Genomic DNA, 72,089 nt, shown 5'->3' with positions numbered 1-72,089 from the left:
TTGGTGGCCAACAGTAGAATGAGTCAATTCTAAGAAGCCACACAAAACGTTGGCTAAGTTTTGAAGTGAAGTTCATAACATAACGGAGTGAAAAAGTTACCCTTGTATAACTAAAACCTAAGTGAAAGTCACCACATTGAATTGAATACTATTGATATTGGCGGATTTAGGATGTGATAATATAAAAGCCGGATGCTTGATAAGGAGCTGATCATTAGAAAAGTTTTTCTTAGTTTAACTTCCAAATTAACTAATTAAGGCTTACATAAGAAGTTGCATAAGTTGAAAAAAGTCAAGCATGTTGTAACTTTTTTACTAGCCAACAATTTAAGATGTCAATATGTTATGCAGGATGTCAGTATATTTTAAGGAACGTCTATATACATACTCACCAATTCGGCATAAATATCTATTATACGCGAATATGCTTTTGTACAAGAAGTATAATAGCTTTGACTTGAAAAGTGAAAGTACCGTAAGTGACATATCAAACACCACTATACGAGAAGTATACATTGATATATACTTACCGTATAAAAGTATACATACCGTATAGTGAGTGTTTATACCGAATTGAGGTATTCCTATAGCAGGGCTCATAAATTAACAATGTAAATTTATAATATATGTTAGTAAGATGAGTATAACAATTTCAACTGCATGAAATAAACGAAGTATTAGGAGTAGCTTTTAAATTTTTCTAAAAACAAGAAATTACAATAATTAAAATCAGTGAGAAATATAGAATTAAGAAAAATAATCATCAAGAATAATAAAATTTAAACCACTAGCTAATTGTCTTGGTTAGTCGTGCGACAGTATTACATTTCTAAACTAGAATTTGAATTTTTATTCATTGGGACGAAAACATGCTATTAGAGAATTAGATCGCTATTCACGATCAGGAAGAAACCAATTGGATTGGATCAAGAGGCTAAAAACTCTGCAGATAAAAATAAAGAGTTCAATCCTCATGCTCAAGTTAAAAGATTTTTTTAAAACTACAGAGCAACATCTTACTATTTAAGAGGACAAAGTATGATTTGCCGAAAACTGGAAGATCATTGGGGCGATATTTTACAATTTATGTTTTTCTTTTACATATAAATCCATTAATCAAACACATCTTCATGGGCTTTGTAGGCCCACTAGACCTTGCACTTTCATATAATTACGCTACACTTTATTATCATTGCTTTAGTATACGTACGTGTCATTTGTTTAAGATCACATGGATGAAAGTGAAGTAATATTCTTTTACAAATGAAAATCAAATTCATATGGTCCACTTACTCCACTAGTCTTCACTGCTTTCCAAAATTGTTGATCATGACTTGATAGGCCTCGACATCCATCAATAACTTCATGCCCATGTGATGACCCAACGATATATATATGTTATTTATGTTATCATCTTGATTACGATTTATATATAAGAACTTGGGTGTAATAAAAAGTAAGTCAACCAGCTAGTAATTGCGGCTATTACAAGGTTAAATAGAAAGGAACATTTGAAGAAATGAACTACATGAGATCCCATAATTTAGTTAGTATACAAGCTTGGGGTATGTTAAAGTTCGAGCTAGCAATCGAGAATAGTGAATTTATATTAAAATCTCGTAGAATAATTTGTTTAATCCGGTAATTCTAAACTATTGTCTCATGACAAGAGCCATAATACAGTTTAACAAAGATACAATTATTATGGTATGTCACCAATAACATTTAGTATTTACCATTTAAATGATCTTTTAGATGTAACTAGATTTTAGACCCGTGTCCAACACTGGATACGAGATTTACGATATTAACAATATTAGATCTTTATACATTTAAGTCACAAAAACTTACAATTTAAAAAAAAAACGGTTTTAAGTGTTATATTTTATAAGTTGTAGTACAATAATCATAGGTTCCTCACTGTCATTATTAGCCTAGACATATTGATAGAATTGTTTGTCGTAGTCATTTCACAAGGCACATGCTATATATAATAATTTTTCCATTATAATATATTTTGAAACAGATGTACTCATAATGTGATATTATTAGGAAAATAATTAAGAATTGAAATATAAACATATTTGTGATCCCGAACTTGACATTCAATTATATGTATTTAATCATGATGCGCGTTCATAATACGCATATGTTTATTTTCAATCACTTGTTCTATGATAATATGATAACAATTAAGATTGTTTTTATATCTTTTGATAACAATTAGGACTCTTCTAATATTTGTTAATAAGCCATTAGGTTTTCAAATAAATACTTTTTTGTAGAAAATATTTCATATATATGTTAAAAAAAATTTATTTAATTAAATGATTGTAAATTTTAAAAAAATTTCTTAAGTTGATGACTAAAAATAAATATAAATTAAGTATTCAGGGCTAAAAAGTGTAAATTATTGATGGAAAACAAAAAAGTGTAAATTAATGAGACTTTTTCTACAAATTAATATAAGTATTAATATAATAATATATTTGGATAATGATTATTAGGATTTTTAATTTGTAGTTTATCTAAATGATGACATCATCAAAAGTCAATTTGATGAAATCGAACGATGTGATTGATTAATTAGTCATTAGTTCAACTGTCTTATAGTATATATTAAGATTGGTAGTTAACAGTTGTATTTTAAGGGCGGTATATAAGGTCTATAAGATAATTGTATATTTATCATATGAAATTCTGGGGAGGATGTTGATATGAAATTGCAATTTTTTTATATAACAAATACGAGTATCATATTTATATAACAAAACTCTAGTTGCATCGAATATAACATACAAAACAAGTGACCAGATATACAAACGATCACATCCCTAAATGTGGTCCTTGTACCACATTAGTTGTTTTTTTTTCCAATCGATCACCAACTTTTCTTTTGTTGCATTACCTTATATATTTTGTACTACTCGTAAGTTATATATCTTATTCGCTTAAGATCAGATAAATGAGAATGAGAGGTGAAATCGTTGCATCATTAACTTATCCAATATTGCTAGTTTGCTACAACATCGACCATTAGTTTCCTTAAATTTTCTTACTTTGACATGTTGATCATGACCCAACATCGACCATTGGTTTATGTCACACCGGTTGGTATAGGAGAAAGACACTACACCCCATAAATCGCACCCCAGCTAGAATTTATAGAGTCGATTCAACATCAATCAGACTAGATATTGGAAAAGGAAATGAAAAATCTAATATATAAACGTTGATTGATTGAATGAACTATGATACGGAGTACTTTAATCAAACTCTAAAAACATTTCATTTGTCAACTGAATTATGGTCCAAATTAATTAAAATTGATTGAAAAAAATTATTGTCCTACATTGATTAATGAAAGAAAAAACTAAACTTCGTGTCTCGTTTATTTAGTTTAACTAGATATATGTCTCGCGCAATGCGGCGGTGGCGGTAGTGTCATTAGCGGTTGTGGAACGACGATGATGGTGAATATAAAAGTAATTGATGGTAAAGGTGGTGGTATTGTATTTTAGAGATTGAGAAATATATATTGTAAATTATTTCATTAAGACCGAATATTATAAGTATATTACGTCGAAATGTTAAAAGTAGTAAATAAGGAAAGACATATATTTTTGGTTTTTAAAAGACTAAAAGTTTTTGAGAACAAAAGGGATCATGATATATATAGATAAGAATTAAAGTTGAAGTTTTAGTCAATTCAATATTTTAAAAAAAGTAAACTAATAAGAGTTATAATTAAGTTTATTGTGAAATGTGAAATTTGATGAAAGATAATATATTGTTAAGTGCGAACATCTTCAATTCTTCATTATTGTAATCCGACATCTATAGTGATATTTGTGGTAAACTGGTAATACATTATGCTCATGAAAACGAAGTAAATTTTATGTCGTTTATTGCTACGAGTTTACTTTTGTTATTGGTTATTAATATTGGTTAAAACTTTATTATTTCTGATGATGAATTCCAACAAAAATTGTCTAAGTAGTTCCGTGTCAAATTACGATCCGACACAATTCATATGATAAATATTTATTTAAAAAAAAAACATATTTTTCATGAGACAAAAGGAGCCAATAAAAAGGTTAATTGCTCTTTCACGTACGACACATGCATCTTTTCAGCATAAACTGCAAAGCATTATTATTTTTTTAAAATACTAGAGTGAAGGTCCGTGCGATGCACGGCCGGATAAGTTGGTTAGTCTCACGTCTTCGGTGAAGTTTTTTGATCATGCACCGGGTTTACATAGTAGTTAACAAATGCATAATCTTACTTTTGGCTTTACCAAAACCCGTAATCACTATTATTTTTAAAGAATCTCCTTCCATTTGTGATAACTCCCATATTTACAAACAATAATCAATATATAAGGATCTTGCAAAAATAAAAATTCATTTTTAACTACGAAATGTAACAAAACAACAACCACTATAATTGTTTAAACATAAGCTAATAAGCAATTGATCGTCGTTTCTCCGTCTGCATACCACACAATTGGCAATTCTCACTTAAGTGACAACCATACAGTTTGTCAAATCATCAAAACTAGGAGAAATGACCAAGTCTATCTTACGGGAGAGCTACTCGAGATTTAACAAATGTAAGAAAACACATACAGTTTCTTTCCAAACTTTTAAGGACACTCTCTTTGCCAACTTTCTCCATAGACTTGGCAATCAACTCACCTATCTTTCTCGTTCTCCATTAGCCGATATTGTCACCTAAACAAAAAGACTCTTACAATCAAAAGTCGATATAAAAAATGAAAGGCGTCATAAATGTTTTAACTATTGTCAGATACATCTCGTATAATATATGTAATTACTATTGACGAAATAAACGTGCAAACATTAGTACTTCATTTTGGGCTGCTTGTTCAAGAGGCATCCGATAATGCATCGGGTTGGAAAAGTATACCAATTTTTCAGATGCCTTGGCATACCGATAATGAAATAAACCACAAAAATATGATTGGTAAACACTCAAGTTTCATTTTGGCAATTCATCGAACATCTTATACGTATAAAACAATTACATATATAAGTGAACAAAACATAGGCAAGTGATATAATATGGAACAGTCTATGTCTAATTTTTTGATGGGATTAACAAAGAAGAAAATAAAATACCCCAAGAGATATAAGCGGATGACAGTATGAAAATATCCGTGAATGAATTGAGATAGAGAGTGATTAACAAATGTTTTCTTCAAAAAAGCTTGCACAAATTGTAAGAATAATCAAATATCAAAACTTTATATCATCAATAATAATCAAATATATTCATGATTGACTTCTTAAATAAGATTAGTACCCATAATATTTATCAAGATTATGAAGCAACAAACACCTACAAACCATTTAACCCATAATATAACTGTAGGTCAAAAAAAAATACCTCTAAAAAAAAAATAGATTAAACAAACTTTGTTGCAAGCCTAATCACGTCTTCATCATCATCAACCTACCTGAAAATGGAACCCATTTAATATAAAATAAAGTGAAATGAAAAGTTGAAAAATTATAGAAACGGGAAGGCAGAGAAAATCTGAAATAACATACAAAGGGGAAGAAACATATGTACAACTTACATGACCTAAATTAAATATCATAAAAATGGACCATTCATATGCTGTAAAGTGCAAAAGGATTGAATGACCGTTTTATTGAACTTGAAAGCCAAAAGCCATAGATCGTACCACCCGATCAAGGAAAGAAACGAAGAGGATATGAAAGGTTTTTTTATTTTAATTAAGCTAAAGAAAGGAAGAGGAAATAAAAGGGATTATTTTTTTAATGAACGGCAAGGTTAAAAAAATGGATGGATATTATTTGGCTTGGGTAATGGGTTTATCAACTGAGCTTTTGTTCTTGTTGATTTCGATTACTGGACTTTTGTTCTTGATTAAATTTTAATTACAATATGATTTTATTGTATGTTTTCTTATATATGTACAACTTGTCACAATAATAGCACAATATAAACTTGCTATTAAGTCACGATAATTGCATGTGCAATAAACTAATAATCAGTATATATTAATAATTATCATTAACTAATTATGTATGTAGATACTTAATAATTAATCACTCTATTATATGAGTGTAAAATATATAATGAAATAAATAAAATCATAAATATACCCTACTAAAGTAATTAACCCTATTAAGTATTTTAATAACCCTATTAAGTACTCATCGATAAAACGTCAAGGAAGCATCAATTTTACCACTACCATGATAGAACTTTTAATTATATATAGATCAATGGTAATTTTTCAAATTTCTACCTTAAGATCGAAGTCAATTTGCTAAAAATTCTTTTATTTTAATGCTCTAAATTCACACCCTTTACACAATTAAATATATAGTTATAGTTAATTTAATAAACAAATTTGAAATCTGAATAATCCAATCTGTACAATTCAATTTGTTCGGGTCAAGTCAGGTTACATAGATATCAGTGCTGTAAAACTCGGCCAACTCGGCTGGAAACTCGGACTCAGAATCGGAATCGGGGGTTAAATGGGTCGAGTTGACTAGAATTGGGTGAAAACTCGGTCAACGACTTGATCGCTTATAAAACTACAAATCTATAATTCAAAATAATCTACCTATTCTAGATTTATCCAAGATCGGCTACAATTACTTGAGAACTCACTTTTCATGTACCAAAACAAATCAATGATACACACCACACTAGCTTATTGCAATAACCTCATTTGCATCAATAGAATAGCCAATGTCCAAATATATCATCCATTCTCATAGCTTTGCTTTGTGACCTTCAGAAGCGGATTCTTGAGCCAATCGGTCCAATTAAGCTTGAACTTTTTACATCTATTTCGGGAGCACATGTATAAAAAATGAATAATCAAATCCACCAGAACCATCTCCCTTTCTTCAGTTGAATTAAAAACAGATTCGTTTCTAAATCGCCAAAACCTATATTTTATAGTTTTATATATATCTTTTTTAACACGTAACAATCCTCATATATATACTTTTGTTAATGAAATCAACAAACAAAATTTGCCAAATAATTTCACAAGCAGGTCGTAAACATTGTATAGAATCAAATATTATGGATAAATTAATCAAATTTAGGCGGGTGGGTACAATTATTTTAGTAAAATAATCTAAAAATATGTTTTACATCATTATTAATGTCTTAAAATCCATTTAAATTTGATAATATATCTGATTATATTTAGAAAAATAATATACAACTTATCAGTTTTTAAAACATTTTACATGGACATGAAAAAACTCAATTTTTCTAAACGTTTTACATAGACAAGAAACAAATCAATTTTTACAAAACGACAACAAACAATTACAATAATGATTACATAAAAATAATAATAATAATAAAGCGTGAGAAAAAATATTCATAAGAAACCAAAAACACTTACAAAGTCACATGACATGAACAATGATCTCACAAAAAGAAACAAGAAAAATTCTGAATCACGAACAATTATTCCATTCTTAAAATAACACATGCCCAACTTTTCTAATAAATTAAAAACAATACAAACATAATTAGAAATTAATCGATAAATCATGCCGGAAAAGGGTGACCACCGGCTGCTGACCTCCAAACAATATCTCTAAGCGCTGGCCGGAGTTCCTTGCTACAGAACTGATTATACTCCAATGTATCGCCACTCGACTTCTTAACTTCGACGACCAAAAACGACGGCGTTACGGCGAATAACTCCGCCGAAATACCCAATTTCCCTTTCCTTCCCATTTCTTGTCCTTGTAGCCTTAAGCTGCTGTGGTCCCCACTCTTTTTAACACTAAATTTCATCGATTTCGCAACCTCCTCGAGCTTTGAAACGACCGTGGTCGCTGGCTCGGTGGTTGCGAACCTCATTTCTTCTTTTTCTTCTCGCTTTTTTTCTTCGAATAAAGGCGAGAGGTCAAATCCTTCTGATAAGGAAATTATGTGAAATGCATTAAGTGTTTTGGCCTCTAAGCCTTTTGATTGGATACATTCGTCTTCTAGATAAAACGTTGTGTTCTTTTTTGGTGCTGATTTTTTGAACCAATTTGATTCCATAATTTTCGCAATTGTGATACGAGTACTAGGATTCGGGTCTAGTAATTTGGTTATTAGTTTTCGTGCGTCTGACGAAAACCAAGGTGGACACTTGAAATCGCCTTTATAGATTTTTCGGTACATGGCTACAATGTTTTCATCTTGAAATGGTAAAAATCCGGCTAAGAGAACATAAAGAATGACTCCACAAGACCATATATCAGCTTTCGCGCCATCGTATCCTTTTTTGCCAATTATGTCGGGTGCGACATAAGCGGGTGTTCCACACGTAGTGTGTAACAGCCCGTCTTGTCTGAGATGGTCGCAAAATGCGCTCAGACCAAAATCAGTTACTTTCAGATTTCCTTCTTCATCTAGTAAAAGATTTTCTGGCTTTAAGTCGCGGTGATACACACCGCGACTATGACAAAAATCAACGGCTGAGATGAGTTGCTGAAAATAGCTTCTAGCAACCTCTTCTCTCAGCCGTCCTTTTGAAATTTTGTCAAAAAGCTCCCCACCTCGTACGAGCTCCATGGCGAAGTAAATCTTGGATTTACTCGCCATCACCTCGTAGAGCTCGACGATATTAGGATGTTTCACCATTTTCATAACCGAAATCTCGCGCTTGATTTGATCCATCATTCCCACTTTAATCACCTTTTCTTTACCAACGACTTTCATCGCGACACTTTTGCCGGTGTGCACGTTTTTCGCGTGGTACACTTTGGCAAAAGTGCCGTGTCCGAGTTGGCGACCCAGCTCGTACTTTCCGTGTAGTACCCCATTGTTTTTTTCATCCGCCATCGGTTTGATGAAATGCTTTTACGTACTTAATAATACAATAAAAGTAAAATACTTAGTCGAAAATCGATACAATAACTAGCTTGTAACTAAATAAATATATCGATCACCCGTCTTCGACGTGTTTTCGGTGACAATTCCTGCCGCCAATAGTTCGTTTAGTACTACCACGGTTAGACAGCCGCGAGTCTCCTTTCATCTCTCTGCATTCCCTAAAGTAGAAAATGGAATTCTCTAGAAATGTTTTTTTCTTCTTTTTGTGTGTTATTTTTTCTGGTATTTGTGATTTTGAGAAAAAGGTTGGTTTTTATAGGATTTTGAGAGTGTGTTTGTCCGTTAGATGAAGATGTGATCGGACGGTTGTGAATGAAGGTTTGCATGTGGACAAATATCACACTATCCGACGTCCTAATTGCAGTTATTATTGGTGGACACGTTACACAACGTTATACGATGACATTGAAACGTCTGAAATACGAACAACAAAAAATATGTCAATATATCAATTCATTACATTTTTGTGATGTTTTAATAGAAAAAAAATTATAATAAAATAAATCACGTTTTATTGTCTTGTGGTATTTCTCTTTATTTCGAAGAAAGAACCCCAATTCTTTTTGAAGACGATTATATAAATGGCCGGTCCCTACTAGCGGTTATCCCCTGCGACACAAGTAGCATTATCGCCGCCACTCAAGAAGCTGACTCCTTATGGGAAAGTCTTCTTGTTTCGGATAGAGTCCCATTACAAGAAAAGTCTTTAGACAAAGAGGTTACAATGATGATATTAAGTAGCCATAAGAAAGATAACCCAATTTTAATACCCCGTTTAGAAACGGGGGTATGGTATCAGTATTTCATTTTCATATAAATTAAGGTCTGATTATGTACTTTTTGATTATGCAAAAAAGGTATAATTATATTTGCTATGCAATGCAAACATTGATCGGCTTAACGGTTATTTTGAGGGCCAGTAAAAAAACAGCTAATTTATAGTGTGAAAGCTGTATTCTTGATACATGCGTAGATATTTATATGCTTAAGAATCAAATATTTATCCTTCAAAATAGTTCTGATTGTTTTTGTTGGTATGTAACCATCTTTGTTACTTTGATTGGAGTGTCCATCCGATTATCTCTTTCCATATCCTCGTCATATAGTCGTCAATCATGTTATGTACATTTTTGCACCAATAATAATATCAATCATTTTGATTGAAAGATTTAAAACATAAAAAAAAAAAAAAAAAGTTGCATTTATAATGGAAAATGATATTGGTATCATATCATTTAATTATTTCATCAAAATCATGTATCAATTGCTTGTACATTATGTTATATAATTTGTATATTATAGTAAATTAATCAAAAGATAAAAAAAATGATACTAATATCACCTCTTATTTATAATGAATGAATCACTGTTTTGATGAAGGAAACATTAAAGAAAATCCTTAACCCTATGGTCTATTACCATAATTCTCTAAAGACCAAATCCCCAACAATGATCGGTTGTCGATCTTGTGGCATAGTTGGAAGAAACTTCGATCTATCTCTTGACTGAAGTCCTCCACAATCACAATAATGTTTAAAAACTAAAATACAGTATTAAACAAGGATAGTACTATACAAACAAACACACAGGCATGCACGGAGACAACATGGAGCAGTGGGGTCACCTTGGGACAATGGAGTCATCTGTTCTCACTTCAATTTTAATACAATGTAATTTTTCACAATTTAAATGGTATATTTGTGATTATTTTCGTTGTTATAAACTTATTCTTTAAAAGTCCACTTATCATCGAAATATTAATTTTGAAATAGATATTTTCATTGGGGAATAAAGATTTTTATTAAAAGAATAAAGAAAGGTTTTAAAAAAAGTTTTCTCCATTTGAGTATGTAAATGTGTAATACATTAATAGTGTAACTATTTATGAAAAAATTATTTTCTTTCAAATATTATATATATTTATAATAAATAACTAATAATGATAATGATAATAGTTATATAGAAAAGATATTTTTACAAGCTAATCATTTCCTAAAAAGTATATTATTTTGGTTTCGTATATTATGATTGAATACGTTTTCATTTAATAAGACCTTGTCTGACGGTGATCTTTATTTATTATAAAAAATTGGTATTTTTAAATGTGAGTGTTACACTCAGTACGAGTAATAATTTATTTGAGGGTCCATTTTTTTTCTCAAGCTAGGGTCCATATTTTTCTTTACATTACTAAATATGTCTCTTCTAAGTATGACAAACAAATTTTAAAATTGTCCCCTCACATAATAATTTTTGGCTCCGTCCCTACATACAGACACAATCACTAGGCCAAGATCAACATGAAGAACATGTGTACGTGGGCCGGCCATTTGCGAGAAACAAGAAAAAGCTAGATACCTTGATAATCATGTGAGGCTCGCTATGCGGATGAAATGAGAATACTTTTGACGATATTAATAAACTATTATGTGTATCTATACATTTATACATCTATATAAAACAAACTACCATTCTTATCACTTTCACACAAAACTTTTACAGTTCATTTTTAACTGACAAATGTCAGTTTTTAATAATTTAAATAATACATGTTTTTTTTTAAAAAGTTTATGACACGTATATTATCTTTTGAATAATATTTTTTCTAAATCGTTAACAAATGTGATGTCTTCCGGGACAACGCCCGAATGACATATCTCGATATATAAAATAAATAAATGTTTTCTATCAAACATGTCAATAATCATCAAAATAAACCATAACTAAAGAAACATTATGTTTCACGTCAGCAAGGCGTTTAAACTGTACAATAGTACCCAAATGCAAGTGTACCCACAGCTTTAATTCTTACAGTAGTACACACTTTATGTAACGTCATAATCTCTGTCTCAATTATTTCACATGCAACATATCATCTTAATTTAAAATCAGAGTCCATGCTGTCTTTTCTTTTTTAAAACATATCTTAACTCATTTTATAACAATTTACATGATCCATAAACAACCAAAGTGAGAACTAATCACACCGTTGTCCCATATATGACAAAGTACAAAGATATAAAACAAGAAAAAAACCAAAATATATATGACATGCCGATTTGAGTTTATAAGCATGTGTTTTACATTATTATAGAAAGTATAAAAAAGGAAAAAGTTTTTATTTAGGCGAGATTTCTCTAGCTGCCTAAAAAAGTGATGTGATAATAAACATATTTTTACACACAAAACCTCATTCCTTTGTAAACTTTAATATCCACAAATGACATGAAGACGAAAGTTGGCCACGACCCTAATGTATATAATTTTTTATATTATTTTAGTCCAAAGTTAATTAACACATCCACGCATAACATAAATTCATATCAAAAATTCCTGGATATATATGTCACTGCTGATAAATATCCACATATAACGTAACTTATTAAGACCAAAATAAATAAGAAACCGAGTCTCAAAGTATTCGAGCTGAAATGGTAGCAACAAGTTTGAGTTATTTCACGAGTATGATGTAATACAATAGATAACAAACACCATTCTAATCCGTGCAATCTATTTTATTTTTTTATTCTTTTATTTTATTTTTATTTTTTGCGTAGGAGAGGAATTTGGTATTTATGTCATGACAACTTATGCTTTAAAAAAAAATAAGGTTTCTTCTAACAAGTTGAATTAATTGAAGAGTTGTACAAATGTTTAGGACATACTATATATGATCATGATCATAAGTGAAACATATCCCCGGCACTTGTACTATAAGAATTTTGTTTACAACGTTAATTGGCATGCATAAATCTTTCTTATATATATGAACCAGATTTTAGACCCGTATCCAATACTGAATGCGGGGTTTACGATATTATCAATATTAGATCTTCATACATTTAATTTATAAAATCTTATAATTTTGAAGATATACGGTTCTAAGTGTTAAAGTGTTATAATGTGCAAGTTGTAGTACAATAATCGCATGTTCGTCACTGTCATTATTAGCTGAGACATATTGATGGAATTGTTTGACATAGTCATTCCACAAGACACATGCTACAATAATTTCTCTATCATAGAAGTTTTTGAAACCAGTTATACTCATAATGTAATATTATTATGAAAATATAATTAAGAATTAAAATATAACGATACTTGTGATCTTATACTTGACATTCAAGTATACGTATGTGGTCATGATGCGGGCTCATTTTCAATCACCTGTCTTATGATAATTAGATAACAATTATGATTGTTTTCACTTTCTTTGATAACAATTAGGACTCTTGATTTGAGTGACAATTGTAACTTAAAAAAAATTAAATATAAATACTTTTTGTAACTTTTTTTAGAAAATTTTAAAAAAAATCTTCTCAATGATGGTTAAAAATAGTTATAAATTAAGTATTGAGGGCTAAAAAGTGTAAATTTTTTATGAAAAACAAAAAAGTGTAAATTAATGAGACTTTTTCTACATATTATTATAAATATTAATATAACAATATATTTGGATAATTATTATTAGGATTTTTAATATATAGTTTATCTAAATGATGACATAAGCGAAAGTCAATTTGATAAAATTGAGCGATTTGATTGATTAATAAGTCATTAGTTCAACTGTCTTATAGTATATATACTAGATTTTAGGCCCGTGTTAAATACACGGGTTACATTATTATAAAGATTAGATTCTTATCAATGTTTAACTATATGCAAGCTAAAATGTCCTATTAATCCAAAAGAAAAATGGCCAAAATAAATCCTGAAATAGTTAAGAATGTAATTAAAAATAAAGATAGATGTTTTGTCCAAAAAGTTGAACTTACATGCATGTTTAGGTAGCAGAAACATTAAGTGGGTGGATTTTACTTGAAAGTTTGAGATTAATCAAAACGCTTCTTCTTCAAGTAAATGTCCAAAGTTCGGAATTAATGAATAGTAAATTGAGGGTATATAGTTTTACCCTGTTAATAAATAAATTTATAGTCAATTTTTATGATAAATACATGTTATAAATAATATATTAATGAAAGTGGATTACCTGTTCATCTACCAATACTTCAAAAAAGGATAATAGTACAATTACTTTTAAAAATCTTAATATATTTATATTAGCTTTTAGTTATTTTTTAGTAATTAACTTTATATTTATATGATAGAACATATAATTAAAATATATAATAGCTATTATCCTATTGATTATATATTAGCTATTATTCTATTAGATGTATATCAGTTATTATTCAATATCAATTATATTGGAATTAATGATTAAAAAGTGTAAATTTGTGATTGAAAACAAAAATGTATAGATTAAAATAAGTATAAATTAAGTATTTAGTGAGGGTAAAAAGTGTAAATTATCGATGAAAAACAAAAAAATGTAAATTAGTGAGATTTTTTCTATAAACATTAATATAAAAATAATATATTAATATATTTGGATAAAGGTTATTAGAATTTTTAATTTATAATTAAATTAATAATGACATTATCAATTTCCAATTTGATAAAATCGAGAGCTATGATTGGTTAATAAGCTATTAAGTTAGTTTTCTTTTAGTATATATATATAATATATATACTAGCTTGTGATTGTGAGACCATATGAAAATAACTAACGTACTGTTGTCATTTATTTAATGTTGCGATTTAAGCAGCACACATCCTTCACCTTTCATTTTTGTTGATTTACGGTTGACGCCTCTTCGATTTTGTAACCATAAGATATGACTTAGTTAAAACTGACCTTTTGTTCTTTCACCAAAATGGAAATTGACAACTAATGTGTGTATAACCAGGGGAGAAATTAACCACATATATAACAGGGGTGTTCCAGACTACAGGTCCATTAAATTCATATAGTTTAATTATTTTTTTTCGAAAATTAAAATATTTTGTATTGAAGTTACGGATCAAATAAATATAATGTAACTAACTTCAAAATTTTAGGAGATTTTCCTATCAACAAACTTTAAAAAATGTTATACAACTAAATCAACTAGATGATGAATAGAAACTATCAAAACTGCTAAACATTCTTAAAACTCGTTAAAAATAATCAAAAGTTCTTTAAAAATGCTAAAAATTATGACAATTCTGTCATTAACGTTATTTTATACCGATATAAGGCAAGTGATAAAAATTTTGCTATGACGGAGTATTTTTGAGGGCGCACCAATTTTTTTTTTGTTATAATGTAAATCGTTATGTGTTAATGGTCTGTTTTTTTTTTCTCTGTCCGGTTTGCTTTGTGCACTTTCCTCGTAGTTGGACCTGAGGCCAAACATTATCCCTTGGTAGCAGTTTCTTTTGATACCGTCAAACCGAACCTGTCATTCTCCTTTATGAGATTAATCGTTTTGCCTGAAATGTTTCCGAACTTTGATCGTGGACCGTTAGCACAAAAGACAAAAGCTTAACTAAAAAAGACAGAGTTAATTGACTTTGGACCATCATGGCCCACTAGCATCTTTGTATCATTGCATAGGACCCGCACGGTTACTTCGAATGCGAAGTCATGGTAAATCAATAGAATAAATTAACATGAAATGAGGCGCTTAATATCACGACCAGACTTTTAGTAAGTCAACCAGACTATTTGTAACGACTGTCGCTGCAAATAGTTGTGTACGTCATCTGTACACTGTTGACTATGACAGTCAACAATGTCATTTTGTCATATTCGACAAATAGTGGGCCCGAAATTAAAAAAAAAATAAACAATTGGAATCAGTAAAGCATACCCACGTTTCTTTTTCCCACAAAAACAATATCTTGAATAAGAGTATGATAATCCCAAACCAATAAGGCATATCCAGTTGGATAAAGATCCTTCAGGGTCTTGTGTAATTAACTATTTAAAAGTCAAAAGTGTATATCCTTCGTCATTTAAGCAAGTTACATGTACTATGAAATGGGAGTTGCATAAAATCAAGAAAATTGACGGAATAAAAGCAAATGACAACATTTCACACAACATTTCAAGAAAAACCCACAAAATATATGGACGATGAAATGTGTGTTTGAGATGGAAAGTTTTGAGTTTTTTGTGTCAAGAAAATGAGAATTGTAAGCAGAAGACATGAAGTGAGGTTTTTAGAGATTTTAGAGAGAGAAAATATGAAAGTGTATGTGTGAAAAAAGGTGAGTGAAGAGGGACTTGAGCATTGAGAAAGATAAAGTCTAAGGGGGCATTTGGTTCGTGGAATTGTTAGGAATTGAAATTTGAATTCCATCATTTACCATGTTTGGTTGATAAAAGGCAAGGAATTAAAATTGTAAACTTTCCATAAAATTCTTTAAATTATGAAATTCAAGATTCTATCACAAAATAATATATTATTATTTATGTTATTACTATAATATTATTATTATTATTATTATTATTATTATTATTATTATTATTATTTTCATTTTATCATTTTTATTAAATAGTATTTTTATATTATTATTCAATTATAAATATTATACTTTTAAAACTATAATTATATTATTTATTATTATTCATGTTGTTATTATTACTTATAATTACTTTTTTTTATAAATTATTATTTTTGCATTATTGTTAATTATATATAATACTATTTATTTATACATTATTATATATTAATATTATTAATATCATTATATATATATTTTTTATATTTATATTTATTTTTTATTATATATATTTATTATTTTTATTATTATTAAAAATAATGCCAATTAAAAGTCCTATTATTATTAATATTTATATTATTATAATAATATTATTAATATTTATTATTCATAATATTAATATTAATATTTATATTATTATATTTATTATTTTAATTATTACTAGATATAATGCCAATTAAAATTACTTTTATTATTAATTTAAAACTATGACTTTTTATGTTAATATATATAACTTTTATTATTTTAATTTGTATTTAACTATATTATTATTATTTTATTTTTATATTTATTTTTATTTAATATAATAATAATAATAATAATAGTTATTAATTTAATATGATTTCAATATATCTAGTTTTTATTATTTTAATATGTATCTAATTATATTATTATTATTATTATTGTTATTATTATTTTTATAATCATAATTGTTATTATTTATATATTATTAAGATATCATAAAAATTTATTAAAGGGTAATTTTGTCATTTATTAAAACTTTAATTTATATTCTTTAGTTGAATTCCGTTGAATTTTGTCAACTAAACTCATGACAAGTTTTAAAACTTTCCAATTCCAATTACTTCGAATTTCAATTCTTTTGACAGATTTCAATTTCTTAAAAAACATTATGCGAACCAAACGTCTCCTAAATTGGGTGTTAGTGGAAAGCTGACGTGGCATGACTATTTGTAGCGACTGTCGTTGCAAATATTCCTGGTCGAGATACCAAAAATAAATGGTCGTATTATGGGCTGTGATGATTTATGATACACACATTAAACATGCAGTATTATTTTATATACCCTATTCTATAACTTTTATGCCATTTTGTCCAAACATATCAATCATTAATGTACCATTGTGATGTAGTATGAAGTAATGTATGTAGTGTAAAAATATATCAAATAAACAGAGCTAGGTAGTTTAAAAAATATATGGATTTCCAATCAATAAACATTCATATTCATATTCGAAATCAATTACTATGAATTTGTCAAAATGTGGCCTCATCTTATTTGGTGAAGGTATTCTAAAAGGACAACTAATCTTAGGTCAACCATCACTCTCATTTCTTTAGCTATGTAGTTAGCTAATAGTTTAAAATATAATATCGAATCTAGACATGCTTGTTTCTTTGTCTTTTAATTATTGCAATAATTCAAATAAAAAACTTATGATAGAATCTTACCTAAATGTTGGGAGAAATAGATTAAAAAGCATACAATATTATTTCGTGACATTTTCATATTAACCAGTCATAGGATTAATTGTACTATAGCACACTTTCGTTTGGCTTCATGTTATAACGCTAAAGTAATACTACTTCTGTCACCATTTTATATCGCTAAAGTAATACTACTTCTGACACAGTCACAATTTAATTTAATGTCATAGTTTGATTTTTTGAGTTTTTTAGTTTAACTTTAACCGTAAATAATTTTAGTTGTGTTATACATTAGTTGATGAAATTTATTAACAAAAAATATGTTTAATACTCAATCCTTTTATATATTTTATATTAAAGTGTTATAAAATGTAAAAAATATTTTCGATCAAAATTGAAGGCAAAAGACTTGTCAAGTCAAATTTGAATAATTAAAATGGGATGACAAGAGTTCAATGCAAGCCATTTACATCTCATTTTGTAGCTTATTAATATTTTATAAGTTAATAACGTTACAGTCCTACTTTTTTAAACCAATTGTTATAAATCAACGGGTAACGTCATCATATGATTCCATTGATTCATAAGAAGAAGATTGCAGTGTCATAGGTGCAAACCTTGCAAAGGGAACTGGAAAAATATATCATGTGCTTCATCATGTGTGAGGATAATGATTTGTCGCCACGTCGGACATGAGTTTTATGCAGTGTGTATTCTGGATATCAAAATGAATGGTTAGTGTTTCGGTCAAAAATTACTTAAGATAATTTTAGAAAGGATTTTAGACAACTCAAGTACCGAAAATTTGTAAGTGTAGTTTGATGTTTTAGGGTCTTCAAATAAAAGTAAAGTTTTCTTAAATATAATAATCAAAACTAAGAGCTTTTAGTAAAAAGAGATTTATGAAAGCCTTTGAGACAGAACTACTTTGAGAATCTAAGAAAACTGTTGAAGATAAAAGTAAAGGACTGAAAATTAAAGCTAGGATCTTAGAAATAAAACGTACAAAACAACGACACCAAAATTTTGTTGATGAGGAAAAATCCTTAATCAAATTAAGAGATCTTAGATAAAAAAAACTCCGGGAGGATTCAATCGACCCTACCTGTTGTTCTATTATTATTATTATTATTATTGTTGTTGTTGTTGTTGTTGTTGTTGTTGTTGTTGTTGTTGTTGTTTGTGAATGATTACAATGAAATGAACTAATTGAAATGAAAACAAATAATCAACTAAGAAACTAAATTGTTGTATGTTTGTAGAGCGGATGAATGCTTGAGTGTGTATATGTTGTGATGTCCCCCTCTTTTGAATGAGATCCTCTTCTATTTATAGAGCTAGACGTTGAACTATATCTCCAAAATATCTGGGATCTTCCTGGACTTGCTCTTTACGCTGAAGAAATAGTATGACCATTGAGTATTAATCTTCACATGTTAAAACTGTTATCAATCCCGATTCTTGTGGTTGAAGCGGTAAACTATCCGTTGAAACACGTTTTCTTCATGTTGCCAGCTTTTACTTCAATCCTGCACATAATATTTATTGTACTAGACATATATTCGTTAGTGAAATCATGGATCCTGATGATATCAAGATCCTGTCATATTAAGATAACAACATAACGCAATTAGAACTAATAAATTGACTGGAACTAAGGATCTTTTAAGACAATCTATTGTTAAGTAATTATCACTGAAGGACTTAAGCGTAAATTTTTGTCAGGATCTTAGTAGCGAGAATTCTACCCAAACAGTTATACCAAGAGATTCTCATTCATTTACTTTTTTTTTAATCTTACCTTCTTTGAGGTAATTGTTTCTTTTTCATAAATATATCTTATCAGTTCGAAATCAACTGAACCGTTATATCAGTAAAAAGGAATGAGATCCCAATACTATATTCAAAGAATGATGTATTTGGGAGGTTGTCTTCACGGACTAGTAAGTAAATTGAAAAGTTTTATTGAAATTCCTATTTTCAATATGTTTTATTTTCTTCAAGTTTCCAATCAAATTGTTATAAAACACTTTTATTTCTACACCTAAACACGACCTTTAACGATTCACTCACTGACCTCCAATAATTAAATGAACTTTACTACTTTAGAATTCACATTAGTGGAAATATAGTGAAAACATTGACATCCAACCTTCTCTTCTCAGAGTCTTAATCTATGCCAAAAATCAATTTACGTAGGAGCGTAGAAGTACCAAGGCGGCCCAACTATGACATCCAACATTCATGACTTGAAGCCCATTTCTGATCAATATATACTCTACTTGATCTGCAAGCAAAATATCGACCCAATTTTCAATCTCAGGGCCCTTACCAAATAGGTCATCTATCTTGGGCTACAGCTTACACGGAGGACTGGCTGTTATAAATTTTAACGACAGCAAGTACTCGCGCGCTACGAGATGATGGGGTGATTGGTCATAAAGTGTAATAGGTCATAGGAAGTGATAGGTCATAGAGTGTAATAGCCAAATGCCTTAGCGGTACGGGATCCGCCCTTGGATTTAAAAATTCGTCGAAAGTAGATCGAATGACATCTCTAATGAAAGAGTATAAAATTTTAATAACACCATATAATGTTTATGACTTATCGATGTATAATTTTTGAAATAAAAATTTTGAACGAATTGAAGGAATAAATGATTTATGGAGGAGAGAGATGAAAAATGATTGGTTGAGATTTGAGAATAGTGAAAAGGTAATATAATTATTTAGATAAATCAATATTGAAAATTTAAGTTCAATGTTGAAAATCCAGAGGTTTTTTGATTTATAATATAGTATAGAAGTATAGATATAGATAAGATGAATTTTTTTTAACTTTAATGAACAATGTAATTAATTAATAAATATGATTTATCCGAACCAGTTTTTATCGAGCTATGGAATTATGTAACTAAAACTTCTATACGTGTATTAACTGGATCACCGACATGTTCCTTATCAATATCAGCCCTACTAGACCCATTCGAAACTTGGATTTCTGGTCTGTTTAACGCAGGGCAGCCAAGCTCGTCGATGAAGAGACAATTATCATCTCTAAGTCTTTTTTTCGGTCTTGAGGAATTGCTACCAAAATTAAGATTCCACTCGTTTTTTTCATGTTCCAGATTGGTCTTTTTCATGATTATCTTTTTTCTCCTTCTTTCATTGTACTTTTCATGATTACCTTTTTTCTCCTCACCATCTTTTTGTAAGGAGTGAAACTCATAATTGTTTACATCATGAATTTCACCCTCTTCCACTTCAATAGGAACAGGTTCTGATGTCTCTCCATGTTGAGATGGTTTAGGGAACTGTGAGTGATTAATGATGTCACATTTAGGACACCAATCAACTGTCTTTTCCTCAGCCCAGACCCTAAAACTTTTACCCCGCCACTTCAACGAAAACATCGAGCTAACTTTTGTTCCATCTCCTACTAGGACACCAACACCTTGGACAAATTTATTCCCATCAGATTCTCTCAAGGTAGAGGGAATCACCACTTTGCCAACTAATGCACCAATCTTGTTAACAACTTCCGTTGTCATAAGGTGAAGAGGAATCCCATACACACCCAGCCAAGCTATTCGTTCAAAAGGGAATGATTCACCATTCCAAACTTCAACACTAGAGAACCACGATTTCCATACTTCTTTTTCAGCCATAAAATGTTTTGCATCATTGACATTTTCAAAAGTGATCAAAAAACATAAGCCCCCCAGATATTGTAGCGATAATATTCCTTGATCAACTCCTCCCAGAAGGGATGATAAAGAGTTAAGGATGTCAAATTTTAAACACCGCACCACCACCGAAAGATTAAAAAAAGAAGTCATACCCACATAAACATCGTCGAGAGTAACTTCTTGGATCTTCTCCCCAACGAACCCTTTGACCACATCAGAGAAAGACCTAGCACCAAACATCTTACCGCTCGAATCCCCAGTTGTCGTGTTCACATGAACCCTAGAAAATTGTTTAGGTTGAATACCAGGCTTTGAGATCCTAACTTGCTTCTTTAAAATCTCAAAATTTTCATTAGCAAACCACGCGATGTTGATCTTGAGCATCCATTTGCCGATCTTGACATTTTGCATTGATTTTTCCAATTCAAACGGATCTCTCACCCCTTTGAAACTCGTGAAACCGAACCGAAACCCTTCCTTACTTTTTTTCCTTGCAATGTAAACCGAACAAGGACAATGAACCTCAAACGTTTGATAAAACTTTAGATGCTTTGGAAGCAGAAGCTCAAGAGACGATTTATGCTGGTAAGGATATGGGAGTAAACTTGGCAAGAAACAAGAATAGAGTTATTCAGGCTATCCAGGATAAAGGCATTAATGTGGTTCATCAATGAATTTTTTATCATCAAATATTAGAGATATGAAAGGGAGTGGCAAAGGAAACTGGATCAAACAAATTAAAATCCAAGAAGGAATTTCATTTTTAGCTTTACAAGAGACACAATGTGAAGAGGTTTCGATTGATCTAATTCGTGGGTATTGGGGTTCTTATGGGATGGAATGCGAGGTGGTTGAGGCTCGTGGCCGATCTGGTGGTCTTGTGAGTGCTTGGGATCCAAGTTTATTCAAAAAAATTGATAGTGTTAAAAATAATAATTTTCTTTTGATTAAAGGATGTCTAAAGGGTTGTGATGAGTATGTGTTCGTGGTCAATGTTTACGCCCCACAAAAAAGTGGAGATAAACGGGTTCTTTGGGATTCAATCGCGAACTTGAAGAATGCATCATCAGGTTTATGGTTTATTTTGGGTGATTTTAATACGGTTAGATATGAAGAAGAACGCCATGGATCAACTTTTAAGCCGAGATGCGCAAGGAATTTTAATCAATTTATTGCAATGGCCGATCTTCATGAATTTTCTATGCGAGGAGGTAAATTTACTTATTTAATGAGTGATGAAAGGGGACACAAACGGAGTAAGATTGATCTTTTTTTAGTAAGTAGAGAGGTAGTCGATAAATGGCCCGATGCTTGTCTACGAGTTCTACCAAGATTGCTTTCTGATCATAATCCATTAATGTTAAAACTTATTGATACCAATTTTGGCCCTAAACCTTTTCGCCTATTCCATTCGTGGATGGAGAGAAAGGGTTTTGACAAAGTTGTTAATGATGCTCTTGATTCGTTTGTGGGTTCTGGTCCATCAAATTCTCGTTTTATTTTGAAACTTAGATGGGTAAGAGATAAACTAAAAGAATGGAGGGAAGGAATTATGAAGTTAGAAGGGGAGGAATCAGATTTGTGCAAAAAGGAATTACTTGAAATCGAACAAACAATGGAAGAAATCCAATTAACAGAGGAAGACAACTGGACGAGAATGGAATGTAAAAGACATATTTTGGAGTTAGATCGACTGCGGACTATGGACATTAAACAAAAATCGAGATGTAAATGGACACTCGAAGGTGATGAAATTTCGAAGTTCTTTCATGGGTTGGTAAATAATAGAAAGAGAACCAATGGCATTCCGGGATTCATGATCGAAGATACTTGGATGTCGAAACCGAGTTTAATAAAAAAAAAGTGTTTTGCAATTTTATAGAGAAAATTTTAAAGAAGACTGGCCTACTCGTCCTATTCCCGATTTCAATTTGACATCTAAACTTTCTGATGCTAAAGCAAGTTTACTCGTGGCGAGGTTCTCTGAATCAGAAATAAAAGAAGCGGTGTTATCTTGTGGCGATGACAAGGCCCCAGGACCTGACGGTTTTACATTCAAATTCTTTAAAAGATTTTGGGGTAAGTTGGCAGGTGATTTTCTAGCCATTTTTGATTCTTTCTATCACTCTGGTTCTTTTAACTATGGTTGCACCTCCGCATTTATTACTCTTATTCCTAAGGTGGTCGATCCTAATAGCTTAAATGACTATAGGCCGATCACTTTAGTGGTTGTTGTTAGTAAAGTGGTGTCGAAGGTCTTAAGTATGAGATTGAAGAAGGTTTTGGGGACTTTGATTTCGAATGATCATGGATGGACCTCTTATTCTGAACGAGCTAATTTCATGAATTAAAAGAAGAAAAAGTCAAGCGTTTTTGTTTAAAGTTGATTTCAACAAAGCATATGACAACGTTAACTGGAATTTTTTGTTAGCGATAATGCATCAAATGGGCTTTCCTAATAGATGGTGTACGTGGATCTATGGAATGTTATCTTCAGCTAGAGCTTCGATCCTTGTTAATGGTGCACCAACTTTTGAGTTTCAGAGTGGCAAAGGATTACGTCAAGGTGATCCTATTTCTCCTTTCTTATTTTTGCTTGTGATGGAAGGCTTTTCTTGTTTAATCAATAAAGCAACAGCTTCAGGCTCTCTTGAGGGTCTTAAGTTGCCTAAAAATGGTCCGGTTATTTCTCACTTATTATATGCGGATGATTGTACCTTTGTGGGCGATTGGTCGATGAACAACCTTTATAAGGTGGCTAGAGCTTTAAGAGTTTTCTTTCTATGTTCTGGGCTGAAGATTAACTTGGGAAAATCAAATTTATTTGGGATTGGGGTAGATGATATGGAAGTAAAAAACGCGGCTGCAGTGTTTAAATGCAAGGAAGGAACACTACTTTTTAAATATCTTGGACTTCGAATTGGCGCAAACATGAACAGAATCTCCAGTTGGGATTTCTTGTTTGAAGTTTTTGAGTCACGACTAGCTACATGGAAAGCTAAAACTCTTTCGATCGGGGGACGAGTTACTCTCATCAAATCCGTCTTGGAAAGTTTACCATCATATTACTTCTCACTTTTTGTTGTACCAAAAGCAGTCATCGAGGGACTTGAAACAATCATTAGATGATTCCTTTGGGGTGGATCTCAAGAAGAAAGAAAAATCCATTGGGTTGCCTGGGATCGTGTGGCTTAAACATGGAGGGTTGGGTTTAAGTAAGTTGGAAGACTCGAACATAGCTTTGTTAACTAAATGGATTTGGAGATATAGGAATGAGGAGAATGCACTCTGGAGAATGGTTATTAACTCAATTCATGGTGGTGGCAGGGGCTGGAACTCAGTTCCTATTAATAAATCCCTTGCTAGTGGTTAGATGACAATTGTTAGGAAAGTTGATAGAGTTAAAGTGAATGGAATTGGACTAAATAGTTTATTTAAAGGAGTGTGTGGAAAAAGGGACCGTATACGTTTTTGGTTGGATCCTTGGATTGATAATATTTGCTTGAAAGACAGATTAATTTCCTCTAATATTCCGATTGGAGACCGAAAAGAATTGTTTGGTTCAAGATCATTTTTGTTTGGAAGCGAAAAGGTTTATTGGTAACAATGTTTGGTACTCGAATCCCTTCCCTACAGAGGCCCTTGATGAATGGTTTGATTTTCGCAACCTGTTAGACGAGATCATAATCAATGAGGAAAAGGATAAATGGGTTTGGACGGGAGCTTCAAATAAGCTATTCTCGGTAAAGAGCGTAAAAAAGTTTCTCCAAAAAGGCAAGGATTATAGCGACAGGTTTGTTTTCAAATGGGCGAAGGGTGTAACAAAAAAGTGTAACATTTTCGTGTGGCGGGCTGCCATGGACCGTATACCTACTTATAAAGCGTTTCAGGTACGAAACTGTAATTTTGGAACATCTCAATGTGCTTGGTGTGAAACAGAGGAAGAAACTATTGAACACTTACTATGCCTCTGCCTTTATTCTATGGAGGTTTGGAGCAAGATTGCCCATTGGTGCAAAATTGGCACTCTTATTTTTTCTTCTGTTCGTGACATGATCGAGAGTTACAAGAATGTTGGCTTGGGAAAAAATGCAAGAACTATATTCAAGAATATTGTTTTTGTCTCTTGTTGGTGCTTATGGAAAGCGATGAATGAAAAGATTTTTGACAAGGTGAAGTTTTATAGTAATAAGGTTCTTTTTGATATTAAGACGATAGGCTTTTTGTGGTATAAAAGTAGATTAAAGAGAGGGTCTATTACTTAGGAGGATTGGAATGGTTTTAATGTAATCTGATACCCCTTTAAAGGTGTTATGTATGTGTTCTACTCCATTATTGCGGAGTAGAAATGTTGTGAATGAGATTTAAATTTCAAAAAAAAAAAAAAAAAACTTCTATACGTGGAACAACATGAAAATTATACCAGTTATGAAAAATAATTCTTAATTTTTGTAATTATAAAGTGTATTTACTTCAATGATATAGGTTTATAAAATAATTTCTAAACTTTATTTTATCATTTTTATAATCACTTTTTTTTGTTATAACATTTTTTGTTTTTTAATGTCGTACATTGTTATCAATGAGATTATATACGACTTTTTTTTTATCATATAACGTAATAAATATTGGTTATAAGCATGTAGTTTACATCATTAATATTTTATAATATTTAAATAAAAAATATTAATGCTATATATATATATATTTTGACTAGAACTAGAATAATAAGGAAAAATAAAAAATTGTAAAAATGACAATATCACCAATGTCAACATTTTTATCTATGTTTGTTAAATTTGTTAAATTTCAATTTTACATGTCATTAAATTATTGTATTGCAATATAAAGTTTTTGTTTAGGAAAGTGATATCTGTACCACTTCTTTTGATAGATGTACCATTTTTGTACAGTATTAGCTTGTATAGTCAGCTTTACAACTTGTATATTATTATACATCTATAAAAATTTGTGGTACGAATATCACTTTCTTTTGTTTATATCCAAGTTTTAAGATCATTCTTAACCGTTTACTTTCTTCACATACACTTTTTCATGTCACATCAACATCACCTTCTCTTTTTCCATTAACCTTTCACCTTTAAATTTAAATCACTACTATACCACCACAATATACTCTACTATCCAATCAAAATAAAACAAAACACACAGAGGGACCACATTTAACCCTTCACCCTAGGTGATCCCAATCACCTTCTACTTTTCACCTAGCATTTTCACTTAGACCATTTGTAACCGTTGATAAGCGTTCATTTTGTGATAACAACCCCTATTGAAAGGCTTCATTTCTATGTCTAAATGAGTTATTATTATTCCGGAACTATTGGTACTTAATGAATCGTATGTTTATGCAGGTTCAGGGAAGATGTAAGAGAGGGTAAAGGGCATCAAGTGACTCAAAAGGAAGCCCATGAAGATTACAAGACACAAGGAAGTGATTCGGGAGCCGAACGAAGACGCGAAAGCTGCAGCAGGAGTCACCACACCGCTGGCACCTAGCCAGTGCCGCTGGCCAACACCTAGCGCCGCTCCTCAAGGAGCCAACGACATCAAGTGACTCAAAAGGAAGCCCATGAAGATTACAAGACACAAGGAAGTGATTCGGGAGCCAAATGAAGACGCGAAAGCTGCAGCAGGAGTCACCACACCGTTGGCACCTAGCCAGCGCCGCTGGCCAACACCTAGCGCCGCTCCTCAAGGAGCCAACGCCGCTAGCCCATCAAAGCCCAGGACCAGCGCCATTGGTCAGCCTAGTTCAACAAACCGACTTTCACCTCTATTTAAGCCGAACTAACCCTCAAAACTCTAGGAAAGAGCCGATTCAGCAGTCCTAGCAGCCCAACATCAACCCTAGGTCTACTTTGCAGATTTCCAGAAGGTTTTAGAGCTTCTAACGCCTTCCGATCTTCATCCTCAGTCTAGATCTAGCTTTTCTATTTTACTTATTTTATTCGAACAATGTCTTTGATCTTCACATACTTTGTTATTCCTTTAGTAATGCCAAGCTAGTAGACTGAATACTTGTTTGGATCAATGTGATCATGTAGACACTTATTGTTTTACTATGTTTGTTTAGATTATGTTGGAATGTGTTTTATTGTTTATCGTAGATCCATTTATTAATAGTTCATATTGCTATTGGTTTTATATCTGAACATATTAGTTTAATTCGATGGTTGTCTATGATCATACACTAGGACTAATATACTAGGACAGAAAACGACTAGTCGGTCTATAACTAGAAGTAAAAAGTGATTCACTTGTAACCGAGGGATCTAGAACCATAGCAATTAGGATGAATTAAATGTGATGCTTAACAATGTCAGACGCGATCCTTTGACTTGGAAACGAGCACTATGGTCACCGGAGATAATTATATCTGGCCATGAATTAAGAGCTGGATAATTAAAAGATGAATTAATAACACAAACTTTCGGTCATTAATGCTTAAACAATGAAGCTAGCGAGAATTTGTTTATAGGGTAGTGTGAGTCTAGCGATCGCATTATTAATAAGGCGAAGTGAATCTAAAGAGAATCTGAGCTGTGATAACGCTTTCAACAGTCTAACAAAACAGTAGGATAGTATTTGGTCGTACCATGAGATCGGAGATGCCAAAAAAGTATTTTAATTTAATTACTATTACTAGGTTCCTCATAATTTTACGTTGTTTCTTCAGAAACGGTCTGCCCTGGTAATTCCGGATATTTACTTTAAAGTATTAGTTATTTAGGAGTTAGTGACAAACTCCCAAAACAACTAGAATTACACATATTACTAGATTAGGTAAAGCAACGCGTCTCTGCGAACAATCCTGTAGCTCATCACTAGACTATACTACATTGATTGGGTTCCCTGCTCGTTAGTGTGGTGTATTTTAAGATAGTTACTTGTACAACTTATAGATTTAAACACAAAATAAAAAACACACACCCAACATTCATCTACACTTTTTTTTACCACCTCAGCATCATCTTTTCATTTTTTCATCTTCTATTATTTCCTTTAATCATTCACCTATTATTTGGTCCACACTTCTATTTAATTAAGAACATAATACATTTAAACTAAAACAAAATACATTTATTTAAACTAATAATAACATATTTCATTAATATATAAAATAAGACTACAAAGAAGACCATTACAGTTTTTATTTTTTTAAAACTAATTATGAATGAAAAATACATAATAAAAATAAAACTAAATTATAATATAAAAAGTAAAATAAAATGAAAATAATAATATTAATAAAACTAAAATAGGAAAGGAAAAAAACAACGACTTTCTTCTAGTTATTTCCTTCTCCCCATTCTATCTACGTATATTTCTTTTCTAGCCCATTGTCTATCTATATTTAAATTAAAAACATATACATACATATAATAATAAGAACAAACACAGATGAGGACATAAATAAGAAAAAACATATAAGACAAAAGAGGATAGAAGAAAACAATTCATTTCACTTGGTAAAAGAGTTAGCCGACCTTAGCTTTCACCGTCACTTCTGTAACCATTCACCCGATGAATCACCTCTTTTCACCTAAGGTCTTAACCGCCCCTTACGAATGGTCTTAGTGGCCTAAATAATTCAACTTGTTTCACCGTTACTTCCCTTATCATGTTAACCAACCTTTACTAATGTTCTAAGAATCTATCAACACCTAGCACTAGCTTTTAATGGCACTTGTCGTATTTGATTCAAATTAACAAGACTCTAGATTTTATAACGTTTATACCATAATCTTTAAACTTTGGAATAGATCTTTTATGTATTTATATTTATCTATATCTATACTTCTTTATAAAAATTATCAACCCTCTTATTTTTAAAAACTGTTAGAAAATGGTTAAATAAAAAAGTACTAAATTACCATTAATAAATACCCACTATAGAAAAAGTTTTATAAATCACCAAATTTACCATTAATGAATTAATTTACACTCTAAACCCTTATTTAAATAATTAATACTTTGAGCTGTTATCTTCTAAATTTATTCCACTATCATTTTTACATCAACATATACCATTTGACACCACCTCCACCAATATACTGTCACCGACACCACTAGACTGTCGTCCCCACCACTGCCGTCGGATTGTACAGGTACCATGCTATTTATTACTATATTAACATGATACGTTGCAATTTTAGAACAAAAAGTTACTATTTAGTAACACGTCATTCTATAGAAAAAAGTTTACTATTTAATTATAAATTATTATTATTATATTTAATTATTCTTGCCAAATGTATAACTATTTATTGATTCAATTACAAAACTACAATATGTATTGCGAAAATAAGTTAGAGACATTGGACTTAAATACGTACGTACACCTCATCCATGAAATGATATGAAGACTCAGAATAATAGTGCTCATGCTACAGAAAATTTAATTATATAAAATTTAATTACTTGTTGAGAAAAATTGAAGATTAAAAATTAAATAAGTCTCCATGTATCTTATTACTTGAACTTCGTAGCATTCGATATTTATCCTTGGGATAATTTTTTTTTGAGTCTTGACATTAATTAAAGTTCAATAAATTAAGTAAAAGGGACAAAGTCATTCCAAAACCACACGGCAAAAACACTAATCAATTAAGAAAGTGATTAACGTATAAATCAAGTTCAAAAGACCCCACAAGTTTGGTAGCTAGACAAGGTTGCCGGAGAAAACAATGACGACGAAGTCTTTTGGTGATAGTTTGTCCATTTAAAAAAACGTTAAATGGGTCGTAATCAGCTGTCCACACCGTTCGATATTAGGGCTTTACGGATTGGTTGGTCAAAACAGACAGATTTGGAGAAGAAGGGCTGCCACCTTCGCTACCACCGAGTAAGGGGTAGTTGTTCCTGTAAATAATGACGGGTAAAGAATTAGTTTTCAATTACCATTATATAGAATAAATTTCTTACGATGTTATTATTTTATTTTTTTTTGTCTTATTTCTGATCTTTCACGAGCAGACTAATCTCAAAACGACTCGTTTTCCTAGTCAGAATAACAGTGGGTGAAACTCTTGTATATAAAGAGATGAGAATATAAGGCTTTCATTTATTTAACTTAGATATATAACTCCTCATATCATAATATTATTAATCCATAAAAATATGAGGGCGCATCATCTATTCATTATATAATACATTGTAAAAGATTACTCGTAGTATTTAAAAGATTTTATACTTAAACTTAGGTACATAACAACCACACACTCACTTTTTTCTTTATATATATAGGTAAAATAAAACAACTATTAAAGTAAAACAAATAAAACAATATATAGATTTTTCTTTAGTGATAATCACCGTGCATCATGAAAATCATCGTACATCAATTGTTTCGTGAATCTTCGTACGTCAATTTAACCATGATATAAGGGTCAAGATTTTGTCTTATTTGTTTTACTTTACTAATTGTTTTACAATACATAACCCATATATTTTTATATACATATACTAAGGATTTTTGTATTGAGAGACGCAAATGCTAGCTTTTTAATAAAACACTAAGGGCGCGTTTGGTTCACATAATATTTTTAGAAAGAATGGAATCTATTGCAGGAATTGAAATCAGATGGAATGAAATTTGACAGAACGTTTTTCATTTTTGAAGATTTAAGTGACGGAAGGAATGAGACTCCTTTCCCTATCCCCGTGGAATGGAGATTTCATTAAATGAGAGAATGTTTACATTCCAACGGAATAATATTTCTTCATCATTGAACAACCAAAACACACTAAGAAATGAAATTTAATTCGAATTCCATCATAATCTGCGAACCAAAAGTGCCTAATAGTTTTATGATGATTCTTATTTATATAACTAGATGAGGTAATATGCATACAACTTTATACATGCACGATAATTATATGTATCTTTTGAATATTTACCCTTTCTTTAGTTTTATTACTAGTTATCATGCAAGATAAAATAGTGATCATAACACTATAATTTGTTGTGCATGACTATAAAGTTAATATAAGTATAGTTATAACTTCCTATAATTAATTATTTAATTTTAGAAAAACCTAATGGTAATATATATAATTGTCTTTCTTTAGATATCAAAGAATTGTAAATTTTACTAAGGCATTCCCAATTTAATAGCTAGCTTGATACATATGTAGAATCACCATACCTTGAGGAAGAAGGTTGACAAGAGGCGGTCGATATCGCGGTGGCTAATGAAATCGGCATGAGACAAAGACCTTTCCCTTGTAAATACTGCATGGCAGACCCCATATCCTCCTCCATCAGCTTCACCACTTGATTCTCTGCTACGGTCATCGTATCGTTATTCGAAGCAGACGAAGTCGTTCCATTGCTACTCCGTCCCGCCACGGAGTCACGACCTCTCTGTATATGCATAAAGATCGATATATAATCATAGATACATTCTACGTGAACAATTTGCATGAGAAAAGGGTATAAAAGTAATTTCACAATGAGGGTTCAGTGGGGTAAGGGGCGGTGGTGGAATCTGGGAAAGTAAAGCACGCGTGATATGGCTTCTTTCCATATGTCTTTTTATTTGGTGTGGACTTGTGAAAAGATGTGGGGTTAAAGTACTGAATTAAGTTTCATATGTAGATTGGTAATTTTAGGTCGATATGTTTTGTTAGGCTTTCTATATATAGAAAGATTAACACTTAATGATAAACCTTAGATGCAAGAAAAAGATAATGCACACCTACATCTATATATAATATAGTATTAATTAGTACTATAATAAGCCCGTAATAATAAAGGAAATTAAAAAGGACAAGCTAGAAAACTAGCTAGCTAGTAGAATAATGTTCAAAATGTTCACTAAAGTAGTTAATATGTTGATCCAACTTTTTAATGAAGATAAAGTAGTTCGAATATAAAGCTTTTTAAGGACGTACAATAAAGGCATGTTGGTCCAAATAAGATTATTAAGACTATATCTTTATACATATTGCAAACAAACAACTTTATTGATAAACATAATCTAAGTCTTGTATCTAACAAAAACCAACAGCTACGCCTAATACATTAGTGTGAAAGTTGATATGTGTATTAGTTAAAATATTAGTAGCATGAATTATTTCGTTATCAGTAATTAATCTTTCCCAACTTAATTAGAATTTAAACAAATTTAAACCAAGGTTAACCTTTGGACGTCCAGAGAGGCAAAGTTTTTTTAAGACCACCAAATTAAGAGTTAATTAGCCAGATTAGATCATGTAATTAAACGGTCAGGTATATTTCAAGATATAGCCTCGTAATTAACGACTAAATTAAGAGCTTGTTAACAAGATTAGATCATGTAATCAAACCTCAGTGGACATATCAGCAACAAGAGGAGCAACAGCAGAAGCACCTCCCAATCTACTCATGCTCAAGACCTAAATGCATGTGAAAACAAACCAATTGAAAAAATAATAATTAATATTATATATATATACTTGTCTAAAAGAAACTAAAAATTAATCCCCTGAATATGGGTAAAGTATTATAATAATTAATGAAATGAAAATAATGGAGTACATAAAATGGGTAAGGATAAATCAACTTAATTTGTGTGTCTAAAGTTGTGCCTAATTGTAAGATGATGACATGTGGAAAAATCAAGAGGCAAGATTAGGAAAGAGAATTAGTGGAATCCACATGTCAAATTCTTAAGGTTTTAGACATATCTTTAGGCACACCAATTAAGTTGATTAGTCATTTTTCATATAAAATTAGAGATAATTAAGGGGAGAGAGTACTTTGACTTGGAGCTGGAGGAATTTTACATAATCTATGATCTCATCTAGCATTGAAGCCTTGTCTGTCTGTCATTCCATAGCCCATACATAAAATCACCATATATATATTTAAAAAAATGTTAGCAGATATTTATAATCAATATATTATTATAATCATTGTTAACTCATATGTCAACATAATAAGACATTTGTTTATGTTCGATCTGACAGAATTATTATTTATTAAGTTCTACAGTATATGGATAGAAAAAAAAAATATAAGATCTCACATTCTAATAGTCTTTAATTAGAGCCTCATATTAATCTAATTACTAACTAAATAATAACATTTATATTAAGACGGAGAAAGTAAAAAAAAAAAAAAAAAAGAGATTCATGCAAAAATAAAGTATATGTATCATCTCCTTTTGGATTAGGAAAAACATTTTGGTTCAACAAATCATTTTGAGTTTATTAGGTGACATGTTGGTTTTAAAAAATATACACTTTAGACTTTTTGTTAAACAACTACACACATAATTTTTTAGGTAACCTTAGGGTTAATTTGGTAATTAAATTAACAACTAACAACCCACTCTCTTCCCGGGAAATCCGACTATAATCCGTAACCAACCCATATATATTTTCTGCCTTTTTAACTACACACGGAATCACAAAACATTATATAATTCCCACGCGCTCTATCATTGGCTATTATAATGACACGCGCCCTATAATTGGCTAGTTATCATTTTCCTTTGTGTATCACGTGTGACCGTACTCTAGCTATTCTCTCACGCCGGTTACCATTTTATATCATCGGCGATCAATATTTTTTTTTGTTTCTATAATTTTTTTTTGTGATATTATGTACCTTATTAGCATTTGGGACAAGTTCTTGTAGTGATTTCATCCTCTCGGCAATCCTTTCACGTCGAAGCTGCCGAATAATTCGAGTTAATTAAAAGGTGATTAATTAAAAATTCATAAAAAAAAAGGTTAAGGAAAAAAATGGATGTTAATTAAGTAAAGTTTTGTTGTACTCTTTCGGCGATGCTATGTGGATCAGTGGCTTGGCCTCTTCGGGCTCTAACTCTTTGACGTGGCTGCGCCGGGGGCACACTGGTCGTTGTGCCCCCGGTGCTAGTTCCTTGATTGACTATGGTTGTCGTGACCCCTTGAGATCCAAAGGTTTGTCCCTGTATAGAAAATCATTACATAAAATAAAAGTATGAAACTTAGTGCGCGCTATATATAAAATGCTTTGAATATACAAGTTTATATGAAATATACTACTCGTACAATACTCACCGATGGATATTGGAAATCTTGGGATTGATTGGTTTGAAGAGATCCGGAAAAACCATTGAAAAGTGTTTGAATCGAATTATCTCCATTCTATACATTATTCAATAATTTGTTATAAAAGCTGAAAAGCTACTTTATAAATATGAAATTATAACAACTGTATTTAATTAATCCCATCATCACAAATAAAAAATTCGTACCAGAGACTTGAATGATGAAGTATCAACCAAATCATTTGGAAAAACACCAGAATCACCACCACCATTATTACCACCAACTAGGCCTCTAGAAAGCATCAATTGTTGTTGAAGTAGCGACGATTTCGCAGCAGCCGGATTACTCGTAGTGCTGATCTGATGTTGCCTGAGTTTGGTTGCTAAAAAATTTGATTGGTCATCAAACTGATCAGCATCATCCCAAGGAAGAAGTGCTGATGCTGACTTATTCATACCGCCACCGCCGCCACCACCAGCTGATATATCGGGCCAAGAAACACCAGATTGGAGACCACAAAGCATTTGTTCAAGAAAATCATCATGAGAAGATGTAGGATTATGATTAAAAGTAGTGTTGGAACCGTTTTGGAGGTCTTGTATTGACATTTTTTGCTACAAAAAATAAAAGAGGAACATTAAATAAGATGTATAGTTATAGTGAACCCTAGCTAAATAGGAAATTATATATATATATTTGCATTTAACATAAACATACATGGGAAAATGTGGAATTTATGAGTGTTTTCCGAAATGGGATTTCGATTTACGATGGAGATTAATATAAGATGTTTGTCTGGTCTGGAATGTTTCTCAAGCTTTTTCTCTATCTCAATTTCTGTCGATAGTTTTTTTATATATATAGGCTCGATCTGCGTAAACCGTTAAATTGTAGTGAAGTTTTTATTTTTTATTTTTTCTAATGTCAAACGAATGGATTACCAACTATTCACTAAAGTAGTCAAACGGTACACATAGGGATATCAATCTCGATCCAACCTGATTTTTAGTGTTGTGAAATTTTGATTCGTCAATCCGTTAATTCACTAAACTAATTTTTTTTGGGTTGGATTCGGATTCATCCTTTCGGATAACAAGTCGACCAGCCAACGTAAAAATAACTTAAATTTATACTTGTATAAATATTTTAATAGGCCAACCTACTAACCCATTTAACTCACCAACCCATAGCCCATTTGACCTGAAATCTACTCACTAACCCATTAACCCACAACCCATATGACATGTTTGACCTGAAATCAACCTGTAAACCTACCAACCCGTTTGATCTGTCAATCCAAAACTCGACTTGTCAACCCGCCAACCCGATTTTTTCAAGTTGATGGGTTGAGTTCGGGTTGACAGGTCATGGGTCGTAATTAAAATTTCTAATCTGAAATTCTTAATGGGTTGGGTTAGGGTCAGAGATTTTCGACTCGTCAACCCGAACCCATTGACAATCCTACATATGGTACATATCTCCATATATACATAAATACATACTGGCACGGTATGCGCGCAGTACGACGGTGTGATGTCTGTCACAGATGATAGTGTAGGTAATTGGTGTAAAGTTTGTTTGATTTAAATATGTTAGTAGAAATATTTTATAACATAAGAAACTAATGTGTAATTTAATATTAAGGGTTGATAATAAATTAATTTATTAATGGGTAGTTGGTCAATTCGTGTGTCCCATTGTGTTTACCTTTCAACATGATGTTATAATTTTTACGAGATAGGTACTCGCGCAATGCGGCGGCGGTGGCAGCAACGATTGCTGCTAATGGCGGTGGGGGTAACGATGTGGTTATTAATCTAAAAGTAATTGACGTAAATAGTAGTGTAGTTTTTTTTATGGATAAGAGATATATCTTTTGTAAATAACTTTATTAAGAATATTATAGAGATATTAGGTGGAAATATTTAAATTAATTAATAAAGGAGATAGATAGTTTGGATAAATATGGGTGTAAAATATATTAGAGATATATTGGGAAGATTTAGTGTAAGAGTTAGGAATGTTTTGAACATTAGATTATTTTGGGTATTTTAAAGGTAGAGAGTTGAAAATGAGAGGATAGTTTGTTTATTAATATAGTATAAATATAAAGATATAAATATACATATAAACAGAAATTTACTAACATACTACCAAACCCAAGCCTACAAATTAATCATATCATTTTATCAAGGTCTTAAGTGCGAAAGAGATAAACTAATGGAGTAACCTGAGACCAAGGTTGTAAATATCGGTTATCAGTTTATTATCGGCCGACCCCCCAATAAGCGATAAATAAGACATATCGGGGATATATCAGATACCCTAAAGCGTAAAGAATTTATCTAAAGTTTATATATATACTATTAAAGAAACAATTTGTAATGGAATACATCAATAATTAAAATATAAAACTATAGAAAAGAAAATAATTACAATTAAAGTTTCAAAATTTAAGTATCTATAGACTATATTCAAAAGGGAAAAACTGTAGTAAAGAAAGTAATTACAATTTACAACTAGAAATTAAAAGATTATTAAATATTAACTCAAAAATTAAAGAATTAATTAAAAATTAGCTAGAAAAACTTGAATTAAAGAAAGTAATAAACCTTAATATTTGATAAAAACCCAGTTTTTTTATTAAAAAAAATTGGTCATTTTTTTTACCCATATTGACCGATAAGTGCCGAGTTTGACCACAACGATAGCCTGATAAGTCATTTTTTTTATCGGTGAAGGGTCGATAACTGATAATCGACCGATAAATCCGATATTTACAACACTGCCTGAGACACTAACTAAAAAAATCTCGTGACTAAACATATAGTCATCAGTTTCCATACTTACTCATTATTAATAGTGCCCCTACATGACTCTACCAACATAAAACTAGAAATAAAAACCGCAATACAACCCCAGTCAAGGTTGTAAAACTCCCCTGAGTCAGCCGAGTTTCGAAAATAAACTCCCGACTCTCCACCCCGCCGAGTGGAGTTCGAGTCACAAGTTCTCCAACTTTGATGTGGACAAGATGATGATGAACCATGATCTTATCAACCAATCTAAAGTTTAATTTTCAAGTTTGAATTATTATGTTAATGTTTTTAAACAATTATGTTTAAATTTGAAGTTTGGAATATATTTTTAAAGTTTTATTACATATAATTTCAAAAATACTTATGTTTCCATATAAAATCCAATCCGAGTTCTCCCCGAGTCGAGTCCGATTCTCTAAAAACTCATGACTCCTCCCTTCGCCGAGTCGAGTCTGAGTCATGAGTTTCCCAACCTTGACCCCATTTAGATACCATTTCTATATCAATTTTACATTAGTACAACATCTCAACTATCTAAATGTTTAGGTCTTTCATTCGGGCCTATGTATAAGCTTATTTAAATATTTTACTTTTGATTTTTAAATATTTTTTCATCTTTAACTATAAATATTTTACTTTATTTTATATAATATTTAATGAATATAAGACTTGATAAAAATATATTCAAACCCCAGTTTTCATGAGCATAATATTTGTAATCCAGGCAGTACCCATTTTAGATACTAACAATTATCACAAGATGGAGATTCAGTGTGTAGATTTATTAAATTTCAGGGGAAAAAACTATTTTTTCTTATAATCACTTACATTACCGTTTGTTCATATTTTATACATTTATTATTATATAATACAAACAAAAATAATTATTGTCAAATATAACAGAAAAACACAAAAGTTAATTAAACTAGAATATTTAGGAGCAAAGGTGTATCGACTATTTTCATCTGTACATTTCGGCACCTCAGTTTCCTTACAAACCATTTACCGGCACAAGACGCCAAACATAATTAGTTATATATACCAGCTCTATGCTGCCAATGATTAATTGTTTACGTATGAGAGCGTGATGTGTGAACATTTTTTTTTTGGTGTAGTGCCAAGTTACTGTTTGCCAGAAAGCTAACTTTTTGATTTTTTTTTAATTATTTTGAGGATAATTGGTGTTCATTATTCGTATTAACCAAATAACCCACCAAATTCATTTCAATTGTGTACTATTTGGGTTGGGTTATTCGGATTTGGTTTGGTGTTTGGGTGAAACCGATTAAGAAAGTTGTTAAATGGTTCGGCTTTGGTGTATAACGTTTTCAATTGGGGCCCAACCGAAACCCGATTAAGCACTTAATATTTGATAAAACTATAATAACCTAATTTAAATAACATAAATACAACTTCAATCATTTTCATAATTTAATCTAAAAAATCTTAATACACGTAGATATATGAATAAGCTCAACGTGAATATACATAATGGTGTACATTAACATTCGGATTGCATAATTATCCAGATATACTAAATTAAAACTTGAAAAAGTTTTTTATTTGGGTAATCCAAAACCCGACCAAATAACCCGAACCTTATTTGGGTGGTTTGGATTGGGTGGCCACATATATGGATTGGGTAATGGGCGGTTTACTAATTCTTAAAAAACCTAATAACCTAAAACCGAATAACTCTATTCCCCCAAAACCCGACCAAATGAACACCCTAAATAATATTGTGTCTTTATTGGCTTCTATTGTTGGAAATGATGTTGGAAACCAATGTACTAATGCTCCTCAACGTTCACCCTTATTACGACGAGATCTTAAACCCCCTTTACTTTCTCGAGTACCTTTGTTTTCTCCGTTTGGAGGTTTTCAAGGTTGTCGGTTTTGGGGCTTTACATCTCTTTGTATGAGGGTTTGTATGTCCTTGTTTTGGGGTTTATTTCATCGGCGACCCTTTTTTGGGATTTGCTCGTTCTATGTGTCATTGGTGCTGCTTTATATGTTTATATGCAACTTTTATGTGTATTTTCTGCCTAATATTACCTTTAATTACTATGTGATTAACTTGGTAGTGTTAATATTGCAACAGCGTTGACGAAATCTTTAGTTCGTTGTAGTGTTTTTGTTTTTGTTCCATAGAAAGCAATAGTGACCAGAAAACTAGCAGGCGATGATGATACCGTTGAACAAGTGATGTTGCAGGTTTTACATTAAATGGGCGATAATTATAACAATGTTCATAAAAAAATGGGGCCCGGATGATCCGGAACTTATCTTGACGTGGTAAACCTTCAGGTTGGCAGCTATGCCGTCGTCGACTTTCAAATTCCCAATCCCCAATTAACGAGCTCAAAATTGTGTACAAAACTAATTGCCGATTATGTTTTCTGAAAACTTTTATTGTTTTTGGTAGTGTTTTGATTTTTCGCTCATGGAAAGTTTTGGCAAATTTTTGCGTGTATAAATGATACGTTTTTAATGATTCGTTTTATTTGACAAGTTTTGATACTACATTTTTGCCTCTTAAAGAATTTATATGTGTATTGACATGTCAAAAGGGTTTGCAAAAAGGTTAGCATTTCAAATAACAAATAAATAATCTATACAATTTTACTGTTTGACAAAATTATTATTCATGACACCCAATGTATTTTCAAACTGATGATATATCCTATCCGGAGCTCTAACTCCGTATTTGAAGCAGGAGTAGAATACAAAGTCACCTTCGTAAACAGGTAAATTTACTTATCTATGTATTAGGAACGGAGCTCGACCTCCGTCCAGTTTGGTTAGTCTGGAGCTCAGGATAACAATCTTCAACTCCGAGTAAATATACAACAAAGATCGGATATAGATCTTTTCCATAATTATCCGATGAAACATATATTGAAGCTCCGATATATTCGGACACAACTTAGTAACAAGATTACCACAAATCTCCTCAAGAAGGAAACAAGATATTCATAGAGAAGGAAGAGATTTACCCTAACTCTCTTAACCCCCCCCCCCCCCCTCTTCAAGTTATCTACTCTCTATATAAATAGAGGAAGAAGCCTCACGGCAGAAGATCATACAACATACATCCAATATACGTAATACGTAATCATCACAAAACCCCTCACTTATGGTTTATTCGACCTCCGAATAAACCCTAAGCAATCTTTTAAACCCTAAGTCGAGCAAATCGGCTTAGGCAAACGAACAATAGGCGTAAAGCGGTCTTCGACCCTCTGGCCGGAAGGGAATCGCCGATAAAACACCACCAACCATACTCACACCTCCGGTTGAGTCATAGTGCGATTATTTGATCAAACACAAACCAAATAAGTTAAAATATATTAATTCAAAGTGTGTAGCATAGATGCAACAAATTAAAAAACAGAAGTAAACTATCTTTACTTTTATATAAAACAAAATATTTTTTTTTCAACTTTTAGCCTTTAAAATACCTAAACTACCATTTTGTTATATATGTTAATCTAAATATCTCCACCTGATATACATATAAACTTTAATTAAATTATTTACATCATACATCTATGTCTGTAAATGAATCGAACAAACACGAACAAGGCCTTGTTCATGCTCGTTCGTTTAACTTAAAGAACAGTTAACAAACGGATAAGCGAACATAATGTTGTGTTCATGAACAGATAAACAAACATAATAACTTATTCATGTTCATTCGTTTGTGTTTATGAACGAATGTTCACAAACCTTAACGAAAGATCACCAATGAACAAACATATAGTTATAATTATTAGACTTCAAATTCAAGATTAAAAGATTACCAAATATATGCCAACTAAAAATTTTACGAAACATTTCTACTTATGATACGATATATAATAAGGTTCTAGGTAAAATAAAACAAGTATTAAAGTAAAACAACTATGACAATAGATTTTTATTCACTGGAAATCACCGTGCAATATAAAAATCATTGTGCATCAATATATATAATTTTGTTTCGTGAATCTTCGTACATCAAATTTATCATGTTTCAAAGATCAAGATTTTGTTTTATTTATTTTACTTTAATACTTGTTTTATAATAACCAACCTCTATAAAACAATTATCTAATTAAAACAATATTATATCCTTTGATTTCCAAAAAATGGGTTTAATGCTTTAACTTCTGGCTCAATATCACATGATCACATGCTTTTTATTTAAAATAAATATTTACATTTAAAATTTTAGTTATTAAGAAATTAATGTATATACATAGATGATATAAATGAAATATTTTAATTAAACTAGATTTTAAGTGCAATTGATTAGGTAATGTATGTAAACGAACGATTGTTCATGAACATCAACGAAGAAACGTTCACAAACAAATTATCGAATGTTGATGAACTTAAGTGAAGGAACGAGAGTTTTGTTCATTTTCGTTTAGTTAAATGAATGAACATTGAATGAACTTCCCGATGAACGGTTCATGAACTGTTTAGTCCGCTTACAACCCTACATACATCCTTTAACGGTTCAATCTTTATAATAAATACATCATCCTCATTTATATCAATTACTCTATATTATTAACTAAACCGTCACCGCCATCGCCATTGCCACCCGTCACCTATATCACTACCATCCACCACAACGTCATCATCACCATTGCATTGCGCGGGTAGCGTCTAGTATATGTAATAAACACTAAGGATTAAAGTTAAATCAAATCGCACATCTCACATTAATATTAAGGGGGGAGGGAGTCGAAGGGAGGAGATGGAGGGAGATAGAGAGGAATTTGGGTGCCATGGTCGCGAGCTCAGGGGGAGATGGGTGGCGCGAGCTTATAGCTCGCTGGGAGATGAGGAGGAAGGGTGAAGTCAGGGACTGGAAGTGGCAAGTTTGGAAACTTCCAACTTGACCGTTAGAGGACCTGAAGTGGAAGAAAGAAAGCGCTAGGGACCGAAGATGTAAATAAGCTGAAAGTTTTTTTTTTCTTATATTGTGAAGTCCCTCACTCGATGGTTTAACCCATAAGTGTAGAATACAACAAGTCAAGTAATCACTAGATAGGACTAGTATGAAACGTCAAGAAAGCACTAGATTGGATTAGTATTACGATAAATATAAATGCAAGAATATATATACCGTAATATGTACTTAAGCTATATAAAGATAAACAAGTAAAGTAAATGGTGAGACACAATGTAATTTTCAAGTGTATTTTATTTATTGATGTTAAATAAAATACAAGGTTGTTGCGGAACAAGATATTACAAAGTAAGTATCTAAACAACCTATGAATTACAAGTGATCTAACTTTGCTAAATAAACTCCTTGATCGAAATACTTAAAGTTATGAAGTATAACTGTTTAGATCGAGCAAAAGTATGTAATTTGGACGAGGAAGTGACTTGGTATTTATAGGCAAAAGAAATAAATATAATATTCTTTTTGCCGTACAAATATGGTTATATGCATTTAAGGAAGTTACTTTAATTCCTTAAATGCATTGATTAAAGTACAAGAATAAAGTCACATGATAGTGACTTGTCTTCTAATTAACCAACCACCTTTACATGCATGTAAGGCTTTTAACAACGGACAAATCGATTGTCCGGGTAAAGGCATGTAAAGGCATAAAGTCAATTCCTGTAATCAGTGTTCAGACTTGTAAGATCTAGAACACTGATAAGGACTCCAGTCAGGAGATCTGGTAAGTCTTCCAGTGAGCTCCGCTATTTGTCAGACTTCTTTCTTCAGACTTCAGTCTTCGACTTCAGTGTGAATGTTCTTCAGTGGAAAGATCTTGACTGGAGTGAAGTCCAGTGAACAAATCTGGTGGAATCCAGATTCCTGTACAAATAAGTTGTTCACTGGTCTTCACATAATTTCTGGACAAATCTTCAGAAGGCTCCAGTAGTCATGTCTGAAGCGAGTCCAGTAAATCTGGACCTAACATATATATATATATACATACACCCATTTAAACTTCCAAAAACACAACACACACTCCATATTAATTCTTAAAATGTCATTTTATTTGTTAAAAAAGTACATTACAACATATTTAAAACTAATTAAACCATCATAAACTAATTAAAAGTACTTAACAATACAGAATTTGTATATATAGTGTTAACTTATGTAACTAAGTTATGTTTTTTTAAGTTATGCATTGTGTGTTTTTATTATGTACGTGTGTGTTTTTACTTTTAAAATGTAATGTGTTTTAAGTTTTATGTAATGTATTTTGTTATTAATAAAAGATATAAATCAAAAAAAGGTTATGTATGTAAAGTTTATAAATGTTAAAGATAAATTATTAAAATGCGAATAAAATATTGGGAATTTCAGTTGTAACTAAAAAAAGTTATAAAAAAAAGGTTAGAGGATTAATTGGATAGTTGAAAAGAGATGAAAAAGTTAAAATCTTTCGCTCCCCTCCACCCTAAGAATAGGGTGTATATATGTTCATAAGTATATGTGGCTCTGTGTATCAATATGTAAGGATCAATATGGATTATATTTTGTCATAAGATCGATGATACTATTGATTTTAGAGTCACATGACAAGGATATGGGTTATGAAGCTTCTTAATTCAATCTAACTCCGTCATATGCCAATATTTATGATCTTGGAATCATCAAATTCAACGAAATTTTTGCCATCTCGAAATTCCAATGGAGTATTAAAAATTGTGTGTTCCCAATGAGTCATTCTTACAACATGGTGTCCGATCAGTCAATCATTAATTTAATGATATTTTATTATGATATATCTTGACAATATAATTTCTTTGTATAGTATATTCTTTGATCAACCAAGTTACTTTTATCGATTAATATTTTAACGGACTTGAGATTTAAGAGTCAGTATTTAAATTTTAATGTGAGTAAAATGTTTTGGGATTAAAAATTGAGTTTTTTTTTCAAAATAAATATTTTATGAATTGAAATTGAATATATGAATAGACAATATATACAATTAACCTCAATATTGTCGTTCAAAATTAAAAATAAGAAAAAAAAACAACTCATTTAGGTAGATTGACCACTGGGTTGCCTTAGGATGGGTCAGGAGGAGTTTTACTCTCCAAAGTCTTAAGTTTAAACTTTGACATGGTAAGGTTTCTTTGTCGAGGGTTTAAATGAGGATTTGCTTGAAAAAGCTCTTTAGTGTAGTCTTGATTAAGACAAATATGTTGGGTGTAAAACTCATATCCCACATTGGAAATCATGTATGTAAGGTTGTGAGCCACTCCTTCTATCATCATATGGTTTTAGAGTGGAACCCTATTGGGCTTGATGAGTTGGAAATATAATTCCAACAATTGGTATCAGAGCCTGGTTCGGCTACTGTTAATGTGGATGGTTCCCCGGTTAGACCCGATTCGACGGTATTAGTGGATCCCGGTATACCTTGTACCGAAAGAAAGCCAGTAAAAGGCGGTGTGTTCCGATGGTAAATGTTGACGGTATGAAAAAGGTGGGATCATGCACTATAGTTGAAGGGGAGGCCCAATGCGGAATTTGGGTGTGAGGGGAGGATTGTTGGGTGTATAACCCATATCTCACATTGGAAAATGAATAAACTCTAAACATGTATATAAGGTTGTGGGCTACTCTTTATATTACCATATGGTTTTAGAGTGGAACCCCATTGAGCTTGTATTGGGCTTGATGAGTTAGGAACATAATTCCAACAAAATATATGTCAGATCTCCCACCTTCGTGAGCAATTTAAAACTTTAATAATAATAAAAGGTATTTTCTTTGATTCTTTAAAAACAAATATAATAGAATTTTAAAAAACAGTTAGCTAACTTATATAATATACTTACAAAGGATACTTGGATGTTAGTTGTCCATGATGATAAACAATTCAATGATGTGGTCTTAAATCGAAAAACGTAACCATTTATCCTATTTTATCATTTGTTCTTATGGTTAGTCTTGTTTAATAGTTTTTCTTGGAATTTCAAGTGTTTGAAGAACAATGTTGTGTGTTAAAACTCCGACCAACATAATGCTCTCGAGGTATGTAAGGTCCCTAACTAGTACCAACTTCATCAAATTAGTTCCCACTTGTATTATATTGTTTTTGATATTATTGTTGTTATATTGATATTATATCGACCTTAACTAGTGTCAACTTCGATTATTAGAAAAAATACCTCGTAGTTAAATAAAATGTAGCATAAATATAAGACGACCCATAATGTCAGTTTTGATGCGGCATAAAACCTCGTAAATTTTCTCTTTTGAGTTGGAAGTTTTTTATTTTTAAAGGCTATAATTACACTACCATTTCAATCACAAGAATCTCCTACATGGATATCAATATATTTATTTCACAATTTCTATATAAAACAAATTTTCGTTCGCCACACCACCATCTTGTACAACTCGCTTATGTTTGATAATAGCTTTTTATGAGTTTTTGTGGAGCTTTAACTTTTAATTTTGAGCAAAAAGCTTTTGTTGTGTTAAAAAATTTATTTGGATGCTCCTAGCTTTAGTTTTTATTTAAAAGAAAAAGCTCCAAGATTAAACTCTAGTTGAAATACCTCTTGAAATTGCAGCTACAGCTAACATCCAAACACCTCTAAAAAAGAAAACCTCTTGCTAACAGTTTTGTTTAAAAACTATAGCTTATAGCTAAAAACTACAATTACTTTTGTCAAACATACTCTTCATCTTTCGACTTATTTCTTTCATCCAATACTACCATTATGGTATTCAAATAACTTGATCTACCGTCACTTTACATTTTTCGGCATTTGAAACAACCTGCCACAATAATCTTCACAATCACAATCAGTTCAACCCCAACAACAAAATCTATTTATTGGAGAGGTGGAGCTAAGATTTAACGTTAAGGGGGCTCAACCTTATTTTTTTTTTTATCGTTATATACAATATAATAATAGGGGTTGGAGGTCCAGAAAATCTCTGGTTAAAATTGTCTCTAACACGTCTAAATCGAAACTCACTTTACAAAAAAAAAAAAATTAGAATTTTATTCGGAGGATTTACTTTTATGGACTCAATGTAAAGGTTTTACATACACTACCATGGCTAAAAATCAAACATGTATAGATTGGGGGTTGTTCGGTTCGAAAAACCTTTGTACTAGTCAGGCATGAACTAACATTGCAATGAAAAACATAAACGATTGGCAGGGACTAATCACCAGCCAGTCCCCTACTGACTCCGCTCCCGATTTAAATTCATACCTAAACAAATAGGAATCCTTGGATGAATTACAATTTTGATTTACAACCATTAGATCAAATTTAATTATTTCATCTTTAATAAATGATGATATTAATACTTTCACTTTATATGATTTGTCAAAACATACCCTTTTTAATTATTTACCATTTACCAATATATATATAACAAGGTCCTAAATTCATTCCTAAACAAATAGGAAACCTTGGATGAATACCAACTTTGATTTACAACCATTAGATCAAAATTAATTATTTCATTTTTATTAAATGATGATATTAATACTTTCACTTTATATGATTAGATAAAAAATCTCCTTAAAGATATAAAATGTAAATAATTAAAATACCTAAAACTGATCACGTAACATAAATTAATAATTAAAAAACAAATAAATAATAATAACAATAATACACCATATCTCAAACTCTCAATGCATCGACATCAACTTCCCTTTTCTGAATAAAATACACCATTAATAGTTGTTTCAGACTTGTTTTAACTTGAATTAATTAATGAGTAGATAAATAATCTTGATTGCTTTATCGGTTACATATTTTAATTTCAATTTATTAGGTTTATTATATTGGCAAAACCTATTCTTCTATTAAAAAAAGGGGATATCTTTTATTTTTTATTAATTAATATTATTAGTATTATGTATCAATACTATTTATAAAAATAAGGTTATATTTTGTTTAATACTAGATTTTAGATTCGTGTCAAATACACGGGTTACACAAAATTATCAGTATAAGAATTAGTATACAAAACAAAAAAATACTTATACATTAAAAGTAAAAAAGTACTTAAAAATGAATTGAGATATTCAAATGTAATAATAAATGATAAATCATATAAAGGTTGGATGAGTGTAGAAGAGGTATTTTTATACAAATTCTTTCATATAAGCAATATCTTAACCTTGATTACACAATTGACTAGGTTCTTATTGATGTGTTAAAAAAAAAATATTTATTTTTGTTATCCATGGTTGTTAAGAATAATAAAAGTAACAGTTGGTTTGTGGGGTTTTATATAAGAAAAATTTGTATCCTGAATATCATTTAACTTCAATTACTAATAATAATGATTATCCTAATTATAGTCTGATTACAATTACTAATAATAACAATATTAAAATTATTTTGATTACAACTAATAATACAAAATAAAATATTGATATAAATAGTAATTCGTATTAATCCAAATGTTGTAACCTCTCTAACTTTTAGCTATATTATTTGTTATTAGATAAACATTATGCAGTAAAGTATTAATTATTTCTAATTTAGGTTAAACTGTTAAAGTGTAAATTGATGATGAAAAAAAAAATCCATAAGGTGATGTAAATTATATTATGAGTAGTTATCTATATATATGATAAATTCTATAAAAAAAATTATAAACGTACGGGAAAGAATTAGGAAGAGGATTAGGATAAGGTTAATGTTAGTTATACTAATCTTAATATATATATATATATATATATATATGGTCGACTTTTTTTTAAATCATCTTTTATTATACTAAAGCACAGTTGCTCTAATAACTTATCGACTAATCACATCTCTCGATTTTTTTAAGTTGACTTTCGTTTCCAATTTTAACTAATTTTGACTTTAATTTACACTTTTTTGTTTTCCATCACAAAATTACACATTTTACCCAATAATTTTAATAGAATAATAAAAATAATATTAGCTAATATATATCCGATAGAATAATAACTAATATTTATCTAATATAATAATAACCGATATATATCCAATAGAATAATAACTAATATATATCCAATTATATGTTCTATCAAATCGTTTAATTTCATCAAATTGACTCTCGCTTATGTTATCAATAAAATTAATTAGAAATTAAAAATCCTAATAATCATTATCTAAATATACTATTATATTAGTATTTATATTAATTTTTATAAGTCTCATTAATTTACATTTTTTTTGTTTTCCATCAATAATTTATACTTTTTAGCCCTGAATGCTTAATTTATATTTATTTTTAGCCATCAACTTAAGAGTATTTTTTAAAATTTATATTAAAAAAAATTCAACACATGAGATATTGTCTACAAAAATTATTTCAAAACCTAATGATTTATTAACCAATCAAATCACTCAATTTTATCAAATTGACTCGCGCTAATGTATTGTTTTCCATCAACAATTTACATTTCTTAGCCATGCGTACTTAATTTATTTTTATTTTTAGCCATCAATATTTATCATAGGATAGGTGATTGAAAATAAACTTATTCGTGTTAAGGGCTCGCATCATGATCAAATACGTATGCTTAAATGTCAAGTACATGATCACAATTATGTTTATATTTTAATACTTAATTATTTTTCATAATAATATTACATGATGAGTACAACTGGTTTTAAAAAACTTTATAATAGAGAAATTATTATAGCATGTGACTTATGGAATGACTACAACAAGCAATTCCATCAATATGTCTCAGCTAATAATGATAGTGACGAACCTGTGATTATTGTATTATAACTTGCAAAGTATAACACTTGGAACCGTATATCTTCAAATTATAAGCTTTTATGACTTAAATGTATGAAGATCTAATATTAATAATATCGTAAACCCTGTGTTCAGTGTTGGACACGGGTCTAAAATCTATTATAATATACTATAAGTAATATATAAATAATATAATAATAATAATATGTTGATCGATTTCCATGTTGTTGTTAACGTACTCATCTAATGATGGTATCATAATCATAATATACAATAAACAAATATATTAATGTCAAAATTATATAATTTATAGTTTTTTAATTAATGATTTAGTAATTAAAGTAGATTTTAGGCCCGTATTTAATATACGGGACTTGACTTACGACGTTATTAATAATTTTTTAATTTGATAAGATTAAGAACATAATCAGATTTTATTTAAGTGAAACTGAACATTTGAATGGGTTAATAATTAGTTAGGAAAATTATATTTTGTTATATGTAAAGACAAAAATATATTTACTTGGTGGTGGTCATTGTAAAAACATCGCAATAATGTACAGTTTTGGGATAACAATGCAACAAGCTATGACCTTTATTATATTGTATTTGCTTCGTTTCTTTGAAAATAGCACACGTTGTAGCTATTTTTTTCCTTGGACTCATAGCAAATTAGTCTGAGTCATTTGACGTAATTTTATCTATCCTTGGTGCCTTGCCATAGTATTTAGTAACAAATTCAGTCATCTCAACAGAACTTATTAAGATTGATACCCTTGTCATTTTAACATCTTTTATTTATATTTGACAAAATATTAGTTTATCACATATTAACATTTTAATAGATTTATAAGTATTCCTCGCGTATTATGCGGGAAAATAATCTAGATGAATAATATATATTATATATCTAATAGATTAATAGCTAATATATATCCTGATAATAATACTATCTATCTTTTATCTAATCTAATAGAATAATAGCTAATATTATATGTCCAATAGATTAGTTGAAAAAATAAATTAAATTAAATATAAATATATTAATATTTTAAAAGTATTTACATTATTATCCTTTTTTGAAATTTTGTTACTAATTGTTATTACACATTTAAAATAAACAAATAATGTAAAAATGTCATCTTTATAAAAAATACTTAATACGGTGTCATATTCTAATTGAAATATTTTAGATATGTTTCATTTAAAATATATAGATTACTTTTTTATTAATAAAAATCGTAAGCTATATTTTAAATCATAATAAAAGAAAATTAATATTAATAATGTCGTAACACCTTATATCTATATAATATATATATATATATATATACTCTTTAATTGGAGGGTGCTATTGAACCCGAGAAATCCTACTTCATATATTGTGTGTGTATATATAACGTCGAGTTTAATCAAATTATCAACAACGGTGTTAAGAAGTCCGAGTTTAGCTTAGGTTAGTGCCGACTTTGGGAACGTCAACCTTTAACATCGATCTGCAATTTTGGAGCATTTGGTGACGGAGAAGTTGTGCTCTATTAAATAAAATAAAATAAAAATTATCAAAATTAATGATATATAATTTAGCATGTACATATCTTTTCTACATGACTATTGTGATTAATATTAACTATAAAAGAATTTGAAAAAAATATAATATTTTTATATACACCTATATTATCAATTACTGTACATTTACCTAAACAAAGAAAAAAAACTTTTTTCCAACCTCTTTTTTTTCTATTCTATTAAAAATTAAAACAACTCAAGATATTTATTCTAGCAATAGAGAGATTTATCTTAAAACTAATGTTTCCAACACCGGTGATGTACTTCCAAAGAAGATGTTTATGACAACAAAGACGTCGTTTGTATGTATTCTTTATTTATTAGTATTTTTTAGGAATAAAATTTTAAATATACCCTTTAGATTTTACATTGTATCAAAATTAGAGTGAGAGTTCCGGCCATGGTTATATTTCATAAATTTTGCAAAGTTGTTATAGAATAAAATCTAAACTCAATACAAATGCTTTGCCTATGGTGGATTCTAACTCGACAATTTATGAAAAAATATTCCTTTGGGTATTTAGGATATATTATTATTCTTTATTTCGATTGATAAAGATCACAATTTTTTTTTTTTAAAGGTGGAAGGGGTAAGGGAGGGGGGAGGGGTCGAACTTGAAAAATGAAATGTAATGGATCGATTGGAAGGTGATTGTTAGGTAAAAAAGTGGGTGACTTAGGTTTTGGTGGTCTGGATGCTCTTAATTTAGCATTGATGTACAAATGGATATAACATGTGGTTCAAAATTTGGATGCCTTTAGGATTAAAATCATCCATGTGATCCATGCTTCTGAGTCTGTGTTCCTATGTAAAACAAATGGTAATAATATATGGACAAATATATGGTCCTCATTATCCGATGCACACTCCAATGCCAGCCCCATTAAGATGTTACTAAAGAACAATTGAGATTGAAAATAAGACAATATTCTGTAATGATCATTGGCTTGATGTTGTTAATCTCGCAACTCGATTTAAAAGGTTGTATGCCTTGGCACAGTCTAAAAAATGTGTCATGTATAATATTTTTGATGATATGACATGGATATATAAATGACATCGAACTATTTGAGATGACATGCATAAGCAATAACTTTTGACATTGAATAGTTTGTTAAATTGGCAAGACTTAATGAGCAACACAATAAGTGTCTGTGAAATTATCAAGGTCAAAAGAGCAAATGTTAATAAAGTGAAATTTAACATTTAAATTTGTTAATAATTACTTAAGAAAATTGTGTTTTTTATATACATACAACTATAAAACTATATTTACTCGTGTATTATGCAGGACAATAATCTAGTTCCTAATAAACCAAGAATACTAATTTCAACAATATCAATATATTCGATAACTTCAATGGAACCAACAAACATTTCGCCAATGATAACAAATGCCCTACAACCATAGTTGTTAGACTCTTACCAGTTGAGTCAATTTAGATCAAAAACTAGACGACTCGCTGGGTGAATCTTTTTTTTTTCCTGACTCTTACGAGTCGCGGTGTGAGTTTAGAATGAGCCAATGCGAGTCGCAAACTTATAATTATTGTAGTTTGATAAAACGGTTATATATTATGGGGTTGGGTATTGTAAAACAACTATTAAAGTAAAACAAATAAGACATGATCTTGACCTTTGGATCATGGTTAAATTGATGCACGAAGATTCACGAAGCAATTGATGCACAATGATTTTCATGATGCACGGTGATCTTCAGTGAAGAAAAATCTATTGTTTTATTTATTTTACTTTAATACTTGTTTTTATTTTACCTAAAATCTATATATTATATACTATATTTATGGTTATATTATTTTGTATGTTATATATGTTTCTTTGATTCTTTTAGTATGAATTTTAACATAAGCTGTAAGTTTATGACTCAAAAATAACGAATATGTAATATTTTGGTAATGTTATTAAGATAGTTAACTTATATTTTGTTTATAAATATGTCACACAAACACACACACATATATATATTATATAATTATACAATATTATGTAGTGTATAAAAATGTCCCGACTCTTACGAGTCGAGTCACAAGTAAAAATTAGGTTTTCAAGTTGAGTCAAAAGTTACGAGTCGACAACTATGCCTACAACAACAATCGCCTACAACAATAACTTTTTTATTCAATCCTACACCACTTTGTACTTACTACTTAATCACACATCTATCTTCTTTTTAACTCGAAGTGTTGTCAACGAAAATAAATAAAGATAACCAGGAAAAAAAAAAACGATTTTCAACCATCCATAGTCGACTTAATTAAGTTGCGCCTAAAATGTTAAGTTTAGCAAAAAAAATTGGATGATCATTTCAGGGATCCATCTATCACCACTAATCAAAATAAAAAAAAAAACAAAATTATTTTTAAATCAAGCATCAAAATTTTAAACATCCATACTCCTTATTAAAGATTATACACCCGCTCAAAATGGAAAGTGTTACTAAAATGTCACATGCGAAATTACCAAAATGTCCTTAATAAACACCCCACCATGGAAAGGTTTTTATAAATTACCAAATTTGCCCTTAATGAATTAATTTACATCCTAAACCCTTATCTTGCTAATTTACATTCTAAGTCCTTATCTTATAAAATAGTTCTATTATCTTAACATCAACTTACACCACTCGACACCAATTGTCGATGTTATCACCACGCGTCACCAACTCAACTATACCGTCGTCACCATTACCGTTGTCGCATTGCGCAGGTACCATGCTCGTTATCTTTAACAAAAATTTGGATGATCATTTATAAAGATTAACATGTCTATACTAACCAAGATAACACTTTTTTTAATTATCAAAATAATGGTTAACTTATATATATATATCAATGAAAAACATTAGTTATGAACATGTTTCGAAACAATAAAAATAGTTTTAATCATCAGAAATTAAGAAGTTTGAAATAATTTTAGTAACGTCTTTTTTTAACTATCAAATTTTTGTTTTTCTTTTTCAAACATCAAACCTTATTAAATCAAAAGTAATGGTAAAGTGGAATACATAAAATGTTTAGAGTGATTAAAAAGGAAGTGCAATTGTAAAAATATAGATTGTGTAATTGTTAATATTAATTTAGAATATTTTACCTCTAATGGGCTTATTGGGCTTTGACGGTTCACTTTTACTTTTGGCTGTCTAAGAAATTGTTTGGGCTTTTACAAGTTTTTATGGCTTGTGCTCTAAAGCTTAAACCATTTAAAATTCTTGTTTAAAGTTAGAAAATGGTAAATCTTCTTACAAATTAACTTAAAAATCATATAAATCAGAACAAAATAACATATGGATTCCACTCAATTTCTTCTGACCTTACCCCTCAAGTTTTTTCATATGTTATCATCTTATTGTTAGAAAGTCTTTTCATGTTTAAGAGTATTAATAATTTTCTTTCAACTTTTGTAGTCATTTGTTTAAAACACACTAATCTAACAGGCTCACACATAATGGTGGTTAAAAATGTGATAAATAAATTATCTACCAATAAACTAAAATAGGATTGACATGACACGTGGCGTAATCCTTGATTGACACGTGTCCTTTTAATTTATTTGTTTTGTTAAATTAGCTTTTTTAGTTGTATACAAATTCAATTTTCTTATTAGACTTAAAACTAAACTTTAAATCTTGGCTTATTAATACAAAAGATATTAAAACCTTATGTGATTGATCGTTCTCTTATTAATAAATTGTCTCTTTTTTCTTTCTCAATTGACATGTTCTTGACACAACACGTTGCGTGATCTTTGATTGACACATGTCCTTTTAATTTATTTATTTTGTTATATTAGCTTTTTTTAGTTGTATATAAATTCAATTTTCTTATTAGACTTAAAACTAAACTCTAAAATCTTGGCTTATTAATACAAAAGATATTATAACCTTATTTGATTGATCGTTTTCCCATTAATAAGTTGTGTATTTTTCTTTTTCAATTATTCAAATCCTATTACTTGCATTAATTATAATAAGTTATTAACATGAAGAGTTCAAAATTTTGAGTTTACGATTCGAAATTACAAGACTATTTGGTTCTAAAAATTTAAGGTAAACCTAAAATTCTAACTAAACATATATTATATTTATCATTACTGTTTATTGTATTTAGCTTCGCTCATCGATTTATTTTAACCACAATTTATTTCATACTCACGTATTATGTATGAGGCATATTCTTTTTTTATGATACAATCTATATAGCTACCGTATATCGTACGAGTATTAGGACTAATAATTTAATATAACAACTAATAATGTCAATTAAGTTTAAAAATATCTTCTCTTAGTTATATGGAGATTTATAATTGTATTATAGGTGGTATTTTTTAAAAATTCGAAATAAACTTATCAATTATGCTGTAAAACAAAGTGTTTATTGATCATTGTTATAACCACCAATCCACCATTTTTAAAATTCGAAGTAACTTACCAATTTTGCTGTAAAACAAAGTGTTTCTTAATTAAATCTTAAATAATATTGATAATGTAATTATAACCATTAACCATTGCATAATTACGCGCCAGCAGATGAAGTTTTCCCAATTTAGATTATCCGAAAAAAATGAAATCTTTTATTTTACTAACATGTATTTGGTTAATTGAAACATCCAATGACTATTTCCAAACCTTTCCCAAACCTTGAACCTAGCAAGATTGAACTTGAAACTTATTGTAAAAATGTTAAGATATATATCAATCACTAGACCATCATGAAAGTGGTTTTGGAGATGACCAAGAAAATTTTAGGAAACGGTCACGTAATAACGGGGTAAGAGGTGTATATCTGGACAGACTCGCCTTCTCAATTGACATGAGTATGGAAAGCAACACCTGCTTACCCATATAGCTACGTTTCCTTAGATCTCTAACCGTGTTAGAGACCTTTGTTTCAGCATCTAAAACATAAACATGGTGTTTTAGGACAAAAGTTTGGTGAATTGCGTTTCGGATGAATGTTCTAAAAGTAATACCAGTGACTAGCTTTACCAAATTGTCTAGGTTAACAAAAGGTAATAAGTCTACTTTCTACGGGTGGGTAATCCAAACCGTGATTTTTGATCATCTAATCAAGACCAATAATTCCATTACTCGCCTATTCAAACTGCAGACATATTTGGTTATCCCAAATGTCGAAACCAAACCATTGGCGTTTCTGTTCTTTGTCATCAAGAACATGACAGAAAACAAGATACGTCGCCTTAAAGGACCATTAAGTTGATCTAATGGGACAGTACAGCAAACCGTATCGTTCATCATTTTTATTAGTACTAAACATTATTTTAATCATATGTTTAACACCAAGTTAAAGAAGCCTCAATACAAGTAGTCCTTTTACTTATTTTTTTTTTTCAAACATTTGCATATGTTACTACCCCATAGCGTAGCTTGCGCTTGGTAAGTTGATCACTGTGCTCTTAACTTTCGTCATCATATTAATACTGTTTGTGATTCCTTGAGATCCTATCCCGCTGTCCTTAAGACCCTGTCGATTTATAGTATCCAAGATTAGTATCAGTAATCATAAATTCAATTTGTTAAGTCAAAACATTGATATAAGTTTTGTGAGAGATTACCTGAAATGGGAAGTGATCAGGGCCACGAGCAGATGCCGAATTAATCTGGACTGTGCCTGTCTCCATCGCGTCACTGATCAAAATAGCTTTGTTGATGTCCTTGGTAAAGACACATCCCTGTTCATTGTTAAAAGTTACGCACAAGTTAGGCTAACCTGCTCTGACTCTGGGCTCGCAAAGCAAGTCTGCCACTGGGATTAGTCTGCTCGCGAACGAGTAACACACGCATGATCATCCAAAAAAAAGACTTTACAAACTTTAGGTGTATACCTGAAGGCCGAAATTGCTGGCATTGCAATGATGGATCCCTTCTTCGATGGAGTTGATCCTAATAACGGGCACAATGGGCCCAAAGGGTTCCTCCCATGCGATTCTCATGTCAGGTCGAACATTATCAAGCAGCAATGGCCAAATGAGGTTGCCCTCCCTCTTATATTCTTGGCAAAAGGTTGCCCCTTTTGTCTGTGCATCCTTAGCCAACCCTTCAATGAAATTAGCTGATGACTCCGATACAACAGGGGTGATATCACAATCTTCCTCGGGTGGGCCCACCTTTAGTTTCGCCACTTTAGCGTTTACTTTCTCGACTAGTGCATCTGCAACTGATTCCATCACCAGCACAACCTTAATAGCAGTGCATCTCTGACCACTATACATGTCCATGGGCTTCCATCATTTCATTTTATATTATAAATGCAACAAACGATTAAAATGAAAATCATCCGTTGCTTGCTATTCATTGTCGGAATCTATCTATAGTCTCTGCAGTATTTAATGATTCTAGCAAGAGTTACCTGTAAGAAAATCCTCCTTTGATGATATTTGCTGCTACTAAATCAAGATCAGCATCTTCAAGCACTATACAAGCGTCTTTTCCTCCGAGCTCCATCTGAAGTGGCACCATTCCAGCTTTTTTGGAGATCGCGATTCCAGTGTCACCACCTGTGAAGCTGGAAAGGAATACGCAAATAAATCAAGAATTGTAGTTGCACATCCCACATAAGATTCACAAAATGAAATGGTATAAATGCGCATACCCTGACTTCCATCTATGTTTTGTATTAGAGTAATGATCCGTACACCACTACTTTTTAGCTGTACACCACCAAACATGTACAATACCTTAAACCATACTTGGTGGCGTACGGCTAAAAACTAGTTTTTATTATCTTATGCACTAATCGAATACAAGTACCTGATACAATTAACTCCGGGATGCATCGTTAGAAAATCGCCAATCTCTGATCCTTTTCCAGTAATACAACTGATTAGGCCTTTAGGAAAGCCTGCCAAGTGAAAGCAGTGGACCATATGGAGGCAAGCCACTGCACCCTGAAAAGCAGATTCCAAAAAAAAGCCTTCAGAAAACAAAACAAAAACTACTTTTAAAAAAAAGAGTCATGACATTTGACTCCTAAATCACCTGAGTTGGGGGCTTGAGGACTAGTGAGTTTCCTGCAATAAGTGCTGGACCAATTTTGGAGACGGCGAGGTTGACTGGGTAGTTGAAGGGAGGTATGGCCAAGACAACTCCAAGTGGAATCTGTGATTGTTAAAAAAACTGATCAAAATCCGAAACCAATTTCCCTTTTTTGTTTAGTCCTGTTCCAAGTTGGGGCTTGAGGACTAGTGAGTTTCCTGCGATCGATATGAAAACTTTCTGTAAGAGATGTTAAATATGTACCTTTGAAGTGAGGCAGTATTTAGTCCTCTCATTGCCGGGAAAACTATCAGAAACCAAGAACTTGCCTTCTCCTAGAATCCTAACCCCTTCCTCAGCACAATACGATATGAGATCCCCTGATCGAACGACCTATATAACAATGTACAACTTTTAGTACAAGAAGTTATATAAAATCATTATATGTTTTTTTCTCAAAAAGTGACCATTTCTTGGTCCAAATTAGTTGCATTTCATATATGAAAAGTAATATTTTTTATTTCATTTTTCATTATACATTACTGAGTAATATGTTTTTTTAAGTGATTTTACAATGTGCTACCTCAGTGACAGAATCCTTTGCGGGTTTTGCAATCTCGTTAACCAGGCACTGGGCAATGGGAGCCTTATGCTCTTTCAGAATAGCGGCGGCCTTGTGAAGAAGCTCGGCTCGCTTCCAAAGTGGTGTTTTTGCCCAATGCTTTTGAGCGATTTTTGCTGATTCCATCACCTTGTTCACCTCTTCTTGTGTACATGCTAATAAATTGGAGAGATTTATTTAGCTGTTTTTTCTGAAAAATTTAGATTAACATGTGTTTCTGGTAGAACTTAAGTTATGTCCTATTAAAAATAAATTTCTAAAACAATTGTTTATTTCAACCTTTTAGCTATTTGAACTCATACATATAATTTCTTATTCACTTCAACATTTTAGTAGCATTATTATTTCCCAAAATTTTATTGAAAGTATACCTTACACTTGTCTTAATGGGCTGCCATCCAAAAAAAGAAAATCTTGATGGGCTATTTCGGTACAATCAATGTGTTAATGGACTCTTATCTTTAAAATTGCATGGGATGTTTGTGAAAACTGTCTGAAATGCAATTATTAAATGGTCCCAGGCCCCAGGGGTACCGAAGATAAAGGTATAGTACAATTTAGAATGCATAACGTACAAACAGAATAAAAACTTCGGATAAGAGAATCAGTATATACCTCTGCAACTAACAAAGTGTCATGTTTGCTTACAATTAAATTGACTTTATAGTCTATTTTAATTCTATTTCATGTATATTGTAAACAAAATTCTATTACATGTTTAGTAAATTTTAGCTTGTGATTATACTTAAAATAAGTATACCTACTGAAATATATTTTAAATGATTTCATTATGCTTAAAATAAATATACTTAAAATAACCAAATTATACTTAAAATAACCGAGTTATATGAATTGTTTGAGTTTTAAATGTATATTTTATTATTATAATTTCATCAAATATTATATAACACAAAACAAAATATTTAAGGTCAAAGTTTATAAAAATTGGCTTGGAATATTCAAAATATGTCACATTTAGTGGGACGGAGTGAGTATTTTATTATAGAAAAGAGCATTCAAAATTATATGCGTGGAATATATATATATATATGCATCAGTAAGATACTTTTAACTCTTTTGATCCTGTTGCCTTGGCATCATTTTTACTAAATTAAGATGATCGGATTTCAAAATTCAAGTGCATGCCCGGTAATTCATAACCAACATTATATGAAATTGTGAATTTCGATTCATTGACTAGTTAAGATCATCAAACTAGCTAGACTTTGATAGTATGAAGTGGGCTTAATATGGTCAAAAAAGAATAGAAGTACATATATCTAGTTTGACAAATACATAGTTTGATAAAGTATATATAATGGTACCTTGAACCTTGTATTGAGTGGTTCTAGTAGTGGGATTGATAATGGCAACAGATTTGCCAGAAGAAGATTTCTTCCATTCACCATCTGTATAGTATTTGAACACTTCTCCTTCGATAATATCTTCAAAAACACCACTTCCTGCCATTATTGATATGTTTTTAATTTGTTGAGTTTCTCTACACCTTATCTCCTCAAATATGTGTTTAATTTGTGTGGGTGAGAGAGACCCAATGAATCAATCAATGAATGAATGGTGATGGTTTAATTTCTTGAGGTTTGTATAAATATTGGAGGAAGGTGAGCCACACTTGGTAGCATGTATTCCAAGTGTTGAATAATAATAGCAAATGTAGCTAAAAGTTTTTTATGTAAAAAGTAAAAACTAAAAATGGAAAATCTTAAATGCTGTTAAAAGTATAAAAAATTTAGCCCTTGTATTTTATACATGTTAGAATAAAAAACTCAGTCCTCTATATGTGAGGAGAGACAGCAGATAACTCATGCTGTTAATGGCATGAACTAAAAAGACTTTAATTTGTTTATTTACCCTCAAACTAATAAATTTGCATTTATATAGTTACACTAGCTTTACTAAATGTATATTCACGCTTTTTTGTGTTTAATGGTTGAACACCAGTTTTTCATGTTGAAAGTCTCGAGTTCGAGATATGGGAATGACATTTCAAAGGTATTTCACAAATAAAGTCTTCCAGTGAAGCAGGTTTGAGTCCTGTAAAGGGGCAGAGTTTTACCCCAATTAAATGTCGTGCCTTTGGGCAGTTTAGTTGAGGGTTTCTCCTCCTACTAGGTATCGAAGGTGAGAGGGCTCTCTAGCACGGACCCGGTTAAGACAACGTAAAATAGATCCCCTGTTGCGAGCAAATGATCCACACCTTTCAAAAAATATCTTAGAATCGTTAAATTAAAAAAAGTTGAAGACAACTCTTTGTGAAACGGTATAACCAATATTTATGGTTTGTCAAAATGTGCGACGATTTATGTACACCTTATCGCCTAAAAAGTGTAACTTTTTATGACCAAAAATGTCTCTATACATATAGTTCTATTCTCACAAGTAAATTTATGAATTTCCATGGATAAATTCTTTGTTCTTGACACTAAATTTAATTGTCTTATCCCGAATAAAAATTTCATAAAACCAGACAATATATATGGTCCAAATATATTATCGCGATCGAATATAGTACTATAATAAACCGACCTTGTCTAACTCATCGAAGTTTAAAAATGAACACCAACTTTGGAACTTCAACAATTTTGAGAGAATTTCCCAAAAAACACCGGAGGTTAAAAGTAAAAACTGGAAAGAAAAAATCTCAAACGGGATCTGATACGACAAAATTCAAATAGTGATGGATGAACCAATAAAAGAGAATACAAAATCAAAAAAATATTGTTCAAGAAACCAAGAAAGAGTGGAAGAAAAAAAAACCTGAACGAGAACCGGTATGACAAAATCCGAAACCAAAAGAAAAAACCCCAAATGAGATCCGATATAGTAAAATCCAAATAGTGATGTGGGGTATAAGATGAATCAATAGAAGAAAACACAAAAGCAAAAAAGTTGTCCAAAAATCAAGAAAAACCAAAAGAAAAAAAAACTCGAAAGAAATAAGATATGACAAAATCCAAATAGTAACGCGAAGTGTAGGTAAACTAATAGAATAGTGTCACGTGTCTTCAAAAACTAAGATATGACACTGTTCATTAGCTTCGTCCTTAATGATTATACAATTTGTCACTCCATAAAATCTATACCGTTAATATTTTAGCACCCTAAAATTTTCTTTCCGAAAGGTATGAATTATTTGCGAATGAACCGAGGCTAAAATACGTTGTTTTAATCGGTCCACTAGAGAGTCCCCTTGCAGTCGCAACATAAATCTTCAATTTAAATCTCTTAATAAGAAACATTTACCATGTTGGATATTTTAGTGTAATTAGATTAACTTGTTTGATCAGTAATTCATAATAATACATCATATAGGATTGAAGTTGCGGAGTGCACGCCTATTTGAATTTATTATGTCCTTAGGGGCGAATCCCTTAAGGTACGGGGGTCAGGGGGCAGCATCCCTGAAGCGGGTCCATAAGGCGGCAGCCCCTAGCAGGGTCCAAAGGGTAGAGCCCCTGGCTGGGGTTGAAGAAAAGTGGTAATTCGAAACTTGAGGGACCAAAAGTGGCAATTCGAAAACCCTTGTAAGTAACTGCGGTTTAGCGAGTTTATAGGTCAAAATATTCATATATACATCCCGTAACACAATTCTGACCATCCTCTCCTCTTCTTCTTCTGGTTCTTTTCTCTCAGTAAATTCTTAATCTTTGATTGTATGCGATTGAATAGTTTCGGTGAAACGCAAAATTGATTTAATCTAAAAGCGATCACGTGTCTTCAAAAATTATTTATATCCAGTTATCTGTTTGTTATTTGCAAAGTTCCCCAACATTTCATCCAGAGATTAGAGATGAAAACTCACCCAGACCTCACCATAAAGGGAAATTAAATATGTATGGGCATCCCAAATTTGTGTATGGTAGGACTTGAATCAGAAACCTCTTAACGAAATAGACTTTTTGCCACTGAATCATCTGGTGTTGGTTAGCATCTAAAGATCTAGTTATGAGTCTTAGCTTCATTCTTTGGTCCTGAAACTAAGGCGAAAACAATAATGATAGGCATGTTGCTGGAAAAACTAAATAGAAAAATCGCACCCACGCATATGTGAAGTATAAACAAACCAATGAGTTAGTTAAAGCCGATTTCCTTAATTGGACGAAATGTTTTGTAGTCTTATATTGGGTTGTTTAAAGTAGACTTTAACATCCCTCACAGATCGACTACAGTCGGTCGATCTTAATTTTGAAACTTTGTTATTTTTTTGGAATATTCAAGGCTTGCTAATATGCGTAGGTTTACAATTGCAATTTAACTACACACTGTCAAATTATAATCAATTGGCTACTTGAGTATATTAACTTATCAAAATGTTGTCTTTATTTGCTTAACCTCCCTTTAATACGTTTTCTATTGTATCTTATGACAGTTCACGATTTGTTTTACTTATATTAATTATCTAGATAGGAAAGTAAAGAACAAGTACAAAAGTAGAATTCAAATACAAAGATATATATATATATATATATATATATATATATGCAAATCTAATCATATGTATTATTGATTAAACACTAAATACATGGTCGATATTACAACTTGACTTACAAGAGAATAAATGAACATACAATTGTTAAGTTTAGACTAACTAGAAACTTTAACAATTACAAGAAAGAAATATAAGTGACACACACTTCGGGACAAACACAAAGTGTTTGGTGCGGTTGTGTTGCTTTATATAGATCGAGAAGAAATTATGGCAACACAACCTTACTTTGATAGTGATGGGATGCGGTGGTTGTCGAGATCTCATTAGCTTGAAGTACTTGAGATAGGTGCCCTTTGTCTTCTTTACCAAATCGGGTATGAGAGAGAAACCCTTCTCTTTTGAGAGTTGAAACAACCATCATGTGACTCTTGTCTTCTTACAATTTGAATTTTCCCCGCTTTGAATAACAAATTGGATAAGAATGCATTGTTGGCACATAGTGATTGGACTCGCCGATGTCTCGCTGATGACTTCTCACCAACGGCCAAGTATTATCAACGAATATTTGACTCAACATCTTATTATTATGCCGAATAATAGCTTCTAATTAGGAGAGGAGCTACTAGAGGCTATAGCTTACTTGTGACATTCCAATCAAGATAACTTCTTATATAAGTTTTTGTCAGGTAAAGAGACTGTTTCAAGATTCCATTTAAATGATAAAAAAAAAAGACATATAACCTTTGTATGGGATGATAATTGATCCCTTGACCTATGTCTTCAACGATGGATATTAAATTGATCTACGGGTGAGTTATGATAGTCTTGTTTCTCGTGTATATGATTTTAAATGGTTACATATTTACATAGATATAAAGATGCTCCAGTTACATCTATTTTGTTTACTTACTTATTTATTGGGTTGTCGGTTATCAAGATAATTTAAGTTAAAGAATTGATTTTCCTGCATAAAGAACATCTCAACTATCTACGTATTGTTCTTGAACCAAAACTACTTGTACACGTATATACACTTTATTATATTATTATATTTCTTATTACTTCTATCACTTTTCAACTAATTACTTCTTTGTTATTATATATTTTTGGAGAGAGTAATATTTATTGTGGATGTTATTCTTGATAGAAGTATGGGCTGGTGGGTTGGATAGAGAACCACAAGTTTTGGCAGTAGTTGGTGTAGGTGATTGAAGTGAGGGGCCGGAAATGAATGTCTTCATTTTCACTCATTGGTCTGGACCACAACCCTTTGGGCCCATTCGTCATCTAGTCCATGGTCACAAAGTAACGCTCAAACTGTCTGAAAATATGTTTCCTTTGCTCTTCTTTTCTAAAGTTTTTAAAGCACATAGCAAGGAGTGTACCACACACCTACTAGCTAGTCTCACCTTGAATTTGTCAATAACGTGTTTTAGGTCATAGAGTTGTGGAAAGGAAGAACGTATAACGAATCCATTTGTCGAGAGAGGAGGTGCACATGTGCGATTGATGCAAGGTTTTGGTTACACTTGGGATATGAAGTCTCCGGCCTATTGAATCTTGAATTCTTGATCCTTATCCATAAAACATGTTAAAGTTTTTTTTTTTTTTTTTTATTCTTAATTTAGTTTCTAAACTATGAATTAAACATTAATTCAGATTCACCTAAGATCACTCTTCGTCAGTTTTGCAGCGTCAACTTTTTTTTAACTGACGTGCAAATTGACACATACTTAAACAAACAATACCTCATCATTTTCTCAACATTTTATAATTTTTTTTATTATTATCTTATCATTTATTAAATTTAAAAATAAAAAAATTCCTAGTGGCTCGGATTGAGGGCGGACCCAGCAATTACGTCGAACGCTCGTCAGTTAAGCAACGCATGTAAACCGAAGAGGTGGTACCAAAAGTGTCAAATTTGTGATTCAAAAGTGACTAGGCAACCAACGAACCATTATCAGCCCACTAATAATTTTAGTACGAAACAACAATTCTTTTTTGAGCTTAATATTGCTTGGGTTGAGTATCTTGATAAGCCCATCGCAACGAAGCCCAATAAGCATTAAAAAAGTTAAATGGGGAAACATAAAATAACTTAAATAAACACAAGAAATATACTGCTGATGCGGACTATTATGTCAAGCTCGAATATGCCAAACTTAAAACAACTATAAACATAAAACGGGTGTTTTTTTTAAACTGGTTAATTTGTTTTGCTGCCTTTGTGATTGATGTATACCTATTGTTTTTATCAACCTCGTCGTCATTGAGTCAATTTACAACTCATCTCGGTGGTCACGTCCTATTATATATGTCTTCAATGAAGTGGTTATTGGTTAGCAACTTCATCAATTTATGGATAGTTCCAATTTGCATACTTAACTTATAAGCTATATTGTACGAGTATTTCATAATTTCATTAACTGCCTATATAAACTTAGAAGGACGTCTATCTTACACGCGCAAAAACATTGTTCATCTATATATCAAAAATAATATCGTCTCACTATATTCAAATGGCCAGTTCATCAAACCCTCATGACACATCAGCAAGATTGGAATACCTTGAGTACTTATATGCAACCAATGCTAATGTTTCTAACTTTGTTTCCGTGAAGCTTTCTAGTGATCAAAACTACCGTCTTTGGAAGACACATGATGTTATGTCTCATGAAGAGTCATAATATGGGAGGCATTGTGGATGCGGCATTTCCATGTCCAACAGTTTCTAGCAGGGAGATTAAGGACCAATACGACAACCTTCTCAAAGGGTGGATTCTTGGTTCTGTTAGCAAGAATGTACTTGGGGCTGTAGTCGATCTTCCTTTCGCCAAAGATGTTTGGGACAAACTGAAATCCTTCTATGATGCAACCATCATCCCTCAACTATGTATGTTTCCTGTTTCAAGATTTATTGCAATTCAAAAAGGTTCATATATAGAAACTTTACCCTGCTGCAAAATCTAAGAGTATATTACACATATGGTATCTGACCTCAGATTACTCTTTTAATACAAACTTTATGAAATTTCACTCGGACCACACCCAAACTTGCACTTTCCACTCATACAATACCCATAGGTATCATCCGTGTAATTTACTATAAAAAATAGCAACTCTTAAAAAGTATACTAGTCATACACATGGGTATGGTCTGAGTGGAAAAAGTGCAAGCTTAGGCATGATCCGAGTAGAACTTCAAAATTTATATTAAATTTGTAATTTAGGGTATATTTCATTGTATAATTTACTCTAAAATCAATGAGTGAAATTTATATGCAGATTTAGGTTCTACATATTCAGAAGCAAAAACTGAGTAAATAAATGGCAGAAGCAGGAAAAGACAAAGACAATGTTTCCACAGAAACCACAACACGAGTTGAGGTGACAGAAAATGGAACAGAAGATGAAAACATTATCAAACAAAAGAAGAGTTTGCGAGATGCTAGTATCAAAGGCAATTGGTTTGAAGTAGAGTCCGTACTAAAATGGCACAATTATCTAGCCAAAGAGTCAATCAGTAGTGATGGTAGCACAGTCCTTCACATAGCGGTTGTGTTGGAATTTGTAATTCGTTTAAGACGTGAGGGATATAAAGTGTAAAAGAGAATAAAGGAAACGACATGTCTGTAGAAGAAAAGGGGCGGCAGTTTTAGGCCTCACACAACAAAGAGACATGACTCTTCAAGAAGACATACCCATTCGCAAAGCAACGTATTGGTTAGGGAATAACCGCCTAAAACAACTAGTATAAATAGAAGTAGTTATCATTCGGTTTTATCATCCAACTTTGTAACCGAAAATCGTTACAGTGATTGTAACATACCGTGATTGTATATATATCAATAAAGTGTGATTCTTTATATAAATCATATTCTTCAATTCGATAATCATACCTGGGCAATAGTGGTATCAGAGCAAAGGTTAAGATTCAGGCTTGAAGAATCGTTGCAGATTGGATCAACAGGATCAACGAGTAATTGAAATTTTTTGTTCGAGAAGAACCAAAACAGAGTCGGTGATTTTTGTGAAGAAAATCATTTGAAGAGGCTGTTTGTTTGTAACCACCTAGAAATTGCAATAGAGGATCGAGTGAGTTGATCTTCATAAACCAAAAGATCGAGTGATTCGATTTAGAAGTACAACGAGAAACAGGGAAGATTTGTTGTTGTTTGCGGTGTGAAGCCACGAACAGGGGAACGGTTTTATAAAGAAAAAGATCGTGTGAACCATAACAAACCCAGGATTCAAGTGACGAAGACTAAATTTGTTGTTCATCGAGTTTGAATCGGAAACAGAGGCGATAAAACTGCAGAAGTAGCAGTTAAGAAGGAGATAAAAGAATAGATATTGTGATTGGTGCAAAAAGGAACAAAAGTCTAACTTCTTTTTTTGGTGTTCACGTGGGATAGAAAGGAAATTCAGGTTTTATCTATTAAAGTATATTTTTCTCTTTTTAATATTATTGCAATTGATTAGGGAGAAAAATAGAATAAAAATTTTGATCTTTGTCCATTAAAAATCATATTTGTTTTAAAGGGAATTCATATTAGATTTTAAGTTTTAAAGGAAAAACTTAAAAATTATGTCCGATTCAAGCAGTAACAACAACGATAATGCATTTGGGGGATCATTGACACATTTTCAATATCCGGTTTTAAATTCTACGAATTACCCCGTTTGGGCTATTTGTTTCAAAACAATTTTAGAACCAAACGGTATATGGGAAATTATAGAACCAGGCACTGGGACCGATGTGAAGAAAAACAAGGCTGCGATGGCGTATATATTTCAAGCGTTGTCAGAAGATCTAGTTTTACAAGTTCCAAGTTGTAAGACCGCAAAAGAAGTGTGGGATGCACTTAAGACAAAATATGTTGGAGAAGATCGAGTACAAAAGGCAAGATTGCAAACACTCAAATCGGAGTTTGAGATGTTTCAAATGAACGAGGAAGAGACAATTGATGCATTTACCGTGAAGATAAATGGGATTGTCATTAAGGCAGCGAATTTGGGTTCAACATTTGATTAACCAAGTCTAGTACGAAAACTTTTAAATTCCGTACCAGATAGGTTTATACAAATCGTTGCATCCATCGAGCAACACTGCGATCTTGACGAAATGACGCTAGATGATGCGATAGGAAGATTGAAGGCTTTCGAGGAAAGAACAAAGTTTAAGAAGAATAAAGAAAGCGACAATCAAAACAAGTTATTGTTGACACGTCACAACAATAATTTGAATCAAGGAAGGCGCTTTGGAAAACGTGGACAAGATACGTCGAGAGGACGAGGCAGAGGGAAATATAAAGGCGAAGGACACAACTCAGAAGATTCAAAAGGAAACGACAAAAAACCGCGAAGGAATGTTGATAAGTCGCAAATAGATTGCTACAAGTGTGGAAAACTTGGGCATTTATGCTTATGAATGTTCAAGCAAGAAAGAGAAGGGATTTGCAGGACTCTCCATAGAGACTGATGATGATGAACCGGCACTTCTAATGTGCCTTACTAACGAAAACTAGAAAGTTTGAAGGCTTGATCGTGTGACGCGATCAAGACAAAGCTGTGTGATGCGGAAAAGTAACCTGTGATGGGTGCAAGCAAGGATTCAGTGAATGGATCAAGACAACGACCGTGTGATGCGGAAAATAACCTGTGAAGGGTGTTGTTAATTCAGTGACTGAATTATATGGGAACTCGTGTGATACGACTCCAATCCGTGATGGATCAAATGCTGTGAGAGAATTAGAGGTTGTGTGAAAAACCAAGTTTACCGTGAAGGATGGTTCGTGATGAACAAGGTCAATGATTGATCAAAAAGCAATTGATGTGATGCCATGTGGTGAGAAACTACAAAGCAAGTTTGTGTGAAGCAGACTCAAGTGAAGCAAGTTTGTGTGAAACAGACTCGTAAATTTGTGTGAAGAAAAGTTCGTGAGGAACAAAAGATGGTATGACGTCATCAAAAATTTTTTAAAGACAAAGATACTACTACAAGTTGATAAGACTTGGATCAAGCAAAGACTAGGCGTGATGCGAAGATAGGTCTGAAGATTAGAAGAGCAAGTCTTATACAATTAAGGGGGAGAATGCTGGAATTTGTAATTCGTTTAAGACTTGAGGGATACAAAGTGTAAAAGAGTATAATGGAAACGACATGTCTATAGAAGAAAAGGGGCGACAGTTTTAGGCCTCACACAACAAAGAGACATGACTCTTCAAGAAGACATACCCATTCGCAAAGCAACGTGTTGGTTAGGGAATAACCGCCTAAAACAGCTAGTATAAATAGAAGTAGTTATCATTCGGTTTTATCATCCAACTTTGTAACCGAAAATCGTTACACTGATTGTAACATACCGTGATTGTATATATATCAATAAAGTGTGATTCTTTATATAAATCATATTCTTCAATTCGATAATCATACCTGGGCAACAGGTTGGACTATGCCATAATGATCTATTGAAAAACTTATTTTCATATCTAAAAGACGATGAAGTACTTAGAATGACGAGTTCCAATGGAAGCACAGCTCTTCACGTTGCTGCTATTGTTGGCAACACACATGCTGTGGATCTCTTAGTTAAGAAAAACATACACTTCTTGCAAACTAAAGACAATAAAGACGAAGAACCATTGCACAAAGCTTATGAATATATGCATCTTGACACCATTGGATACTTGTTAAAAGCCACTGATGATTATTGCAAAAGCAATTTCTTAACGTTTTCTTTAGGGAGTTTTGATCACCCTCGCGTTAACCCTGGTGTCGCAATAGGGGTCAGCTTCCTGATTAATGCTATTTCCGCGAAGCAGTAATACACCGTTCCGAGAAGATTTACAACCCTATTCATGACATTGGGGAGCGTAAGAATCTTTATCGAACGATTTTAGATTCTTTTAAGAACAATATGTTGCACCTGGCTAGAAGATTGGCACCTTCATGTGAACTCCATCATAGAGCAGGTGCAACATTACAACTACAACGAGAGCTTAAATCAATGGCGTGAGGTATATAATATATAAATAATTTATTGATCATAACCAAGTGATCACTATTATTTTGGTTAATTTCTAGTAGCCTAAAGATATTAGATCATTCTGTAGGAAGTGAAGAAGCTTGTTTTTCCCACATACATTACTCAAGAAAACATATTTAATTAAAGAGACACCAGATATGGTGTTCACAAGGGAACATGAGAATTTAGTGAAAGAGGGAGAAAAGTGGATGAAAACCACCACGGAATCTTGCAGCATCACTGTTGCCCTGATTATGACAATCGTATTTGCAGCCGCAATTACTGCACCTGGTGGAAGTAGTCAAGAAACAGGCATCCCTTTGTTCAGAAAAGAAATGACATTCACTATATTTGCGGTATCTGATGCTATTTCACTATTTGCATCTAGTACCGCATTGTTAGTGTTCCTGTCTATCCTGACAGCACGTTTCGCTGAGCAAGACTTTCTAGTCAGATTGCCAAGGCGATTGCTTATTGGACCTTTCTCATTATTGCTCTCCACTACAACCATGATGGTAGCCTTCAGCGCCACCTTGTTCATTGTCTTTTGTGATAAAAATCCATGGATGCTTGCTCCAATATGTGTGTTAGCTTTTATCCCGATTGCAATTTTTGTTACTTTACAATTTCGCCTCATAATAGATCTTTTCCAATCCACACATGTACACATATTTGGAAAGCATAGAAAAAGCTTTCTCAGAAGATTTAATCCGGATGACATTCGGTTACTCTTTGGTAAATGAAGTTGGCTAGTAGTCATCTTCTAAAGATATGATGTCTTCCATTTTATCTGTATAGTGATAATTTGAAGATTATGTTATTGAAAATGTACACTAACAAAAGCATGTGTTGGGTGATTTTCGTGGAATCGTAGACCCATGCTTCATCACTTGTTGCTTTTTTTTTACACAATAAAAACAAACATTATCATGTGTTAATTATCAATACCACTTTTGGGTATTATGTTTTGTAACTTGAAGCCTTTCTTATTAATCTTGAATCAGATTGTTTAGCTTGATTATGTATGAGTTTAGTATTATATATGTTTCTATATCTATTTTATACATCTATTACTCAGATTTTATCATTAGTAGAGGTGTTTCAATGTGTTCTTTGAAAGTAATAACATTATTGAGTGATTGAAAAAATTAAATAATTCTGGTTAATATAGAATATATGTGTTGATTGTTAACCTAAACTTTGGGTTAAGTGTGTCAAATTAGAAAGTGTTTAGTTAGGACCAAAAGTGTCAAGTTAGAAGATTATAACCGAATAGGCGGTTATATGTGAAAAGTCGTGTCTGTACGTGAAGGGTCGTTTGTGAAAAGGTATGTCTCTTAGATGTGTCTATTGGTTGTCTATATAAGAAACAACCACCGCAAGAAACAAGTGTCGATACATTGTAAGTGTAAAACAATTCTATGTTTATTAAAGCAAGTTTATTCATTGAAACATAGCATTGTTTATCAAATTAACCATGTGAAACCCTACAATTGGTATCAGAGCCAACGGTTAATCGACCTAGGGAACGAAGAAAACAACAATTTCTGTTGTTGATTTCAAAAGCAAGAAGAAAGAAAACAGATTTCTGTTAGAAATTTGTTAACCAAACCAGAAAGCAAGAACAAAACAAAAATCGATTTTAGGCAAGTTTTTTAATCAATCAAAGGGGATTTAAGAACTAAAGAAGGATATAACAACGTACCTGTTCGTTGATTTGGAATCACGAACCAGAAAAGGGAATAAACCGTCGATTAACCGCCATCGCAAGTTGAGAACCGGAATCATCGATTTCAATATGAGAAGAAAAGGAATCGAAAGTCTATCTTAATTGCAGAAGGACGAACAGATCTGGTGATTGATGGTTCATTAAGGGGAAGAAAAGAAAAGGTGCAACCGTTTTTTTTTATCCTAATTGTCGTATATTCATTTGGAAGACTAAGGAAAGGGGAGATATACTTTATTTGACTACAATCAAGGGACACAGATAATTTTCTTACTTTGACTTTTCTATATGATTTTTAAAATAAGTATATAAAAGTTGAGTTTAAAAGGAAATTTTGTAATTGTCCAATTTTAAAAATAAAGTTTGTGTACCTTGAAATTTTTTGAACAAAATAATCTTCATAATATAGAGTGAAGATTGTAAGGACAGTTTTGCAAGTATGAAAGAAAACTAAATTGAAGTTCTTGGTGTATTCATTTGCAAGATCGAAAGAACAAAACAACAATTAAGAATAATATAACTTTGACTTATCCTTTCAAAATTATTTGTTGTTAGTAAGATAGAAATTCCCTATAAGCAAGAAAATTTCCGATTGATTAAAGTAGCAAGACCGAATCTTTTGAGATTCATAGCAAGTTGAACGGATTTTAAATAATTCGTTCAAAGAAGTAAGACCGAACCTTCTTGGTTCACAAAGTAAGATGAAACCTAACGTTTTATGAAA

At 31.4% G+C, this 72,089-nt stretch overlaps 5 protein-coding genes across 5 annotated transcripts; 2 read left to right on the top strand and 3 right to left on the bottom strand.

The window, feature by feature from the left end:
* Nucleotides 1-7,477: 7,477 nt before the first annotated feature.
* LOC122599210 (CBL-interacting serine/threonine-protein kinase 6) lies at nucleotides 7,478-9,154 on the bottom strand. Its single transcript, XM_043771674.1, has one exon. The coding sequence runs from the start codon at nucleotides 8,866-8,868 to the stop codon at nucleotides 7,579-7,581; it is 1,290 nt and encodes a 429-aa protein (XP_043627609.1). The 5' UTR covers nucleotides 8,869-9,154; the 3' UTR covers nucleotides 7,478-7,578.
* A 14,669-nt stretch (nucleotides 9,155-23,823) lies between these two features.
* Nucleotides 23,824-26,907, top strand: LOC122601039. The gene is made up of 4 exons (XM_043773816.1): nucleotides 23,824-24,411; nucleotides 24,485-24,755; nucleotides 25,024-25,615; nucleotides 26,763-26,907. The coding sequence occupies exons 1-4, from the start codon at nucleotides 23,824-23,826 to the stop codon at nucleotides 26,905-26,907; spliced, it is 1,596 nt and encodes a 531-aa protein (XP_043629751.1).
* Nucleotides 26,908-29,945: 3,038 nt separating this feature from the next.
* LOC122600142 (bHLH transcription factor RHL1-like) lies at nucleotides 29,946-35,268 on the bottom strand. Its single transcript, XM_043772809.1, has 9 exons — nucleotides 35,152-35,268; nucleotides 34,641-35,048; nucleotides 34,444-34,530; nucleotides 34,176-34,331; nucleotides 34,007-34,072; nucleotides 33,154-33,219; nucleotides 32,722-32,790; nucleotides 31,560-31,777; nucleotides 29,946-30,273 (listed from the first exon to the last, which is right to left on the bottom strand). Exons 2-9 carry the CDS (start codon nucleotides 35,040-35,042, stop codon nucleotides 30,183-30,185), a joined length of 1,155 nt encoding a protein of 384 aa, XP_043628744.1. The 5' UTR covers nucleotides 35,043-35,048; nucleotides 35,152-35,268; the 3' UTR covers nucleotides 29,946-30,182.
* A 20,370-nt stretch (nucleotides 35,269-55,638) lies between these two features.
* Nucleotides 55,639-59,736, bottom strand: LOC122599003 (NADP-dependent glyceraldehyde-3-phosphate dehydrogenase). The gene is made up of 9 exons (XM_043771451.1): nucleotides 59,484-59,736; nucleotides 58,120-58,313; nucleotides 57,801-57,929; nucleotides 57,540-57,659; nucleotides 57,312-57,448; nucleotides 56,911-57,066; nucleotides 56,387-56,765; nucleotides 56,117-56,233; nucleotides 55,639-56,025 (listed from the first exon to the last, which is right to left on the bottom strand). Exons 1-9 carry the CDS (start codon nucleotides 59,626-59,628, stop codon nucleotides 55,912-55,914), a joined length of 1,491 nt encoding a protein of 496 aa, XP_043627386.1. The 5' UTR covers nucleotides 59,629-59,736; the 3' UTR covers nucleotides 55,639-55,911.
* Nucleotides 59,737-69,797: 10,061 nt separating this feature from the next.
* Nucleotides 69,798-70,382, top strand: LOC122601038 (ankyrin repeat-containing protein ITN1-like). The gene has a single exon (XM_043773815.1). The coding sequence runs from the start codon at nucleotides 69,798-69,800 to the stop codon at nucleotides 70,380-70,382; it is 585 nt and encodes a 194-aa protein (XP_043629750.1).
* The last annotated feature ends 1,707 nt before the right edge of the window (nucleotides 70,383-72,089 follow it).

The sequence above is a fragment of the Erigeron canadensis genome, chromosome 5, assembly GCF_010389155.1.
Source record: "Erigeron canadensis isolate Cc75 chromosome 5, C_canadensis_v1, whole genome shotgun sequence".
Taxonomy (NCBI): Eukaryota; Viridiplantae; Streptophyta; class Magnoliopsida; order Asterales; family Asteraceae; genus Erigeron; species Erigeron canadensis.
This window is presented reverse-complemented; position numbering and strand designations above follow the sequence as displayed.

What these genes read in the sequence shown, in the direction of transcription:
- LOC122600142 (XM_043772809.1), bottom strand. Translation starts at nt 35,042, where the DNA reads ATGTCAATACAAGACCTCCAAAACGGTTCCAACACTACTTTTAATCAT. An exon ending in TTGTCCCAAATGCTAATAAG is followed by an intron (nt 33,220 to 34,006) that starts GTACATAATATC and finishes ATGGAATGACAG; the next exon opens with ACAGACAAGGCTTCAATGCT. An exon ending in TCCTCCAGCTCCAAGTCAAA is followed by an intron (nt 32,791 to 33,153) that starts GTACTCTCTCCC and finishes ACATGCATTTAG; the next exon opens with GTCTTGAGCATGAGTAGATT.
- LOC122601038 (XM_043773815.1), top strand. Translation starts at nt 69,798, where the DNA reads ATGGTGTTCACAAGGGAACATGAGAATTTAGTGAAAGAGGGAGAAAAG.
- LOC122599210 (XM_043771674.1), bottom strand. Translation starts at nt 8,868, where the DNA reads ATGGCGGATGAAAAAAACAATGGGGTACTACACGGAAAGTACGAGCTG.
- LOC122599003 (XM_043771451.1), bottom strand. Translation starts at nt 59,628, where the DNA reads ATGGCAGGAAGTGGTGTTTTTGAAGATATTATCGAAGGAGAAGTGTTC. An exon ending in CAAAGGATTCTGTCACTGAG is followed by an intron (nt 57,930 to 58,119) that starts GTAGCACATTGT and finishes ATTGTTATATAG; the next exon opens with GTCGTTCGATCAGGGGATCT. An exon ending in CCCGGAGTTAATTGTATCAG is followed by an intron (nt 57,067 to 57,311) that starts GTACTTGTATTC and finishes ATTCCTTTCCAG; the next exon opens with CTTCACAGGTGGTGACACTG.
- LOC122601039 (XM_043773816.1), top strand. Translation starts at nt 23,824, where the DNA reads ATGCATCAAATGGGCTTTCCTAATAGATGGTGTACGTGGATCTATGGA. An exon ending in CTCTTTCGATCGGGGGACGA is followed by an intron (nt 24,412 to 24,484) that starts GTTACTCTCATC and finishes TACCAAAAGCAG; the next exon opens with TCATCGAGGGACTTGAAACA. An exon ending in AAGACGATAGGCTTTTTGTG is followed by an intron (nt 25,616 to 26,762) that starts GTATAAAAGTAG and finishes ATGTTTATGCAG; the next exon opens with GTTCAGGGAAGATGTAAGAG.